The sequence below is a fragment of the Pseudorasbora parva genome, chromosome 14 (assembly GCF_024679245.1).
Source record: "Pseudorasbora parva isolate DD20220531a chromosome 14, ASM2467924v1, whole genome shotgun sequence".
Classification (NCBI taxonomy): domain Eukaryota; kingdom Metazoa; phylum Chordata; class Actinopteri; order Cypriniformes; family Gobionidae; genus Pseudorasbora; species Pseudorasbora parva.
Window position 1 is genome coordinate 18,934,340 of NC_090185.1, and position 60,948 is coordinate 18,995,287.

General features: G+C 38.6%; 1 protein-coding gene and 3 long non-coding RNA genes across 4 annotated transcripts; all 4 read right to left on the reverse strand.

The window, feature by feature from the left end:
- Positions 1 to 14,178: 14,178 nt before the first annotated feature.
- On the reverse strand, positions 14,179 to 27,867 carry LOC137039478 (uncharacterized). Its single transcript, XR_010897666.1, has 4 exons — positions 27,504 to 27,867; positions 25,552 to 25,682; positions 14,943 to 15,076; positions 14,179 to 14,828 (listed from the first exon to the last, which is right to left on the reverse strand). It is a non-coding gene; the product is annotated as an uncharacterized lncRNA (long non-coding RNA).
- Positions 27,868 to 29,072: 1,205 nt separating this feature from the next.
- Positions 29,073 to 34,685, reverse strand: LOC137040270 (uncharacterized). The gene is made up of 3 exons (XR_010897874.1): positions 32,255 to 34,685; positions 30,889 to 31,453; positions 29,073 to 30,781 (listed from the first exon to the last, which is right to left on the reverse strand). It is a non-coding gene; the product is annotated as an uncharacterized lncRNA (long non-coding RNA).
- Positions 34,686 to 49,281: 14,596 nt separating this feature from the next.
- On the reverse strand, positions 49,282 to 51,893 carry LOC137039752 (calcium homeostasis modulator protein 5-like). The gene is made up of 4 exons (XM_067415029.1): positions 51,783 to 51,893; positions 51,075 to 51,162; positions 49,672 to 50,229; positions 49,282 to 49,512 (listed from the first exon to the last, which is right to left on the reverse strand). The coding sequence occupies exons 1-4, from the start codon at positions 51,875 to 51,877 to the stop codon at positions 49,282 to 49,284; spliced, it is 972 nt and encodes a 323-aa protein (XP_067271130.1). The 5' UTR covers positions 51,878 to 51,893.
- A 4,459-nt stretch (positions 51,894 to 56,352) lies between these two features.
- On the reverse strand, positions 56,353 to 59,267 carry LOC137039479 (uncharacterized). Its single transcript, XR_010897667.1, has 3 exons — positions 59,175 to 59,267; positions 57,730 to 58,283; positions 56,353 to 57,576 (listed from the first exon to the last, which is right to left on the reverse strand). It is a non-coding gene; the product is annotated as an uncharacterized lncRNA (long non-coding RNA).
- Between the last annotated feature and the right edge of the window lie 1,681 nt (positions 59,268 to 60,948).

The window sequence follows — 60,948 nt, forward strand, 5'->3', positions numbered from 1 at the left end:
TCAAATGCGACCTTCGAATGCGTCCTTCTTTCAGGGGATTTCGGAGTGTGCATGAGGTGTAGCCTTCGCAGCTGGAGATAACCCATAATTCTTTGCGTCGCCGTTAACAACCGTCATAAATATTTTTGTTATATTATATGAAAAAACGGCACCACTGCCAGATATACATGCGAGCGTAGGTGTGGTGTTTAAAATGTAAGTTCAAGCTTGTTTTGATTTTTAAGCTCTATTACCTCAAACAGATAGTTGTGGTTAACAGGATTACAACACTTTAGTGCTTTTTAAACGTTTAGAACAGTACATTGCTGTCAAGACAAGAAACTTTTCATAGTAATTTTCAAGTTATAAATACTTTTCATTCATATAAACTGACGTGAGAGCGCAACGAGGCTGAACGTGTTGGCATAGCAACGTGATACTTCCTGCCTGTGTGTCCTACAAAGGACGTCTCGTTTAATTCTGATTGAGGACACCCCATAAACTGCATCCTAGACAGGACGTGTCCTCCGGAGGACGCAGCCTTCGAAATTTAACGAAATGAGACACAGCTATAGACTGAGGTGATGAGGCTAATGGCACACAGGTGTAACATAGACAGTAAAAGAAATGGACACAGCGACCCCATTGACGTCAACGGCGAAATAATGAAGTCAACCTAGGGGCACTCACTTCCTGATGGCTGAGCGAACTGCGCAGGCTCAGACTGAGCTTGAGGATGTAGATGTGACGTGAGCCTCCTGTCTGACAGCTGTAGGTCTTCTAGTAGTTGTGGAAAGTGAAAGCTGAATCACGTTGTTTAAATATTTTCTCCCGTTGCTTTTGGCTCACTATGGGCTTCTCCCCATTCTTCTCCCTTGACTTTATCAGACTTTATGTCTCCACGTCCCCCCAACTGTCTCATAGACAGTAAAAGATTGCCTGCGAGCGTCTCCTCAGGTCTATACGGTAATTTCTCAACTGTGCGACAGAGTCGCGTTGGTTATGACGCAATCGTTAGCCTATTTTTACAAAAACAGCTTCTGTGGGGCGAAAGTGTAAGATACAAGGTAACGGAGCCTTTTATGCATTGTCGTGTTTCTTTAGAAATAAACAATGGACAAATGGAGTCTTTAAACGTCTCAGATGTAAAGTTATTCACTGTCAAAGTGACTCAAAAATGAATGGGAGTCAATGGGATGCTAACAGCAGGTGATGGCTTGGTTAGCAATGGCAGCCCCTAGGGGTGGAACGCTTTCCGAGCGCTAGATTACCCCCTTGAGGTGTAAACAATGATGGCTGATGAGTCAGGGCAAAGGATTATGGGGAATGAAGTCCGGAGTGGGGATAAATATTGAGGTGAAGGAGCCCTCTGATTTGTGACAGTTAAACACCAATAATTAATTAAATCCCATAGTTTATTTAGAAAATTTGAATAAATGTAACAAATATCAAACAATTGTATTTATTTATTTGTTTATTTATTATACAAATAATAAAATCACACACAGTTAGCTAATCATCATTTAAAACAACCCATCATATTTCTCGCTCAGGGTTGTTTTGTCAACCCTGTTTCATTCAAAATGTTTTATGTTTGAAAGCTAGAGGGTTGAAATTTGGTGCAAAATCTATTAGGCCTGGAAAATATAATTGCACTGTAATCAGTATGTGAGTAATAATAACAAAAACATGTGTACCCCACATCCACATCCAATCTAACCATCCCCCCCAAAAGAAATTCCCATCTGATGCTGGATTTTACCACCAGCTCTCCAAACAGTGGGGTAAACAAGGAAAAATCTTTATGACCGGCTGTTAAAAAGCTCTATAAAGCTGATTGTAAATGTTTTCAGGCCATACCCGCAAAGACATCAGTATCTGAGCATTATCAAGCTCAGGAAGGACTCTGATATCTCGTCCTCTCCTAGAGCTTTCCCTTGACCGCTTAAAGCTATACTTCACAAGAGAGAAAACATTATCCGGATGCTTTGATCTTAACCCTCTCCCAGGGAATCACAGACTACGGGGCTGAAACCTGTTCCAGATGTCACCTGTGATGTTTATGATGAGAAAACGCAAACTAAAACCACGTCAAAGGAGGAGATGACTTCTCGCTACTGATTGTCAGTCGTCCGACGACTTGCTAAGAACCCACTTGTTTAAATTGACTTTTAATGTTTTTGTTAGTACAGGTCCTTCTAAAAAAATAGCATATTGTAATAAAGTTCATAATTTTCTATAATGTAATGATAAAAATTTTACTTTCATATATTTTAGATTCATTGCACACCAAATGAAATATTTCAGGTCTTTTATTGTTTTAATACTGATAATTTTGGCATAGAGCTCATGAAAACCCAAAATTCCTATCTCAAAAAATTAGCATATCATGAAAAGATTCTCTAAACGAGCTATTAACCTAATCATCTGAATCAACTAATTAACTCTAAACACTTGCAAAAGATTCCTGAGGCTTTAAAAAACTCCCAGCCTGATTCATTACTCAAAACCGCAATCATGGGTAAGACTGCCGACCCGACCCTGTCCAGAAGGCCATCATTGACACTCTCAAGCGAGAGGGTAAGACACAGAAAGAAATTTCTGAACGAATAGGCTGTTCCCAGAGTGCTGTATCAAGGCACCTCAGTGGGAAGTCAGTGGGAAGGAAAAAGTGTGGCAAAAAAACGCTGCACAAAGAGAAGAGGTGACCGGACCCTGAGGAAGATTGTGGAGAAGGAGCGATTCCAGACCTTGGGGGACCTGCAGAAGCAGTGGACTGAGTCTGGAGTAGAAACATCAAGAGCCACCATGCACAGGCGTGTGCAGGAAATGGGCTACAGGTGCCGCATTCCCCAGGTCAAGCCACTTTTGGGCTACAGAGAAGCAGCACTGGACTGTTGCTCAGTGGTCCAAAATACTTTTTTATGATGAAAGCAAATTTTGCACATCATTCGGAAATCAAGGTGCCAGAGTCTGGAGGAAGACTGGAGAGAAGGAAATGCCAAAATGCCTGAAGTCCAGTGTCAAGTACCCACAGTCAGGGATGGTCTGGGGTGCCATGTCAGCTGCTGCTGTTGGTCCACTGTGTTTTATCAAGGGCAGGGTCAATGCAGTTAGCTATCAGGAGATTTTGGAGCACTTCATGCTTCCATCTGCTGAAAAGCTTTATGGAGATGAAGATTTGGTTTTTCAGCACGACCTGGCACCTGCTCACAGTGCCAAAACCACTGGTAAATGGTTTACTGACCATGGTATTACTGTGCTCAATTGGCCTGCCAACTCTCCTGACCTGAACCCCATAGAGAATCTGTGGGATATTGTGACGAGAAAGTTGAGAGACGCAAGACCCAACACTCTGGATGAGCTTAAGGCCGCTATCGAAGCATCCTGGGCCTCCATAACACCTCAGCAGTGCCACAGGCTGATCGCCTCCATGCCACGCCGCATTGAAGCAGTCATTTCTGCAAAAGGATTCCCGACCAAGTATTGAGTGCATAACTGAACATAATTATTTGAAGGTTGACTTTTTTTGTATTAAAAACACTTTTCTTTTATTGGTCGGATTAAATATGCAAATTTTTTGAGATAGGAATTAGGGGTTTTCATGAGCTGTATGCCCAAATCATCAGTATTAAAACAACAAAAGACCTGAAATATTTCAGCTGGTGTGCAATGAATCTAAAATATAGGAAAGTTTAATTTGTATCATTACATTATGGAAAATAATGAACTTCATCACAATATTCTAATTTTTTGAGATGGAACAGTATTTTCTAGTACACTAAAGACAATCCAAATAGCCTCTATTTAATTTTGACATAAATGAGGAAGGCATTTCATGTCATAATTGGGTGCTTTAATAATATAATTGCATAAGTGACATAATTGTGTGATTATGTAAACAAACTAGTGGATTGTTTTCTTTTTTTGTTTTATGGATCATTGAAAATAACTTTCCCAAAGAACCAGTTTGCAAATCTTCCTGACTTCCGATCATTAAGGTGGAGCTGGGGAAGGTGGAGGGTTTCTAAAAGTGAGTTGAATTATTTTTTAAAATTATGATAAAAAATAAAATAATACATCAAGATAGAATACCTTTCTCCATCTTTCTAAAGAAAAGTGAAATATTTTAATATTATTAATCAGTTATTCTTATTATATTTAAAATGATTACAAAATAAAAAATAATAAGTATCTAATTAAATTATATCATTCATATATATATATATATATATATATATATATATATATATATATATATATATATATATATATATATATATATATATATATATATATATATATATGTGATATATATGTGATATTTCAGTTTTTCTTTTTAATAAAGCTGCAAAAAACTATTGTGTTTTTCTGCCAAAATGTCTGCCAAAAGTGTTTTTCTGAGTGCTGTGTGTACATTAATGACAAAAAAGTTAAAGTTTAATTGTGTAATTTTATATATATACATACACATACACATACACACACACTTGTTTTTGTGACATATGGGGACATTCCATGGACGTAATGGTTTTTATACCGTACAAACCGGTTTTTCTATCCCTGTAAACTGCCCCTGCCCCTAAACCTACCCAGGAAACATTCTGCATTTTTACTTTCTAAAAAAAATAATCCTGTATGATTTATAAGCATTTTGAAAAATGGGGACATGGCCAATGTCCTCATAATTCACCCTCTCCTTGTAATAGCTATGTCATACCCATGTCTTTATAAAAATACCCCCCCCCCCCCCACACACACACACACACACACACTACCAGTCAAAAGTTTTATAACGGTAAGATTCTTTATTGTCTTTAAAGAAGTCTCTTCTGCTCCCCAAGGCTGCATTCATGTTATTAGAAAAAAAAAGCAATATTGTGAAATTTTATTAAAATCTAAAATAACTTTTCTGTTTGAATACATTTTAAAATGTAATTTATTACTGTGATGCAAAGCTGATTTTTTTACCATTGCTCCAGTCTTTAGTGTCACATGATAGGGACCATCAAAATAAAGTGAAACCCAAAGGCAAATAAACGTTGAGGTAACACAGCTACCCAGAGCAGTCATAGAAAGGCTTTTACAAAGAACACACTAAAAGCCTCTAATGTCCTCCATCTCAGAGGTGTCTGAGAAACACTAATGAGGGAATAAAGGGGTTTTACGTCCCCACATCATTCACAGAGCGAACAGCAGGACGTTTTGAGGTTCGTTACTGTAGACCGCGGGAGTTCTTCTCCATACTGGTGTCCACCATATGTGATTTATTATTAATTAAACATCATTACAGATCAGGCTGGACCCGTTTTATGAACCATGTGCTCCGAGTTAATTAATCGTCCTCCTCTATCAAAAGGTTAAATGTATACTCATAAATGATAAATAGCATTTATATGATTTCACTTACAAATAATGTGCACCATTGGTACAGTGATTTAATCAGAGAATATATATCTTATGTATATATGAGAGAGAGAGAGAGAGAGAGAGAGAGAGAGAGAGAGAGAGAGAGAGAGAGAGAGAGAGAGAGAGAGAGAGAGAGAGAGAGAGAGAGAGAGAGAGAGAGAGAGAGAGAGAGAGAGAGAGATTGTCCATTGGTTTGCTTTTAACATGTGCTTTTTTAAGTAACTTCAGATCTTGGAGTTGTTTTGGTCACTGCATTGAGTGATTCAGCTTTATCAGAAATATCCTGTCGCTTCACTAAGAAAACGGATCAAACAGACGTGGAGGTGGACGGTTTGAAGGCGAGTTCAGACGTGACACTGCATGTAAGATATGGACTGGTGCAGAGAAACAGAATGAGAAAGAGGGGAGCTGATGCAGGGGTCAGCGGGAGTCTGTCTGCTTGTTGATTTGTTGAAAGTCAATACAATTTTCGCTGCGGGGGTTACAGCGTCATGATAAGGAAAGCTCCAGACTGTTATTTACTGCTACAGTGTATCAAAGTTATTAAAGTTAATTCAGAAGTCTGAATGCACAAGCACTCGTATCAGTGGATAATTTGTAACGGTCATTTTTCGAAGTAGTACGAAACAAATGTCCAGTTTGTGCACCCAAAAATAGAGCAAGTCAGGCTATAGGGCTAACTCAAAAATAAATTCACTACAGATTTCTGCTAAAACATAACCTGACGTGGTCATACTCAATTCTAGTCCGAATATGAGTCTGATACTGTTCCATTGAGCTGTGATTATGGGGCGTGTTTCAACCGAACCAGGAAAGATATCAATTAGATAGATCTACAAGCAATCAGAGCAACGGAGCGACGCATAACGTAGTTGTCAAATGTCAACAGAACTCAACTGCCAAATCTACGATTTTTTCTGTGGGTTGAAGCGACCGTAATTATGTGATATATAGACCCAGGAATGCGAATTTTAGCAGGCAACCTTGTCAAAATAACACACAATTTACTCCCAAAACGCCTTTTTTCCCGAAGGAATATTAATAAAAAATAAGTTGGACGTTTTATGGAGTATTTCTGTCAAAAATACTCCTGGTTTCTCACAAATTTTTGAAAGTCTGTTTCAAATATGGCTCTGTGTGACAAAAGATGGGGCGGAATGTCCTTCTACGGGCCGTACGGGATCTTCCAGGAAGGGCGCGCGCGACCAGAGCGAGAGAGCAAACGCACGGCCATAAACGCGCTTTGCTTGGCTTTGAGACGGTCGGCCGCAACAATGTCACCAAAGAAGTGTGTTTTTGATGGAGTGGTCCCTCAATAAAGGTTCACGGCCGTGCTTTGGAAACAGGCGGTGAGTAAAACTGCTTCAAATGTCTGTGTGTTGTTAGCTATCGTAAGTACACATCAGTAAACAACACGATGTATTGTTAATTTATCAATGGAGCAAGCGATGTGTGGTCTGTGTTAAAATACATTTGTTTAGCTGACCAATATAGGTGTCAGTTTGTTTATTGTAAAACCACCCAACATGAAGACTTTTCGGACATATGAAGGATGCAATACTACTTAAGATTGACATGAGATTGACGGAAACTTAGTGTTCTGTGTAATGTTTTCTCAGCCCTGTGGTGATGCAATAGGCCTTCAAATGCGCATTTCGAATGATTTATCCTCTGAATTGGAACGCAGCTCATAACTATACAGAATATTGAAACGGTCAACAACCTCAAGGCTGAGAACCTGTGCTTTAACTGCATGAAATATCCTGTTTGCTATAGGCGATTTAAAGATCGATTTGGTCTGAACTGACCTGTGCAGATTTAGTTTATTGATTTGTAACATGCTGTCAGACCGACTCAAGTCTGACAGACTCATAAAATGCCTTATCTGTGCACACCTATGAACACAGACACACACAATATTCCCTTCAAAACTAAACAATCGAATGACTTTTCTCTGGACCAGGTGCTTTCGCAGATAAGACCCGAGGAGGTGTGAGAACATGAAAACAGAGATGAACAAATAAAAACTATGATTTCTCATGAATAGGTTCTGCAATGAGCTTATTACAGTAAAATCCGGTTAGTATTGATGATTTTAGATATTCTAACAGGTAAAGCCGAAAAATGGAGAGATGATGGATTATTTTGAAAATGCAAAGGCACAAATAAGCTAAGGAAAATGAGATAAGCAATGTACATTATGACAAATTGTCAAATTAATTTTGAAACGTGTATGATGAATATCCATGTTAAGTGTATACCAGAAACATTCCCTTTTCCCCTCATGTAATAACTATGTCTTAATTAGTTACGTCCTCAAACAGAAGGTGAAGTGTCCCTGTTCTAATTTAATCAAAGACTTGTTTCTAAACAGTAATTACAGTGATTAAGAAAATGAAGGGGAAAAGGAAGGAGTTTTCTGCACCGCTTCTACTCTCGGCTGATTACAAGCCACTTTGAGAGCCGACTGGCAGCCAAATGTTACACGGTGGCTCATGCACTGTAATTACCCGAGTTAGCGCTGAGCTCCAAACCCACTGCTTTTGAACTGCAGCCTCAAAACGGGTGGGAATAAATCACAGAGGTGAGCGTGATGACTACTAATGGTCATAACAATTGTTTAATAACAGATTAAGGATCATTTTTTTGCATTGTTCAGTTAATTACGCCATTGAAGGGCTTTCAAAACTACAAACATTTTGTTAACACTTTAGAACAATGGTTTGACATTTAGGGGCGAGTGGGGTAAGATAAGCCATTTTTACTTGTGGTCCTCAAGATAAGAGAAAAACACAATCAAAGTATCGAAAATTACTTTCAGGATGTTTCCTATCATTTTATATGACCTTGTTGCTCACTTTTCCTCCAAGTTAGGGGTAAGTTGCACCATCTGGGTGTAAACTGACCATCTACTGTAACTGATTCCATGTGATATTTTACAAATGTAATTATCAAATGTGACCCTGCACATACCCAGTCAAAAGGGTACATTTTTTGAAATTGAGATTTATTAGTTTCTAAGATGAACGAAGGTCTTACGGGATTTGGAACAAACGTGAGTAATTATTAGATGAACTAACACTTTAAGTAAAGCTTTTAAAATGTTACAGCGTACACACTGTAAAACAATTTCAAAAATAAGTTACCTGTTTGCCTTAACATTTTGAGTTCGTTGAAATTAAAAATGTGAGTTAATACGATGAAATTTTTTGAGAATCGACAACCTTGATTCAAATATTCTTAAAAGATTTTGTAAGCATATTGGGTAATTGTGCGTGTTTTATTTGTGAAGAAGCAGCGAAAGATGCCAAAATTGTGCTATTTTCATGATTTATCACATTTTTGTGGTTCAGTTACAATAATATTTTGAGTTTCTACTGATTTCCTTCATTGTATCAACTCAAATGTTTAATTTCAATAAACTCAAAATTTTAAGGCAACCAGGTTACTTAATTTTTTAAGTTAAACCAACAATATTTTTTTACAGTGCACTGCAGTCTCAGATAGCTTTCCAGGCACCAATATTTTAAATATTTATAAAAGACAAATCGCTTTATACACTGCAAAATAAAAAAATAATAAAAAAAGTTACCCAGTTGCCTTAAAATTTTAAGTTAATTTAAAATAAAAAATTTGAGTTAATACAATGAACATTTTTGAGAAAAGACAATCTTTATTCAAATATTATTAAAAGATTTTGTAAGCATATTGGGTAATTGTGTGTGTTTTATTTGTGATGATGCAGTGAAACCAAATTGCACTATTTTCATGATTTATAACATGTTTTATGTGGTTCAGATACAATAATATATTGAGTTTCTATGTATTAAACCAATTTCCTTCATTATATCAACTCAATGTTAAGGTTACTTACTTTTTAAAGTTAAACCAACAATATTTTTTACAGTGTAGCTAAATATGATTTCACTATGGAGATAAAAGTTAGGATCATGATGCACTGTTTATTAGCAGCTTTTGTTGTTTGAATTTGGTATCTATAAGAACACTTGAACCTGGAAACAGTGCCACCTTCCACCTAACGTCACAATTATCAAATGGATTGGCTGCATTAGCACGGAGGAAACATGGCGCCTGATCAGATAGGATAAACAAGGTGTAACCCGATAAGAATTTAAATTATTGGCATGCATTTTTATTTGTGACCACATGCAGTCTGACTAATACATTTATAAATGTAGATCATAAGGATGCTTGCAAACTTTTATGAGGGTGCATTATGTTAACTTCATCTCTGCTATGTGTTTACAAGGAAAGAAATTGATTACATTCGGCGTAAACAATCTTAAAAAACAAAACAAAACAAAAAAACACCTGCTATAATTCTTTAGGACTTTAGGTACCAGCAGGAAACTCACTTGTGCAGCAGAGAGGTCTGTGCATATCAAGGATCTTTGGTGAATAAATTGTGCTTCTAATCTCTTGCATTCTAAGTATGGTTTTTATGCATGTACACTGGCTGGTGTGTGACTGGGATTTAGTTTGACAGGAACTTTGTGCCCCCTGCTGTCTTTAAATACTCACAAAAGTTTCTGAAGAACTCCTGGGGGACTTGAGTCGGACAACTATTTCACTGGATTACTGGTTAGATTACTTGCAGGTGACACAACGCACAGATAAAACATACAAGACGTGTGGATTAGCGGATTCATATCATCATTTTGTTATCAAAGCACTTGAAATCTGCTGCGAAGAACTTTGAAACCCTACTGAAATGAATATAAATGAACACGAGTAGCTATACCTGCAGATATTAGCCACTAATAAAATAATCTTTTTTGACTGTTTGACATTAAAAAAGTTCACAAAAGCAGAAGTTTAAAACTTCAAATGAAATATAAACACTTTGGAAAACTTGAAATGTGTCATTTTAGCAATGAATATGCTAGATGAGCTATTTTACTTTGAAATTAGAAACTCCTAGAAATTAACATAAATACATTTTTTTGCATGTCTGTATAGGAGAAACCTGTTCTGAAGGATGACAAGACTTTGGCAAATGTGCAAGGGCATAGAAGTAGTCTAAGTAAACAAGATTACTTTTTATTGCTTTTCACAAAACTAGAATCTAAGAATGTTTGCAAGATATTTCAACATTTAAAAAGGCTTTATTGATCAGCTAATACAGTATAAGAAAATATAGATGAAAGCATTAAAGGAATGGTTCACCCATAAAACAGCAGGTTCGTGCTGTTGCTCTTCACAACGGGATGGTCTCTGGCTGGGCACTGGGCTTGAAGTGGAACTGGCGCAACCAGCTGGTCCGATGGTCTGAGATGATCCACAAGATACTAGAACGCACTTATCAGCAGAGCTCCCTTAAAGTCCGGGTAGTTGGTTAGAAACAGGACATCCTCAACATGTTCCTCAAGGGAGCGTGTCGTCGCTAAAGGCACAGAAGAAAAGGGGTGTCCATGGTGGGGTAAAAAATCATAAAAAGCAGGGAAGAACATGCAAAAACACAAAATATGTGGTGTAATCACTTCTGGGTCGGGTCTTCTGTCATGGTAAGTGTTGATAGATCACGCATTAAAACTATGACGGTCAATAGGCAGGCTTTAATAAATTCACAAGGAAAAGCCACATAAAGAGAGTAGTAAAACACATCCAAACACAGGGAGTTTAAATGCAAACAACTGGGTGGAAAATACCTTTAAGTTTTGTTTCTCTCCTTGCATGTTTTAAACTGTTATTTAATTGTTCTTTTACTGTGTTCAGTGAATTAAGTCATGTTAAAGGGACACCTTTTCATATAAACTATGTTATTCCCTCATACCTCTCTCGTGTCAGTGCGTGCACTTAATCTCTCTGACTCGCTGTGAGTACTTCGACTCATACAAGAATAATTAATCACATACACCTGAACTGAATGACAAACCATAATTGACCATGGCAACAAACAAGGAACAGTGCAATCTGAGGCCCCATCCACACGAAGCCAGAGCTTTCCCTATCCAATCTTTTCCCCCCTCGGTTCAAGAAATATCTGCATACGCATGAGAGCACTCAAAACGATGTAGTTTACATGCCAAACCAGTGTGTGGCGCTGTAATTCTGCAACAGAAATACACTAAAAACGAAAAAGAAGGGTCGTGGCAACACAACTTGGCACTCGGCTGAAGAGTGCAGACATTATATTTACCTAAGATATATTTGTAAGCAATTGTGTTTTCTCATGTTTGTTCAGTTTCATTTTTTCCTTGGCTCAGTTCAGTTGGTTTGCACCATTAAAACTATTTGGATGTAATTCATTATCACAGGAATAGCATCCGTTCCAGTCTGTTGCTAGACAAGCCACATTATCCCCATCAATAAAAAACATACAGATCAACACCAGAGATGGAATAAGACTATAGCTATTTCAAAGGTCTGCTTGCTTTCTTTATACTGAGATACTCCACTGATCTGCTGAACTTCATCTCCTCCACTCTTTTCTTGTTCTTTATCTCTTCCATATTTCCACTGTCCTCCAGTTCTTTTATTGATCTGCTGTCTTTCAGCTTCTCCACTGTTGTACTCTATTTGAGAACAGCTAAATTTAAATTGAAAAGGCCTTAACAATAGAAGCATTATAACAAAAGCAAAGAGAGAAGGTACACATAAGATGAGAAATGATATGACTTGACTCCATGGACATGCAAATTGTACATTCATCATCTCCTCCAAACCAAGTAATAAGACACTCAGTGGAACTGAGGTGAAAAGATTATTTCTGGCCAGGTGGCCTCCAATTTGGTCTGTGGTCTTGGTAACACTCTTGTCTTTTATGTAATGTTGCTGTCTAGTCCACAAAGGTTGCGTGAAATTAAACAAATTCTAAAGTTATTACATTTTGGCTGGATCCCCTGTAGGAACAGAGTAATAATCATACCAGCAAAGAGAATATCAAAATTGATAATATTTAGTGTAACAACATTTAGGACAGCGTGGGAAGTACTTTTGTAAATCAATATCAAATCAGTAATAACTGTATATACACACACACCTAAAGGATTATTAGGAACACCATACTAATACTGTGTTTGAACCCCTTTCTCCTTCAGATCTGCCTTAATTCTACGTGGAATTGATTCAACAAGGTGCTGAAAGCATTCTTTAGAAATGTTGGCCCATATTGATAGGATTGCATCTTGCAGTTGATGGAGATTTGTGGGATGCACATCCAGGGCACGAAGCTCCCGTTTCACCACATCCCAAAGATGCTCTATTGGGTTGAGATCTGGTGACTGTGGGGGCCAATTTAGTACAGTAAACTCATTGTCATGTTCAAGAAACCAATTTGAAATGATTCAAGCTTTTTGACATGGTGCATTATCCTGCTGGAAGTAGCCATCAGAGGATGGGTACATGGTGGTCATAAAGGGATGGACACGGTCAGAAACAATGCTCAGGTAGGCCGTGGCATTTAAAAGATGCCCAATTGGCACTAAGGGGCTTAAAGCGTGCCAAGAAAACATCCCCCACACCGTTACACCTCCACCACCAGCCTGCACAGTGGTAACAAGGCATGATGGATCCATGTTCTCATTCTGTTTACGCCAAATTCTGACTCTACCATCTGAATGTCTCAACAGAAATCGAGACTCATCAGACCAGGCAACATTTTTCCAGTCTTCAACTGTCCAATTTAGGTGAGCTTGTGCAAATTGTAGCCTCGTTTTCCTATTTGTAGAGGAGATGAGTTGTACCCGGTGGGGTCTTCTACTGTTGTAGCCCAACCGCCTCAAGCTTGTGCGTGTTGTGGCTTCACAAATGCTTTGCTGCATACCTCAGTTGTAACGAGTGGTTATTTCAGTCAAAGTTGCTCTTCTATCAGCTTGAATGAGTCGGCCCATTCTCCTCTGACCTCTAGCATCAACAAGGCATTTTCACCCACAGGACTGCCGCATACTGGTTGTTTTTCCCTTTTCAGACCATTCTTTGTAAATCCTAGAAATGGTTGTGTGTGAAAATCCCAGTAACTGAGCAGAATGTGAAATACTCAGACCGACCCGTCTGGCACCAACAACCATGCCATGCTCAAAATTTCTTAAATCACATTTCTTTCCCATTCTGACATTCAGTTTGGAGTTCAGGAGATTGTCTTAACCAGGACCACACCCCTAAATGTATTGAAGCAACTGCCATGTGATTGGTTGATTAGATAATTGCATTAATGAGAAATTGAACAGGTGTTCCTAATAATCCTTTAGGTGAGTGTATATACACCTCTTATCGTTGATTAAATTCATTAGCTTGATGTGCTCCACTCGTGTTTAATTAGGTTTAATACTTTGAACGTGCTCCTCCTGAAATTTGTGAATAAAACATCACAAAATACAAAGACTGTAGGAGCCATTTTAATGCAATGCTAAGTTGTGTTGTCCACTGAGTGACATGGTATATCTATAACACCTGGGTAACAAATAGTGTGCAGTGCTTTAGTAAGGGGAAAGCACACAGGGTTCTTCTCAATACTTGATGCTTCTTCGTTTCCTCCAGCCTGTGACCAAGAAACCAATCAAAGTTAATAACGCAAGTTAGCCAGTTAACCAGGAAACTTACACAATACAAACACAAATCTATGTATTTTGAATTCCCAGTAGAATATATATACACACATCAATAATTCATACTTACAGGTTGTTATTCTAAGGAGCAAGCTGGCTCAAATAAACTGGATACTGATCCATCTTTGTTAATGTTGAGTTGAGAAGCAGTCGTCAGTAAAATGACGTTTGAGGGCTGGTTGTTCGAGAGTGGGCAATGTACAACATAAGCAAGCAGTATGCAAATGTATTTTCCACTGATGTAGAACCATCACACAGTGGGATTCATATTACAAACGACTCCTCTAGGTGGTTCACTTGATTCTTTCTTTTGGGAGACAATATCTTTATTTATCATGCATTTTTCATTCACAAACAGCTATATTACACACTGCATTAAAGGGAATATTTGAAAAGAAGAAGAAAAAAATACATATCAGGGGCACTTTAATAACCAATGGGTTTACATTGAATTGTGTATTATATTTCACATCTATACTATTATCACACTTGATTTTCATTATTAAGGGTTTCAGCTGAGCATGTATTGTTATATCAAGACACTACAGCAAAGATTGAAAACGCTGCATTTGAAGTAGCCTACAAATACACAGTGAATCCAGACAAACAGCAGAAGTCAGTCTAGAAATGACACTTCACCCATTTTGTTCCCTGTAACAGTATTAATCTATATGCATTTGTATGTAGATCACCCTGATGTGTTCAGACAGACCGCTGCAGTTCAACCTCTGAGCCGTAGACGGATGACTCCGATAGTTCTTTTGGTTTATTCTGCTTTTCCTGACGCTCCAGACATCTTGTTCTACCATCTAAACAGCTTACAGCCGCAATGACAACAACGCTGAGGAATGTGAGCAGAACTAACGCTGAAAACTAATACAACACACAAAAGCATATATAAATTGTTTCATATGTAAATAAATGTTAATACTTTAAAGCTATATAAAACATTTTTTATGCATTACTTTATAAAACCAGTTCACTCACCCTTGAGTAGAAAATAATTTTTTCGGTCAGGTCTCGTAGGTCCGTTGCGTTCTCGCTGGTGGCCTTTGTTCCGGTGGGTTTGCACCATTTTATCTGGAGTTCATCATCCAGGACGTAATCTCCTTCCCAGTGTTCTATGCCACAAGCGACATATTCACCGTCAAACAACAACAGAAACATCCACAGCAAAGGTGGAATCAGGCAAAGTGAATAGAGCCCAGCACAATGAGAAGATGACCGTCTACAAGGCCTTTGAATGAACATCATCATAGCCAGAGCCAGAAGAGCAGGTCCAAAAAAGATGAAGCTGATCAGTATCGAGTTAAAACCAGGAGAACATGGGCAGGAAAATTCCCGATCCATCAACTTCTGCAGTCCAAATAACACAAAGCTAATATGCACTACACCAAAAGAACCGGGGCTTTTTTCTGGATTGTTCGAAAGCAACTCTGAAAAAAACATTTTTCATGAATAATGCGAAACAGCCCACTTTAAAGATCACTAGCTTACTTTAGACTCACTGAAGAGCAGAGACCTTTTAAGCAGAACAGATCATTAATATTTGCTTACCAAAAGAGGTGTAACAGCGGAACTCATATCTTACAGCAATTTAGGCTCTTTATTATCAACTTTTTGCAATGTCATTGATTATTTGAGACAAAGGACAAGGACAATACGATAATATAAACTAATTATGTGAATGGGATTCAACTCCTTTCCTTTAATGTAGACACGCTCCATTGAAGTGAATTCTATGAAATTCATTAGAACTAAATGCAATCTTGTCTGATCAACAAAATGAAAACAAACAGAAACCATTGTCCCATATCATGGAACACACGACAAAGCCATACAGCAAATATTTACACTAAATCTCAGATAAACTCATATTATTAAATGAACCACATCAACTCTACGCCACCGCAACCCCATCCCTCTGCAGACCCAGCGGTAGGTCTAATATTGCATCATCATAATCATAAAAAAGAAAAAATCTAAGTTGTGCAGCACATATGCAACCACCATTAATAAAATCATATAAATAATCTTACATTTCATATTTATATCACACAAACTCACCAAGTCTTCAAGTCATGAAATGTTTTTAATTGTTTATCATACAATTGTGAATAAATACAGTACAATATATGCAGTATTCTACCACTTTATTAAAATGTAGTTTTTTCTGTAAAATTAGATTAGAGACTACATTTTTATCTTTTTACTCCAATGTATGGGGTAAATTTTTAATTCAGATATGCCTTATTCTCTAAAATTAGAGTTGAAGTGGTTAAAGGAAGGACATCCGAAAAATTTGCTGGTTTATCAATTAATGTTACATAAACATATAAAACGGAATATAAAATGTCATGACAAAACATAGTTGTATTAAAAAAATAACTGACACAACCCAAGCTGTATATTTTGACAGTGCTAGCACAGTCTTAGTATTATTTTTTAAATACAATTGTTGTGGTAGTCTGGTAGATAAACCAATAATAAAGTGATAAATGACAGTAATTACGTTTTATTGATGCACAGTCTGTCGCTGACTGAAAGCTCGAGCAGCTGTTTCCTCAAGTCAACGTGAGAGATTCTGTTTTTACCTCAAAGTGAAATAATGTTCTCTGGTTTACTTTTTTTTTTTTTTGCCGTTACTAAAAAGCAGTTTAAAAATTATGTCTAAATAGGTAAAGAGTTCAAATGTTTCCCCAGCTCCCTTAATTTCTCACAAAGCCACCTGTACATCCAACATCAGTTTCAATATTTGAGTCATTGTGTTCAAAATCAAATGATGTATTATTACTGTTAAACACTAAAGGAACTACAAGAATAATTTGTACAGGTTGTGGATCAGGGGAAACATATTACAAGGTTCATTGGTTCAAAATAAAAGTAACACAAACACGAAAGACACGCAGCACCCCCAGTGGTGATAAGGGCAAGTTCAACAATAATAATAATAATATTGGGTTACTTTATTTAAGTAGCCTATTGTATTTATGTAAAAATCCATAAGTAGAAAGATAATATTTAGTGTTTGCCAGCCAGCAGCGTAGCACCAAATTTTGGGCCATGGGTACAAACCATCTTGCTGGGCCCCCGTACATACCATAGTGATACCAATGGGTGGGGTATTGCATTTTTAAATTTTTATTGCATTTTATTTCAACTATAGAATCCCAGGGTACACCAACCGCCAAACTCGACATTCAGTCTTTTAATTACTTTTTAAAATAAGTCATTTTCAATCATTAAGATGTGCATTAAACTGAGAACAATCCTGTAGGCCTACTTAATGTAGGAGCATGTGCGAGCTAATTTGCATAGCACTGGTAAAATAGGCGCTAACGATCTGTGTTTTCGCGGGTGTTAGATTTTGACAATGGAGGGAAATATACGGTGTTTTCATGTAAACTTCTGACTCTAGGGAGAACTGCAGCAGAAGAGGAGACAAGCTGCGCAGCTGCCTGGAGTGGCAGTGCGTTGAGCTTCCAGCTCCGCCTCCGTCTGCTTCTCACTCCCTGTTATTTACCCAGAAATATTGTTTGCTCGCTATGTAGGGTTTGCTACTATAAAGTATTGGTATATTATTCAAATAGAGTATGAACATAAATGTATGCTATTCTACCCGAAGTATATATCGATGTTAAAACAATGTCAATGCTCGATGATGCATTTGGAGCTCACCTTTCTTTTCAAAAAACTGAGTGAGCAACTGCTTGCCCTCATTTGCTTTTCCTCTCTTTAATCTTCGTTTATTTTCCTTTTTTGAGCGCCTGATTTTCATTTCTTAAGGAAAGAAATGACTCCCCTGTCTTCTTATGCTGCGTTCCACTCCACTTTAAGACACGCACTTGCAAACTTCCCTAAGCACTTCCCCTTGGGGGAATCCCTGCCGCCATTTTTAAGTGTGTTCCACTTCGTGAAGTGGACAAGGGAAGTTTGTATGGACAGACCCTTGCTCCCTCGATTTTGACCGAGTGAGCGAGTCTACTTCATATGTACACTTCAGGCAGCTTCATATACCACAATGCAACGCGATTGTGACGTCACCACATATCACGTTTAATTTACCCCACCACAAACAACTATAACTATTTTTAAAAACATTTAAAACAACCCAAACACATCCATATACATATAGAATGCTGCATTAAACAGTTTCGTAGAGGTAAAAAATAAATAATATATCAACTCCATAGTGGATTCCAAGTGATCAAGGGCTTAGGGCGTTCCAGTTCAGTCCATTTGAAAAGTTTCCGCCAGTAGTGGGCACTCATGCAACGTAGGCATGACGCACATCCGAGTGAACGAGACGGAGGGAAGTTTGCGAGTGAAGGGCATGATAAAAACGAACTGGAACGCAGCACTAGTTCATATCACGGCTAACTCCAGCTCTTGTCTAGTGATGTGTCGTTCATGAACGATTCGTTCATTTTGAACGAATCTTTATTATGACTCGGGACTACCGAGTTGTCTCAGATAGTGATTCGTTCATTTTGTGTTGACAGCGCATGCGCATTACGCAACATATGGCCTCTGAATCAGCTCTGAATCTCCGAATGATTAGTTCTTTTGAGTCTCGGGTTTGAGTCTTACGTTCTTCCTGTTAGTCCCATAGAGTCTATGCTGTCAGTAACGGAAACAGAAAAGATTAGTTCTTTTGAGTCTCGAGTTTGAGTCTTTCGTTCTTGCTGTCAGTCACATGCTGTGTGTGTGTGTATATATATATATATATATATATATATATATATATATATATATATATATACACACACACACATATACATATATACATATATATATATATATATATATATATATATATATACATATATATATATATATATACACACAGTTGATTCAAAATTAGTCTAATTGAATTTGTGATGTTAGACTTGAATAGTCAATATATTTCCCATATTTGTATATGTCTGATATTAACTGAGAATAATATAAAAATATAAAAAAAATAACTACGTGCTTTTTACTAAAAAGGTTGTGAACTTTTGTTCTATACGGTGACAAGTCACGTGACAAAAGAACGAACGACTCAAACCCGAGACTCGATCAAAAGAACTAATCTTTTCTGTTTCCGTTATTGACAGCATAGACTCTATGGGACTAACAGGAAGAACGAAAGAATCAAACCCGAAAGACTCATAAGAACTAATCATTTTTGTTTCCGGGCCTGTGTCACGGACGGTCCGGGCGGCCCAGCCCCCAGATCTGATCAGAGTCAGACACAGACGAGTCGACAGTTAACGTCTCGAGGAGATCGAAGACACGAGAGGCGGAAAACAAACGTGATAAATATGAAGTTGCAAAAGAAAGAATATTTTGGATCAGGAGGTGAGGTGAACTAACAGAGAAACTACAATAGCCTGACCCAACAACTAATCAATTAATTAAACATTTCAGTTTCTTATAATTTGGCTTTGGTTGCTGTACCCTATAGTTTATTTGTATGTCGTTTTAAAATGTAATCAACATTTTCATAAGTACTAGATGTGTTGGGCTATTTAACATGTCATTTTGGTGAAATGAACGAAATGACTCGAAATGACTCGAAAAAAGATTCGTTCATTTTGCTGAACGAGACTCAAAGATCCGAGTCAGTAAAATGATCCGAACTTCCCACTACTACTCTTGTCTCATTAACTGAGTCCACAGCAGAAGCACCTCACCTGCGGGTCGTACCATTTACATTGATTCGAGAGGGGTGGTGGGCCCTGCACAGCATGAAAATGACTTTTTTTTTATACGAAACCAGTTCCTAACTACAAGTTTAGTTTTGCACATGAACTTTTTTTTTATTTGTACATAAATGCTATACAATGTTAGTGCATGTATGTATGTATGTATGTATGTATGTATGTGTACTCTGTACCCTTTACCCCCCAGTCCGACGCCCCTGTTTCCAGCAGATATATAGGCAACAGTACTGAAAAGCAAAAAGATCAGCAGAAATCTGTCTACATTCTTTATTTGTCAATTTGTGTTTTACACAACACACATTTCATATTTCTATATCTTGTGGTTGACAGCAGAGATAAGTGTCTGGGCCAGTAACAATTTCAATAAGGTTTTAAATGTCCAATTACACAGGACAAAGATGTACAGGGTATTTTTCATAATCATTTTTTTTATTATTTCAACATAAATTATGAATTATAAATTCATAATTTTTCATAATCTTTCATATCATTTATACCAAGTCAGGGCAAGTTTTCACCTGGCATATGTTTTACATTGTTATTTAAAGGGGTACTTCAGTGCTGGGAAGATAAATCTGTATTTAAACTGGGTCATTAATGTAGTGTAATTTGGTGCCTTCTAGACTGAGAAAAGACAGAAAATGTATTTTTGTCTCATGGGGTAAAAAGACAACAATTCCCAGAATGCTTCCCTGCCCTGTGAGGCCACTCCCAAAGCCACCGCTACTGGATTACTGTGACTGAGTTGGAGAACAGACACTACAATTAATGCTGCCTTCAGGTGCTCTCGGAATTATCGTAAATACGAGTTTCCTAGGTAAAAATTTCACATGAATGCCCTCACATTTTGAAACTTGAATGCAATGATTTCGTAATCACGACTTCAGAAGTCGGAATTATCAAATTTCCAATGGCACGTGAAGGCAGCATAAATACTGAAAGCGTATGTTCAATATAATAAGCGAGTCGCCGTGCGAGTGTCACTATGGGGTGCCGTTTATAAAGTGGCTCACTCTGAAAAAAAAAAAAATATTTTGTCACATTTACCTTCAAACAATGTTTAAAAAACTTTCACTTTTTAGCCCATTTACAAAAATATTTGTCAACTTAGAAATATTTTAAATAATTAAATCTAAATATTAAATGTTACAACTAAACGTTAAATATTAAATCTAAATGCTAAATCTAAATGTTATATCTAAATGTTATATCTAAATGTTAAATCTAAATGTTAAATCTAAATCTAAATGTTATATCTAAATGTTAAATCTAAATGTTATATCTAAATGTTAAATCTAAATGTTAAATCTAAATCTAAATGCTACATCTAAATCGAAATGTTAAATCTAAATGTTATATCTAAATGTTAAATATAAATCTAAATGTTAAATCTAAATGTTAAATCTCAATCTAAATCTAAATTTAAATGTTAAATCTAAATGTTGAATCTAAACATTGAATCTAAATGTCTCGATTAAAACTAAATATTTAACTAATTTGCAAATTCAAAATGTAGATAACCGGAATCATTGTGATAATAACTACCCAATAAACACGTTTGGAGAAACTGTATTTGAGCGGGACTTAACAGCAGAAAATGCAGATAATTCCGGTTATCAGCATTTTGAATTTGCATATTAGTTAAATATTTAGTTTTAATCGAGACATTTAGATTCAATATTTAGATTCAACATTTAGATTTAACATTTAAATTTAGATTTAGATTTAGATTTAGATTTAACATTTAGATTCAACATTTAGATTTAGATTTCACATTTAGATTTAACATTTAGATTTAAAATTTAGATTAAACATTTAATGTTTAGTTGTAACATTTAATAATTAGATTTAACTCAATCAATCAATCAATCAATCAATCAATCAATCAATCAATCAATCAATCAATCAATCAATCAATCAATCAAGTTTTATTTATATAGCGCCTTACAACAACCAAAAGAAGCACAAGTTGCTTTCCAGTAAAAACAGCAATGGACAACAGAAAGTAACAATATAATTGTACATACAATAGCAGTCAAGTCCAAGGCTACATGTTAAAAGCTTGTATAAATAAGTGTGTTTTCAGCTGCGATTTAAAAACACTCAACACAGTGATGCTTCGTAGGTGTGCTGGAAGTGAGTTCCACAGCTTTGGTCCCTGGACGGCAAATGCCCGGCCTCCAAACTTTTTATAACTGAACTTGGGAATAACCAGAGTGGTATTTTCAGAGGAGTGGAGAGTTCTGGCTGGCTGGTAGACTGTTGCTAATTCAGCGAGGTAAGCCGGGGGCAGACCATAGATGGCCTTGAACACGAACAACAAGACCTTATACTCCACCCTAAGCCGCACCGGGAGCCAGCGAAGCGAGCGGAGGACAGGGGTGATGTGGTGATGTGTAAATGTTTGGGGGTGTCGGATAGAAGACGTGCTGCCGCGTTTTGTACCAATTGAAGCCGACTGAGAAGTGTTAGATTTAGTCCAGTGTAGAGGGCATTGCAGTAGTCTATCCTCGAGCTGATGAAGGCATGAATTGCTTTTTCAAGGTCAGCTCGGGACAATAATGATTTGACCTTACTGAGCAGTGTAAGCTGGTTAAAGCTCGCCTTCACTACTGCACCAATCTGTTTATCGTACTGAAATTTTTTGTCAAAGATAACACCCATGTTACGCACTGTGGGAGTAAACTGAGGTGTGTAAGGACCAAAACTAAAAGAACTCCTGGATGAACCCAGGCTGAACAGGATGTACTCAGTCTTTTCTTCATTCAAATGAAGGAAATTCTGGGAAAGCCACTGTTTGGTGTCCTGTAGGCAATTATAGAACAAGCAATGCAGCAATGTTCTCCAATGCAGAACGATTACTTAGAATCACAGGGAGATAGATCTGGAGGTCGTCTGCATAGAAATGAAATTGAACGTTGTGATTGGAGATGAGTTATATGACTGACCAAGTGGCAGCATATAAAGTGATAAGAGAATAGGACCGAGAATGGAACCTTGAGGCGCACCAGATGACATAGGGGCAACCGAGGAGGAAAAGTCATTAAGCATTACTGAAAAAGTTCTGTTAGTGAGGTATGAGGAGAACCAATTTAGCACTGCACCCTGCAGACCAGCAACATGTTGAAGATAAGAGATGAGGATAGGTCCAGTAACACCAAAATCACTGAGCTTTTACTATTCAGGGCTCCAAGAATGTCATTATGGACCCTCAGTAATGCTGATTCGGTGCTATGTCTAGACCTGAAACCAGACTGAAATGTATCACCAATGACGTGCAGTTGAAGATGAGCCTGAAGCTGGGCGAAAACAAGCTTCTCCATCAACTTAGACAGAAATGACAGGTGAGAAATAGGGCAGAAGTTGGACAGTATGGAGGGATCAAGGTTGGGTTTCTTGAGCAATGGTCTAACAATGGTTTGGTACAACTGCAGTAGGAACAGTACCCAAACTAAGACAGCTGTTTATGAAGGAGACAAGGCAGGGACCTATGATGTCAACAGCCTCCTTCAAAATCCTTGCGGGAACAGCATCTAGAGGGCAGATGGTAGACTTCAACTCGAGGGCAGCTTTTTTGAGGTCCACAAGAGTAACTGCATCAAAGTTCTCTAAAGGTACGTTCACACCAAACGTGAATAGAGCGTCTGGGGTGAATGATTTCCATGTTAAGTCAATGAAAAGGCACGTTGAGGCGCGTCTGGAGGTCCTGCGGCGCGATGGACACGTTTCTGCCTAATTTGCGCATCCAGCTCGCGTGAATAAAGCGAATTTGAAGCGAATTGAGCGTCTTGGGCGAGTGGTGCTTTTTGTGCATTCACGCGTTTGAAGTGAATTTGCGTCTATGCCCGAGTTGAAAAATTTGAACTTTGGCGTCAATTCGCACCACGTTAACCACTGAGGAGTCTGCTTGCTGCTGTCACGTGGTAAAGTGACGTGATGAGAAACCTTGCATATAATTAAAAAAACAAATATTTTGTCACTAAATGTAGTTTTAATGCTTTTCAGTTGATAATGTAGTTTTTTAAAGCTAAAATATGTGGTTTACCTATAAAGACAGTGTCTATTTAAAAAGAACACTCTTGCGTTTTTGGAGCTGTGAGATCCAGGCGATCTCCGGGCACTCAGCGCTCGCTAACCCCATGGAGAGCAGCCTTTCCTCGGCCAGTCCTTCAGACATTTGCCGCTGGCTGGGATGTCTATGTAGAGGTTAAACATGACATATACTTTGTCTTGTGTACATCTAATGGGCGATCTTTGGTCCAATTAATCTATTGTTGCCTACCAAATAATTTTGACTGAGGGCAAAGTGAAGTTTCATAACTTTATATTTTATTTAAATATACATGCAGTGAAGATAATCCAGGTAGTGCATTGTCTGAACCACATGTGTTGTTGTTATTGCTTAATATATTTCATCTATTTCGCTTCAAATGCTTGATTTCTACGCGCGTCCAATTAGCTGCGGACGTGTGATGGGATTCAAAATGTTCAGGCATCAAACTAAATGTGGTAGACGTGATTTTGGCGCTCAATTCACATTTGGGGTGAACGCAGCGTTACACACATTGCGTCGCATGAGAAGGCAAAGCAACAGTAGTAGCTTGTATAATGGTTTGCCCAACACCAAAAAAACTTGTACAAAATACTGTTTGAATGCATTGCATGTATTTTTTAGAAACATCATTCATGGCAACAAAAATCGTACTGCACTTTAGCTTCCTTCAGTGATCTCTGATAGGTGCCCAGAACATCTGACGAGAACATCAACGTCTCTAAACATCTCCAGTGACACATGCAGCCTGTCCTTCTTCCTTTTACGCTCAGCCTGTCTATACTGGCGCCAGAGGGCCCAAGTTTTATCATTGAGCCAGGGGTCCAATGGACCATTGGTCGACTTTACCTTGCAGGGCGCAACAGAGTCCATAATCTGGAAGCAGATGGTGTGGAAGGAGGAGAGGAAAAGGTCCGGACACACAGTCGATGCTAATTTAGTAGAAGCGAGATCAGACACAGCGAAGGAAGCAATACAATCATCAACAGTAGACGGTGAGGAGCAGCAGACGTTGGTGCAGGTGAAACAGCATGACAAACTGTATGAGAGAATTGTCAGGATTGGGAAAATCCATGACCTCACAGGTAGAAACAATCACCCCACCAGAGATAATAAGGTCAAGAGTGTGACCTAACCTTATGAGTGGGAGCGGATATGGACTGAACCAGATCTAATGAATATAAATGGACTGCATTTATATAGCGCTTTTATCCAAAGCGCTTTACATTTTTGCCTCACATTCACCCATTCATACACCGACGGCGATGTCAGCCATGTAAGGCACCATCCAGCTCGTCGGGAGCAGCTGGGGTTAGGTGTCTTGCTCACGGACACTTCGACACTTGGTCAGGTGGAACCGGGGATTGAACCACCAACCTTCTGGTTTGTAGACAACCTACATGAACCACTGAGCCACTGCCGCCCCTACGTTCATATAAAAGTGCCTTAAAATCATTAGCAGGTTTATCAGAGTTAACTATTTAAGTTTACTATTGAGTTTAAGTTTACTTGTAGTTTTTTATTAACTATTGGAGTTAACTAAATTAACTATCTAAAATGTTTAAACATAGTTTGAAGCTAAATGTGACAAAATGTTGCTGTTATTTTCAGCATGAGCCGCTTTACAAACGGCGCCCCATATATCACAGCTCAAACGCTGCAGGAGTCAGATTACATTTAACGTCATCAAGGAGATGATGAGCTCTCGTGATGAGAGCTGAGGTAATCGCGACCACACTCGCATACATTCACAACGCGTGTTCAGTCTGGAGCGTTTTCAGTTCATGCCTGAAGCTCAACTTTCCTAAAAATTAATTTGAGAAGTTAAAACACTTACATTGCTCAGCACCAGATCCGTTTACTGAATGCCTGCAGCTGCGAGCTGAGCTGTGAGTGCGATCTCCCATCTCCCATGCGCAGGTTGTAAACATGTGGAAATGGCTCTCCCTGCTGGCTGTAGTCTTTAGCCTTTGGCCAAAAAAAAGAGAAGAGTCTGACTGCGGAGCCACAGAGCCACAGTTTTACCCCAACAAGAGTTTTACCACAGCAGTTCTGACCGTGCATGCGTATTGCACCGGTATGTCTTCGAGATGCATGTTATGGCACTGGAAGGGGATAAAACAAAATTTGTATTTATTTATTTATTTATTGTAATTGCACTTGTTTGATTTGATAGTTATCATTATGTTGACTCAATATGTTTAGCTCAAGTTGATCGCTGTCGTGTTGAATTTCGCAAAATTTAACTTTAGATAACAAAATGCATGTGTAAAAGCTACTACACCGCATCCAGGAACTTTTTTTTAGAACTAAGTTAGCTTTAGTAAGTCAACAATGCTTTCATCATGTAAACTCTTACATGCAAAACACAGTATATGTTATGAATCTTACACAAAATCTTCATCACAGTATAACTGATGTTATTGGGGAATTTTTTTTTAATCAATTCTACCTGTTTTAAGCTTCGCCTTATAAATACAACTAGCTTGTTACCGAATTAAACAAAAATATATTTAAAATTTTACCAGTATTGGTATTGTAGCTTGGTAGTGAGTACTAAAAGACATCTTATTTGTTTATATTCATACTGATAAAGTTAGATTTTTTATTACATGTGATTCTGACATGATGTCACTACATGCACACTGCTCCTCTCAGGTAAATAATGTGTCTTCCAGATAAGCGGTCGGTGAGACGTGTTCATGTGTTTTGGGGGCGTGGCTTTGGTAAGAGCCCAGAAGGGAGAAGGTGGAGTGAATGGAAATAATGAGCCGTCTTTAAAACAGTCGTGAGAGGTCTACAGACACTCAAATTTTATACTTTCTTTTTTAGAGAACTTACATTTTAATTATTTATTGATATATAAAGAACGTTTAAACAAATTTGGAAAAAAAAGTTTTTTAACCAATTCTTACCTACCCTACCATTAATGCAATATAAGTAAACATGGCCATAAATGCCATTTCCTTTCTAATTTGCATTTGAATGTGTTTTGGGACTATATGTAATTTAAAAAGACATGTAATAATATTTTAATAAGAATGTCTTATATTCTATAAGAACATACAGACTTAGAACTGTATGTTGTTAAAGAAATTCACTAAATAATGTCCTCTACTGATGCCAAACCTCAATTCTGGGTCTCGGGGATATTTCTGTCTCGTGCAGAGTGCCATTTATATTTCAATTTCAATTTCGATACTTTGCAGCGTGCAATATTGGCCGTTGATTTTACCAATGAATGACTGTAACCTCGAAAGAGAGCCGAGATCGATACGATCACTATGCTGTTGCTTTGTCACTTCATCGTGATCTCACAAAATCTGAGATTCTGATTGCGTTCCAGAGATCTACAACTCTCAGTGATTGGCTGCATCACTCACCGCTGTGTCTGTGATTGGCTACATCACTCACCGCTGCAAAAACACGCTGTAAATAGATGCATTTGATGCTCTCCAGAGCTCAGACACAAATGTGCAAATCTGCCAAATCTGTTTCGCCAATATTATAACTGTGTCAACTGAGAGTGCTTTTGCTTGCGTTTGAGGGTGCTTAGCACCCTCTAGCACGTCCGTAGAACCGGACCTGTGAGGTGGCTTATTCAAACAAATTATAATAAGTTATTTTCTCTTTGAAACTGCAGTGTATCAAAAACCTGGCTTGAAATCACTGGTGTTTCTTCTGATGTAACAAACTACCTAATCACGTCAACGTGCCAGCATATCATTAATTATTATCAGTAGCAGTTTCAATGGAAGCCAGGCCATTTGTTTTACTGCGGGTTTTCACCTATTAAATCCAGTCATGCTGCAGCCCTTTTGGCACCAGTGGCTAAGGGGGCGTGTCCGGCAGGAAAGTGACGTCAATGCATTCCCTCTATTGGCTGAACCTTCCCTTTAAGAGCAATATGCACAATGTGAAAAACATGCTTCCAGTAACTGAAAAGGAAGTTCGTCAGAGGACCTTTGAAACTTCCTTTCCCTACCCAGCCAAAATGAACGAGTAAGGCTTACTAATTTCATAGAATCTCGTCTTGCTTTCTGCAGAAATGTTACGTGCAGGAGCTATTTGGAGCTATATTGATACTTCCAGGAATCTGTGGGTTTTATGGGTCTAGCCCGTGGCGAGGAGAGATACGGTCCCCTTGACTTCATAGTTCATTCAACTGTTTTGAATTATGTGACTTTTTTATTTTTTTTATTTCCCACCACAGAAAAAAAAAGTTTAAAAGATAATTGCAACCCTTCATCTCACAATTCAGAGAATTGCAAAAGGAAAAAAAGACTGGCTCATTTTTCTCAGAACTGCGTGTTTATATTTTTAAAGTTTTAACTCATTTTGTTACAAACTTAAAACAGACGAAATATGAGATGTAAATTTGCAATTGCGACAACAAAGAATTGTAAGATAAAAAAGTAGCAAATTACGTTTTATTTTTATTCTGTCGGAAAAACAAGCTTCCATATTAACATACAGTATGTACACCTTCAACTGTAACTAATTATTTAAATGATCTCTTGTGAAATCAAAATAAACATAAAAATAATTATGTTTGACACTTCACTTTACATTAATGGAACCTTGTCATTCTTTATAGTGGGAGATTAAATAGGCTAAATTTTCTTTGCTCTACGAAAACCTTAAGAACTTTTGTTAGGGAACTTACAGAATGTATATTTGATGAATGAAGACCAGGAGTCTGCAATCATTTGATTACTGAAGTTTTAATTGATTAATTGATTACTGAAGTGAATTACAGTGTACTGAATAATAAAGTTTGCAGTTTCATCAGCAGAAGTCACCTTCAACACTCAATACAGCAACAAATAGGCTATATATTGTAACACTTCTATTTTAGAAGATGTGTCAGAGTCACATCCTAGTCTCGTGCAGCCAGACCTTCAGACTGACGGCAGAAGGTCTGGACTCTATCGCAGCTTTCATTGGTCAAGGACCGTCCAAGAGGATGTTTGACTGACATAAGGCAACCAATCACAGTTCGTTTTGTTCCATGTCATGTCAAAGGGATAGTTCACTTTAAAAAAAAAATCATCCTTTTCTCACCCTCAAGTTGTTTCAAGCCTGTATGAATAGTAGGGAAAAAATACTATGAAAGTCAATGGCTCCAGTTATCTGTTTGGTTACTGACATTCTTCAAAATATCTTCCCTTGTGTTCAGCTGAAGAAAGAAATTCATACAGGTTTGAAACAACTTGAGGGTGAGTAAAGGATGACAGAATTTTCATTTTAAAGTGAACTATCCCTTTAAGGGGCGTGAACATGTAAAGTCAATATCCCTGCAATAACAGACCGCTGGTGCATCTATAAATTATTCATTCAAGATCGTTTTTCAAGTTTACTGGAGCCGAAAACTTCACATACTTTGAAAGTCCAGAGTTAAGTTGATCCTGGTAAGCGCTTATTGTCAGAGTTGTAAACACGACGGCATTCTTCTTCTAATAGGAAATTTACCGTCGAGGCATTTATTTCTAGGCGGACTGTTATAGAACGCAACACAGGTGGACATACTGTAGAATTCAACCAATCAGATGACGACTTGAAATGTTTCCAGATAAGTGTGCCAACGGTCTGTGGGGGTGACTATTAGCTCCCCCTACTGTATAATAGTGAAAACACGGAAGGCCAGAAATTTACATCAATGGCAGGGAAAGAGTTAAAGGGATAGTTCACCCAAAAATCAAATAAAAATGTGATGTTTATCTGCTCACCCCCAGGGCATCCAAGATGTAGTTGTGTTTGTTTCTTCAGTAGAACACAAATGAAGATTTTTAACTTCAACAGTCTCGCAGTCGTATAATGCATGTCATTGGTCCCAGTTAAGAGTATGAGAGCTATGAGAGTAAAAAAAAACATACACATACGAATCCATATTAAACCCTGTGGCTTGTGATGACATATTGATATCATAAGACACGAAACGATCGGTTTGTGCAAGAAACCGAGCAGTATTTATATAATTTTTTACCTCAAATACAACACTGTGTGCAACAGCATTCACTGCGTGATGACTTCGGATAGGTGAGGTCCAAATACACAATATGGCGTAGAGATATGCGCAAGAGAACACTTCCATCGCTTGTATCCAATTGAGGCACCATATCATGTACATTTGACCTCATTCATCGGAAGTGATGGCACGCTGGGCTGTTGTACGTAGTGTTTATTTGAGGTTAAAAAATTATACAATACTGTTGGGTTTCAGGCACAAACCGATCGTTCTGTGTCTTAAGACATTAATGTGTCGTCATGGGCCGCAGGGTTTAATAAGAGTTTGTTTGTGCAAGTTTTTTTACAGTTCTCATACTCCCGTGTTACCATTCACATGCGTTATACGACAGACTGCAATGGTTGGAGTTAAAAATATTCATTTGTGTTCTACTTAAGAAGCAAAGTCACCTACATGTTGGATACCCTGGGGGTAATCAGATAAACATCACATTTTCATTTTGGGGTAGTTTTTCATTTTACTGTCCCTTTAAAGATTAAATGTAAAGTCGACTCTTTAACTATGGATTGGCCAAGTAGGCAAAGGCCTGAGTTAGAGTCTGCTAGAAGAGTAAATATAGGTTTTAACTGGTGTTCTCACAAACGCACAAAGAGAGAGCATTTGTCAGTGGACAGACATGCAGTTGTATAACTATTAAATGTAATAAGCTTGATGATTATTAGATATTTAGAAAGATACAAATTGATTAACAACCACTCAAAGGATATACACTAAAATGAATTCAATTCAAGAATACATCCCTTCATTTTTCACCAAAAGGTTCTTTGGGAAACCAAAAATTAAGAGTGCACCTCCCTCTTAAAATTTAGCTTGTTCACTCGTCTTTAGAAAAAGCCATCAGTGGGTGTGTAGAGATGGTGGGGCTGCTGCACTCCACATCCTCCTGTCTGTTTCCTCCATCACGTCTCACTTTTCTTCCGCAGAACGACAACAGTCGACTTGGGCAGTGGTCACATTTCCCACTAATGCAGCTGTCATAAAGAGCCACAATGACAAGCGACAAGGCACTGAAGAGAAAGATCAAGACATTACCTACATACTGAAAGAAAAAAAAGAAAGAAAGACATTAGTTGAATTTGTATTTGTAATTATTTCCTTTATAATATTACATTAACAGAACAAGCTCATACAGAATATGACACTTACCCGAGATTGATTAATATATTCACGAGTCAAATATTGTAGCTCCATCTCATTTCGTGTCCCGTCAGTGGGTTTACACCAATGCATGTTTAGCGCCTCATCATAAACAGAAACTCCATCCCAGTCCGTCATGGCACAGGCAACAAAATTACCATGAAGTAACAAGAAGGAAATCCACATGACAGGGGGGATCAGACAATATATGAAAGTTTTAGCACAGCTCCTCTTAGTATCATCTTCCACTCTTTCCGGGCAATGAATCCATTTAAATCTAAGAGGTCTTAGAATGTGGAACATTATGACAAAAATAAAAAAAACAGGTACAATAAAGAGCGACACTGCTAGCACTGTATTCTGATCATTTCTGCACGGGCATGTGAATTGAAGAGCTATTGAATACATAAATGCGATAAAAAAAATGCTCAATATAAAAGTGCCTAAACCAGGACACCATTTCCGGATCATTGCTCTTTCTTGAGATGACATCTTCTGAGGGAAGTTGGATGATGCTTTTTCCTGCTGCTTCACTTTTAGACAGGTTCAAAAGCTGGTATTCTGGACAGATTCCCTTCAATGATGAAGATGAGAATTATTATTCATATCAGCAGAATGAAGAATATGGCTTTAAACACACCAACAGTGAAAAGAACATTTCACATAAAGGTTATTTAGTGGGTCCACGAAGAACCTTTAACATTCAGAACCCTTCCGTTGCACTAAAGATTCTTTATAGCGGAAAACGTTCTTTACCAAAAAAGAGAAACCCCTTTTGGAACTTTTTAAGAGTGTCCAGAACAATCTGCATAGTTTGATGGACTTTATTACTTTTAGGGTTGCCGTGTAGGTGTAAAAAAAACAACCCAATGGCCAATCTAAAAGAGCCCAAAGATGTCAATATCAAAACTTAAATATGCCACTCCCACACCTAAAATGTGTTTTTTTTTTTTTTTTTTTTTTTTTTTTACAGTCACTGTTATGCAAAATGAAAACCTATACATCATAGTCTTCACAAAACTTAACATCTAGCACAGTTTTATCAATACAAAATATTTTAATACAAGCATCTCAGTCAAATATAATTGTCAAAGTGTTAACCGTTACATCATCCAGCTTTCCTTTCATAACTTTCTTTAAGTTATTCATAATATTGTTTTTATTTATTATTATAAGTATTGGATGGGATTTGTAACTTGTAATTGTTCAACTGTTTATATAAACAAGGTAAACTTTCACCACCCTTGTACTATAGCTTTTTAGTGGTGAACCCTCCCCCCAATAAATATACAAAAGCTTTTCCAAAACAAGCCAACATCTGTGGCACATGACAATTTTCTTGAATTGCATCATAAAATCTTAAATAACAACCTACCCGAAGCAGTTTTAATTCACTTCGATGTAACAACTTTCCGAGTCTGCTGCACAGTGCTCTTGACTGTGTTCATCCCATTCTTTTTTCCTTTGGAAAAAACACACATTCCTTCCAAACTGCTCCTCCTTCTTTTATGGAAGAAACAGATGTTTCTGGTTACATAAGCCCGCATGCGCAAACGCGTTTTTTTGCAGCATTGACAAAGGCCTATTATTGGAGTGATTTTACGGCACTTTTTTAGGGGCATGTGTAACCCGCAGCTATTTTATCACGCCGTTTATGGCATGATACTTTGGTACGTGATCTATCTGGGGTGGGGTGGGTGGGGTGTTGGGGGGGGGTCGACTATCTGGAGTATAGAGAATTGATATTAGAAATCAAAGAAAGAAAACACTCAGACTCTTCTGCAACTGTTAGTTTCTAAGAAATTGAATGTATTGCTGCTGACTTAAATGAAATTAAATAAATCTTTTGACAAATACAATGATAGAAATAAACCCAAATAAACAGGAATAATGGATGTTTATGTTCAGTTTCAGTTCAAAGGAAGGAAAAAAAAAAAAAAAAATCCCAACGAGTGATCAAAGGGAAATCCAAAAGGAAAAAAAAAACACTAAATAAACAGTTCAAGTGAGTATGGTTTGTCCTACCAGTTCAGCAAAATGATTGATCTATTTACTTCCAGGTACGGGCAATTATGATTGGCTCGCCATGTCCAAACCACAGACAGAACATCCACGGAAGGGACAGATCAGGACTCGGTCGGCAACACTCAGATGCAAGAATATGAAATGGAAGAAAAACAAAGAAACAGAAAAAAAAAAAAAAAAACCCGGCCAAGGAAAAGGAAAAATAAAATAAGGTTCTTGTGATTCGGCCTTAATCCATGATAGTTTTCTTCTTCTTTCACGTGTATCTAACTTTTCCCGTTAGTCTTGTACTCTCATTCCATTGGCTTCTATCACCCGTAAAGCGTTACTTTTGAGGATATGTTTCTCTAAATAATCTTTTTTTTTTAGATTATTTAAATTCTCTCTCGAGAACTATGAAAAACGCGAATGCACTCTCTTGCGTCAATTGTCGTCTTTTTTCTGCTTCACTACCCCTCAGCTGTTCTTGTTCTGTCTCCCAACTCACTTCCAGGAGGCGGGACTAACCTCCGACCTCATCCAATCAAAACTTCCTTTGGCCAATTTCTTTTTCTAGATTTATATTTATAATATAATATAAATGGACGTAATTATGCTTTCTTTTGTTATAATACTAAACAGATATTAATGTAAAATAAAATACTTATAATTACTAGTGACCAATTCAGTGACCTGGGTTACACATGGAAACTTTACATCCACCAATGCCTACAATACATTTACAGGAAATCTCAGTTAATTGTAACAACACACCAAGTAAGAAATAGTTACAAGCCTTTATTCTCAAATTGTAAGGGATAGTTCGCCCCCAAAATAAAAAAACGACCCCATGATTTAGCCCTGCTCACCCTCAAGCCATCCTAGGTGTAAATGACATTTTTCTTTTAGGCGAATACAATCCAAGTTAAATAAAAATATGTCCTGGCTAGTAAATGGCAGTCCAAAAATTAAAGACCAAAAAGTGCATCCATCCATTATAAAAGTACTCCCAACTTCTCTCGGAGTTTAATACAGGCCTTCTAAAGTGAAACGATGGATTTTTGTACAAAAACTATCCATATTTACGGTATAATGTAAAATATATTCTGGCGGACTGCCTTCAAATAATAACTGAAAAGTCAGTAATAGCTTGTTTATTATTGACTTTTAAACAAGCTATTTTGTTAGTTACATGTTCGACGTAACTAACTGAAAGGGAACAATGGTTAAATACTTAAACAAGACATTTTCATGCTATGATTAATAGTCTATATAATTTTTTTTATCTTAAAAAAAGAGACATGCATTTAAAATATATATAAAAATATACTTTTATAAGCTCATTAAAGCTGCATTATGTAATATTTGAATGCCAACGGGAAATAGGACTCGGGCAGAAATCATGTTTATGAATGCGGTTATTAACGTTACTGTAGTATGAAGGAGAGCAGGACCGAGTGTTGTGGAGCTGAGCAAGGCCTCGGGAGCAATTGTTACGCAAAGACACACCTCGCAAGCAATGGGACTTTTAGTCGCGGGCACCACTTCTGCTTTTCCGGTCATGAGTATGAGGTAATGCAGCTCTGTTTATCATGTTAGATACATTTAAGTGTGTTTAAAATGATGTTATGACATTATTCTGCGGTCGCTCAGCATTGGTCAAAGACGCATGTCAGGCACATACTTACCTAAAAAAACCGAACCACAGCACAGTGGAGCAAAAACATGTTCCGTGTGAACCCCTCTTATAAGTGTGTTAAGGTTTGTTCACATTTCCTGGTCACAAACCTTAGGTTTTAGGTTTGGTCACAAACCCCAACACACTATAATATGTTAAGGTTTGGTCACATTTCCTGGTGCTGCCTAGACAGCAACATAGTGCCGGCCCAACGCGTGGAATCCACATGTACCAGATGTGGCCCGGATCTGGGCCAACAATATGTTGCTATCTGGCTTGCTTAATTGTCATTGTAATATGATTCAGTGCGATGAGGAATTTCACATAAGGGGTAACAAATGCATCATGTTGACCTACAGAAATCAACTTGTTTTTAAAATTACATCTGTGTGAGTGATGAATTTGTGCTTCGCTACACTAATTGACAATTTACCTTTTTTGCCAGCAAAACGTTGCTAATTTGACTGCACTTAGCCTTGAACATGTAGCTGTTTATTCTTCTTCTATAATATCGTGTGGGTCTGTAGTGCTGGAGGAAGTGGCTGGGAGATTATCAAGCGGTATATCATCCTGTCCGGTGTCATTTCCTCCATTGTATGTTCCTGAATCGTTTCGTCCACAGAAGGATAACAGTCGATTTGGGCAGCGGCCACACTTTCCACTTAAGCAGCAGTCATAAATACCCACAAAGACGATCGCTAAGGCACTGAAGACAGAGATCACAACATATCCTGAAAACTAAAAGAGAAAAGAAAAAAAACACTGTAATAAAATTACAATACCTAGTTGAATGTATGTTTTGTGTTGTTTTGTTTTTCGTACTCCAGATAAAATTAAACTATTTTCCTTTTCCTTTCTGACTTATTGTGAGGTCATGAGATAATATTTCAGTAACACTTTACACTGTAAAAAAAAAAAATCAGGTCTCCAACTGAAAATTTTCTAGTGACTGGTCGCATCTTTTCCAGTTAGCCAAATTTAAATTCTGTGAATTAATTAAATTGCATCAATCAGTCACAGAAAATTTTCAATTGCAGAGACCTGACATTTTTTTATAGTGTACAATAGCAGGACATGAATAATCATGTACTAATACCTGAATAAATAGTTACTTCATCATGAACTCATGATTAGTGCAGATATGAACTAATCACGAACCAATGAAGAGCTATCCTTTAATATGACAGGTCTCACAGATTCATGCATGAATAACATCAGCCATAACTAAATGTTAGTATTTTTTGCTAACTAATGCATTTAATAACATTTAGGTGTAAACTAAATCAATCAGGCTCCATAAGAATAAATAAGAAATACTCTGAATTAAACTGCAATTATCATAATCAGCCATACACTCTAAAAAATGCTGGGTTAAAAACAACCCAAGTTGGGTTGAAAATGCACCGACCCAACAATTGGGTTGTTTTAACCCAATGGTTGAGTTGTTCTTACCCAGCAATTGGGTTGTCTTAAGCAACATTTAACCCAACCACTGGGTTAAAACAACTCAACCACTGGGTTAAAACAACTCAACCATTGGGTTAAAACAACTCAATTGTTGGGTCGGTGCATTTTCAACCCAACTTGGGTTGTTTTTAACCCAGCATTTTTTAGAGTGTATGCAGCTTTGTGGCAAATAATTGGAATGGCACATGATTATTTAGCAATTAATTGCACAGATCCGTCTAATCAAACGTGGAAAATAGACAAATAACTACCACTAATACATTTAATTTGATCTAAACAGTTTTCTGATATTTTAGCGTTAATTTATGTTTAGTCATATCTACAGTTCTTCTCAGAACTACAGTATGTATAGTGTTTTTTTCTGGTGGGACACTCATTAGTGGCGCACTTTGTGCTCCAGGTGCATTATGCCGCCTTCACGTGCTATCGGAAATTTGATAATTCCCACTTCTGAGGTCGTAATTACGAGCTCATCCTATTCAAATTTTGAAATGGGAGGGTGTTCATGTGTAATTTTTACCTAGGAAACTCGTATTTACAATAATTCTGAGAGCACATGAATGCAGCATTAGAACCTGTCCCAAATGGCACCCTAAATACTTGCGTGCTCATGACATGTGGCGTAATGCTGCTTTGACTTGTGGGAAGAAGTCTGCGGCGTAGCTCGCCTCAGTGCGGGTTTGGCAAAAGTGCGCATTGAGGGTGTATTGAGGGACCATTTGTGAGCACCTATCTGAAACCTAAAATGACTAAATGGGACACTACAGTCTCACGGACACATGCTCGTGGCAGCCATTGTAAGTCCACAAGACCAAAAGTGCATTAAGTGTGCCAGGGTCTTAGTTTAATTTTAATTGTGCATTGTTATATTTTATTCCAAAAAAAATCTCTTTGAGAACAATATTTTCAGAAATATCTGCTGTCCTACCTGAAACACTATCATTGTTAATTTGTTGTGACTGCTCAAGACACATAAAAGGCACTAAAGACATAGTTAAAAAGTCCATCTCACTACAGTGGCTCTACAATAATTTTATGAAGCGACTAGAATAGTTTTTGTGCACAAAAAAACTAAACGACTTATATAGTGATGGGCTAATTTCAAAACAAAGCGTCGACGCGTTATGAATCAGTGTATTAAATCAGTGGTTCATCCGAATCATGAATCGATAAGCTGATTCATAACAGTTCAAAGCTTTGTTTTGAAACCGGCCAACACTATATAAGTCATTATTTATTTATTTTTTTATTTTTTTTTGTGCACAAAAACTATTCTCGGCTATTCTTAGTGTCTTTTATGGATTTTGAGAGAGGAAATGACATTGGTGTCAATAAAAGCCTTTCAGAGCCATCGGATTTCAACAAAAATATCTTCATTTGGGGTTCCGAAGATGAGTTCTTGCGGGTGTCGAAAGACATGAGGGTAAGTAATTAATCAAACAATTTTTGGGTGAACTAATACCCTTTAAGAAATATAAAATAACTATACCGTAGCATTGCCTACAATAGCGACAGACGTCGTAAGCTGAGTGTTGCAAAATATAACAATGGGTTAATTTTATGCAGACCGCAAGTTCTGTGATTGGTCTGCCCCAAACACATATACACATATAAATGAAAATCAACCCATAGACCACGGCATAGAGGCTACGGCGCAGGTCTGATGCAGAAGTATAAATCAGTCTTTAGCATCTTAAATGAACTGAGAATGAGATGCGTGTGACAGCGCGTCAGTTCAACATCATGTTCGGCAGTGGGAGGTCTTAAGGCGACAGTAGCCTAATAAACCAGTTGTTGTAATGTCTGTGATTAATATTAACTCTGCTGTGTAAATATGCCTTTATTTAACTGATTTAAACTGACACTCTGGAATAAGTCTGTGTTCTTGCTTGTTCAAGCGTAAAAGAGAACTCAATTCTGGTGCGCTGTCTGTACGTCACAGATGGGACATTCAAAGACAGCGCGTATGAGTGTGCCCATATAAAAAGTGAGTAAACATAAGTGACCCACCAAATTGGCCAGTGAGTTGACAGCATTTCTCACCACAGTTGATTTTTACCCATATTTGGCTTGACTTTACTTGAGGGGGCACATCATACTTAACTTATTATTAACTAAATATACACTAACATCAACACGATGCATTTGTCTTGACTTTATTTGAGAGATACGTTACGATGAATTTAATGTTAACTACTTACCAAATTCAGATCGTGATTTATTATAAACGTATATTCAAATACACATGTATAGTGTTTGATAGTAATACCACTAGTATTCAACCCAGTTGATGTTGTGTGGAAAGAAAGGAGGTACAGTATTATTACAGCCTGTGTCCGGTTGGAGAGTGAACTGTATACTGATCTCAACAAATAATCCCTGACCTTTCTGAATGTTTCCTGTTTCTGGGAACTGGTTCCCCGGGACTGTTGTAGGTTGAGTTTCGATAGGAAAGAGAATATCACAAAACAGATAGAGACCTTTTAAGATAAATTATTAGTGGATTTAGTTCTTTCTATGTTTGATAAGGAGGATCAGTAAAAATAATGACAAACTAATCCTGTGCCTTTCAGTGGTTATGTCGAAGCTGCTGATGTCAATATCTTAAATTATGACAGTAAGATATTGTTTAAAAAAATGTCTTATTCCTAGACTGATTTAGTTTTTTCAAGCTTATACAATGAGCTTATACAGTATATAATATTTACCTGAGAGTAATAAATATATTTGCTCGTCATCTCTCGTAGCGCTGTCTCATTTTGTGTCCCGTCAGTAGGTTTACACCATGAATGTTTTAGCTCCTTATCAGAAACATAAACACCTTTCCAGTCCGTCATGGCACAGGCAACATAATCACCATTAAGTAACAAGTAGAAGATCCACATTACAGATGGAATCAGACAAGATATGAGAGCTTTTAAACAGCTCTGCTGAGAATCATCATCCACTCCTTTGGGACAATAAAACCATCCATGTTTAAAAGGCCTTAAATGGAGGAACATTAAAGCAAAAGAAAAAAGAGCAGGTCCAGTGAAGATGGATGCTGTTAAAAGTGCATTCAGATCCCATCTACATGGGCATGAGAAGTGTTGATCCATTGCAACCTCGAATCCGATTAACAAAAGGCTCAATGGTATAGAGCTGAAAGCAGCAGATGTCTTCAAGAATTCAAGTACTTTTCGTAAAAGAGCTGGTACCAACGACATCTGAGGGAGGTTTGATGATGCTTTTGGCTGCCTCTGTCTCTTATAATCTGTAGTCCAGTTCACAAGATTTGTATACGATGGACTCACAATAGCTGTGAAGCATTAATAAAGACAAAATGACTTGTTGAACTTTTGACTTTTCCTGAATGACATCATAAAATCACAAATACCGCAGATTAAGTGAATGTCATTGTAGAAAAGAGACCTACCTGCGACTAACTTGAAGTGATGAAGTCTTCGATGTATGTTCTAGATGTATCTTCTAGAGTCTGCTTCACAGAGCTGACGCGTACAAAAATATTTCCCCTTTGGAAAACAGGAAACCGGATATTCCCTTCAAATGCTTTTATATACTTGACTAAGAGCTAACAGATGTCCTGAGTCACACAGAAGTGTTGACTGCAGGGCCGTGCACAGACATTTTGAGGGACCGTTGCCCAAACCAAAAAAAAAGGGGCACTATAAGGGGGTTGAGTATCCTCTTAATATAGAGAATAAATACCTTTTACAATCATACTGTAAATACAATTGTTAGGCTTTAGTGCTAATTCAATTCATGTTGTTGTTTCTGCACTTATTTGATCTTTTTTTTTTCTATTAGAGATTTAAGTAGCAAATGAGAATCACTAAAATTATTGAATATATTTTGAGACAAAGGTCTTGTTTATGATTTGTGTAAATCATATGCAACAGTCTTTCAACAACAGAATATGTAAAAGTGGTATTTTGGAGTCAATATTAGGAGCCAAGTCATATTTAACATAATAAACAGCTAACTGACTTTAACATTTGTTGACATGATATGTTTAAGATTCAGATGGTAAATATCGTCTCGGTTACGTATGTAACCCTCGTTCCCTGAAGGAGGGAATGGAGACGTACGTCAGAACTGAACCGACAAATTGGGATCTGAACTCAGAGACCTATCCACTTCGAGTGTATAAAAACGAGCCAATCGGAGATTGGCATGTGATCCGCACATTCCACGCAGCGCGGGTATAAATAGGAAGTGGAATGGCAGATCAATGCTTTTTTCAACTGAGGAGCCGAATACGTGACTGGGCTCCTAGCTGAAGCACAGCACCTGGCGACGGGACGTACGTCTCCGTTCCCTCCTTCAGGGAACGAGGGTTACATACGTAACCGAGACGTTCCCTTTCAGTCGGTCACGTTTGACGTACGTCAGAACTGAACCGACGAATTGGGATCCCTCTGGAATACGCCAGGATGCTGGCCCTTCCAGCGTCCTGCTTGAGCGCACTGGACCGTCTAGTATGGTACGGAAGTCAGGGCTCCAAGCAGGGAGGTCAGTCACTGCTGTTTCTGCAAGACCCACTTAGAGTGACCATAGACCGCTGGGAAGCGTGCTCTCTCGAAGAGGTACGCTGCGGGGCCACGTCCTTCAGGGAAGGAGTGGTGGCGGAATACACATAAGGACTAACCTGGCAGGGTAGTGCAACATATGGCAGTCTCTGGGGTGGTTCCAACCTAGTTGTAGGGGGGAAAGAACACGCCCAGAGACGACAGAGCGGGCTCTGTCAAGGGAAAGACACGGGGCTAGCCCGAAGGGTAGCTGGTACCGTGGAGGAATACACATATGGGGTTGCCGTGAGGGAACCGCTACATATGGAACCCAGCCTACAACCACGTTCCACAAGCATACGGGTGCAGGCCTAGCGTCAGACGGTCCGCAACGTCTGACACCGCATGGGGTGACGGAGGAGCTCGACAGGGTTAGCCGGTTTCCCGGGGAACACAACTGGAGACAATAAACGCACATATCCGGCCCAGAGGGCGGGAGTGGCGTTGCAAGCCGACACTTAGAACGGGCACTTAGCGCTCCTGGCCACCAGGGGCGAGGATGCGGGAAGATACCGGCTCTACACGTAGGCTATAAAATTTAGCGAACGTGTTAGGTGTCGCCCAGCCTGCAGCTCTACAAATGTCTGTCAGCGAGGCGCCTTGAGCCAGCGTCCAGGAGGATGCTACACTCCTAGTGGAGTGAGCTCGCAACCCGAACGGGCAAGGCACGTCTTGGGACTGGTAAGCCAAGACTATAGCATCCACTATCCAGTGGGCTAACCTCTGCTTGGAGACAGCCTTTCCCTTCTGCTGGCCTCCGTAACAGACGAAGAGTTGCTCTGAGGTCCGAAAGCTTTGGGTCCGGTCAATGTAAGCGCGAAGAGCGCGGACCGAATACAACAAAGCCAGGGCTGGGTCTGCCTCCTCCGAAGGCAGCGCTTGCAGGTTCACCACCTGGTCCCGGAAGGGAGTGGTAGGAACCTTGGGCACGTATCCGGGCCTGGGTCTCAGGACAACGTGAGAGTTACCAGGCCCGAACTCTAGGCACGATTCGCTGACCCGTCCCTGAGAAAGAAGGTCCTTTCTCAGGGGAATGGGCCAAGGAGGGGCTGTCGCGAGGAGAGTAAGTTCTGGGAACCAGGTCCGGTTGGGCCAATACGGCGCAACTAGCAAGACCTGCTCCTCGTCCTCCCTGACTTTGCACAGAGTCTGTGCAAGAAGGCTCACTGGGGGAAACGCATACTTGCGTAGGTCCCGGGGCCAGCTGTGCGCCAGTGCATCTGTGCCGAGGGTACCCCCGGTCAGGGAATAGTACCACTGGCAATGGGTCGAGTCCGGAGAGGCAAACAGGTCTACCTGTGCGGCTCCGAACTGGTCCCATATCAGCTGGACAGCCTGGGGGTGGAGTCGCCACTCTCCCGGAGGGGCTGGCTGCCGAGAGAGCTCGTCGGCTGTCTGGTTGAGCGCACCAGGGACATGAATGGCCCGAAGCGACCTCAGCTGCTTCTGACTCCACAGGAGCAGGTGGCGGGCGAGTTGGAACATGCGACGGGAGCGTAGACCACCCTGACGGTTGATGTACGCAACGGCCGCCATGCTGTCCGTACGGACCAGTACATGCTTGCCACGTAGCAGCCCCTTGAGGCGGCGCAGTGCCAAGTGTACTGCTAGCAACTCGAGGCAATTGATATGCCAATGCAATTGTGGTTCCGTCCACAGCCCCGCAACTGCATGCCCGTTGTACGTGGCCCCCCAGCCCGTGGACGAGGCATCCGTGAACAGCACAGCATGCCTGGACCCTTGTTCTAAGGGCACCCCGGCCCGGAGAAACGTCGTGTCTGACCAAGGACTGATGGTTTGGCGGCAGTACGGAGTCACTGGGACCCGGTACTGGCCGCTCCGCCACGCACACCTCGGGACTCGGCCATGAAGCCAGCGTTGGAGCGGTCTCATATGAAGCAATCCAAGCGGCGTGACCGCGGCTGCAAAAGCTCTTTTTGTGAGTGGTGCTTGAATGCAAACGGTTGCAACAAGGTCGGTCTCTCGCTGAAGCGCCGTTACACCCGCACTGGTAGTTCCTTCCTCTCTCAAGACTCGTAATTTAACACTCTTCGTGGCAACAGCAATGTACTGTTCGGCTCCGAAGTTGAAAGCATTGATCTGCCATTCCACTTCCTATTTATACCCGCGCTACGGGGCGGAGTGTGGAATGTGCGGATCACATGCCAATCTCTGATTGGCTCGTTTTTATACACTCAAAGTGGATAGGTCTCTGAGTTCAGATCCCAATTCGTCGGTTCAGTTCTGACGTACTTTGAACTGGACCGACTGAAAGGGAACATATATTAGGCCTGAGTTAGTAGTCCACCTTAGAGATAATCATCATATTTATAATACAAATATGATAATAATCTTATCATATAATACAAAATCTATTTAGTTAGTTAAATTATTATGGGATCTCATTCATTCAGTGTTTTCAGATTATTTTTTTAAAATTTCTGCATTTTGCTCATGCATTTAGGAATATGACTATTTTAATTGTCTGTTTTAAAAGCAATAATCTTGAATAAGAATATGTGTGTAATATTTATGTCAATTAAGTACTTAATTTGTACTATTTAAAAAAAGTACTACTTAAAAGCTGCTCAATCGGCCAAAATATCCCCAGCGATGTCTAAAAAGTGCCGGTGGTGTGGAACACGCATTAAAAACCTGGGCCCGGTTTCCCGATAACGCTCACTCTTAGCCCACTAAGAAGACTCGAAAAGATATATCTTACCAAAGTTGTTTATGTTCCTAAGTATGTTCCTCGAAGAACACGCTGCCTCTAAGAATGACTTAACAAAGGCGCTGTCCCAAGTGAAGGTGCTGAATCGATTGCTCAGAGATCGATTTTCCACTTCACGCGAAGGTGCATTACGGCTTTAAGAAAGACAAAACATTCTATGCAAATTAAACATTCCTCAAATTATTACAGTAACATTTATTTCAACATAGTTTAAGTTATCTGTAAAATATAGAATATTAAAGCTATAAAATTATCAGTAATATGTTCACACGATATGTTGTGAAGGGTAGACGGGTATATCCCTTGCTAATCATTCACCCTCCTTATCCCGTTGTTCTTGACATGGGTTTAAAGACTTCTAGAAATGATGTAATACACTTTTATATTAATGGTACACTCTAAAAAATGATGAGTTAATTTTAACTCAATGTATTTTGTTGAACTACTTAACACATCATGTGTCATTTTAACACATCGTGTGTTATTTTGTGTTGATTTTGAGTTCAAATAAATAAAATGGACAACACACTTGGGTGGCGAAATTTTTGTAATATAGCCATGTCAGACAAAATGTCAAAAGGGCTTATCTTTTTTCGAATAAAGATATGGACTAAATGTCTCCATGGCCGGCGTTGTCTTTGATGTAATAGAAGGATACGTTGTATCACTGCCATAGTTGGTTGCTTACTGGACACCACCATGCTTACCCATTTATAGATCTTAGCCATTTAGAGCCAAATTGTTTGCCAGATGTTAATCATCTAAAGTGATTGCCAATTTAAACATTTAATGACATTACAAAATAGCCTAATTACCACCATATTAGTTCTGATACCAAATAAAGTCAACTTCATAAATAGGCCTGTATACATTGCAAACATATTTTATTATTAGTCTTAAAATGTCCATAACATAAAATCATAGTTTTTATTTTGTACTGTACTGCGCTGATTTCTAGCGTCTCACAGCGTCTCGAGCTTAAACAACGCTAAGAGAGCGTTACGAATGGTCCAGACCAACCTTATGAAAGTGTGACTTACATAAGATATACTTAGCGTACGAACGTTTCGGGAATCGTGCCATAGGGTTAAGAGAGAGGTTAAGGAATAGGTTAAGAACTACTTAGCGATAAGAACGTTTTGAGGCCTTCTATCTCTACCCACCAGGTATCAATATAAAAATGTAATGGGCAGACTAAAGGATCATAATTATTTATTTAAAAAATGGCAAAAAAGTGGTGGGCACTGAGTACTAATTTAAAGTCATAGTCATATTTGATTTGTGATACACGTATATGATATGTAACACTGAGGACCTGAAATGAACTACAGGGTAACTAACAGGTGTAAAGCAAAGCAGTGATAGTGCGGTATTGTGGTGGTTTGACACTGTTTTGCATGTTGGCTCTCTTGTTAGTACTTGTTTAATAAACCTTGGATTATTATCACCTTTGTCTTCTGTGGATATCAATGTGATAGAAAACCCGACCAAAAAATTTATTGCTTGACAAAATTTCACGCTGTGGCTCAGAATTACCAGAACTTTGTCTTCACAAAGGAATTTTGTCATCTTGCACTCACCTGCTCATTCGATGACGAGACACGTAAGTCCCTTTTCTGGATCGGGGCTAACTTTCATCATCCATTCGACCTCTTGAGGGCTTGACTGGAAGGAGGTCATCCTTCTGTGTTTGGAGAGCGTCACATCTCAATCCAGAGAACAGCCAGACACAGAGCAAACTTCAACATCATGGACCATGGAGAAATCCTGTCTGTCCCCGCAAACATTGAGGGTCAACCCGCTGCAAAGGCTGAGCCAGAGCCCGAGTGGATCTGACCAAGCTCTCGTCGCTCCATCTCTGCCTGTCGACTCTGTCTTGGCTCCTTCCCCCTTTGGCTCCACAAGAGACCCACAGCCTAGTGTCTCCTCCGGGTTCCCTCTTCCACCAGCTCCCCCTTGGTCAGTCGTCACACCACTTTTGGAACCGACTTATGAGACGTCTGTTGCACTCCATCCCTCCACCCCTGCTACTGCAGTTGGTTCATCCTTCCCTTCTGTGTCGCCTCTGTCTTTGTCACACCGGCATGGCCCCAGCCTTTGGATACTCTGGCTCCTCCTATGATGCTCGCCATGAAGACATCATCTGAGTTTCCAGATCTAGCAATGTCGTTCAGCCCTTTCAACCCTCTATCTGTGCCTATAGATCCATCGGCCTCATCGTTCAGCCCCCAGATGTAGACAGCCACGCTATTTACATCTTTACCCCTCCCTCCCTCCATCGACTCTGCCATGGGCTGTCGGCACTGGGAAGCTCAGGAATTCTCCCTCTTCGCTGCTGGGGTCACGTCATTATCATCCTCTCATCAGCCCCTTCTCGCAACCTTTCACCACTGCCTCATCTTACTCTCCTTTACTTAACGCTGTGTAGAAGCACTCCTTTGTTTTGGTTTTTGGACATGAAATACATTGACCACAGCTGTTCCTCTTTAGTTAATAGTCTCAGGGAAGTTTATTTGGACAGACCCCTGACCATCCAATTTTGACAGAGGGTGCGAGTCTACTCAATATGTTCACTTCAGGCAGATCCATGTACCAGAAATCAACATGATTGTGACGTCACATCAGATCACCTTTACCCTCATCAAACACAACTGTAGTGTATGATATTGGAATTATTTTGCCAGCCTTCGCTCCTCACATGCAACAGTGAGCCTTGGCCACCCATGAGCATGTTGCCAGTTCACCACGGTTCCTTCCTGGGACCTCTTTTGATAGATACATCTGCTGCTGTAGGTTGTGGTTAACGAGTGCCGGCTTTTAACCAGCCTTGGGCTAAAAAAAGACCCAAGTGTTTTTAAATATTTGTCATATGTACGTTGAATGTTTTACACTTATTATACTCTAAATATTGAAATTAATTGTGTGCTTTCTTGTCAAATTGTTATGACAGTTTTTTTGTTTTTTTTACACCAATGGGACCAATTTTCATGATCTCATCTAGGGCCCCACAACCCCACACTGCTGACATCAAACAATGCAAGACAAGGGTCTGACAAACCAGAAGCCTTAAATAGATGGGCAAACACAGATTCTAACAAGATTTTTAACAAAACACATCTGAATTGAGGACTGCAATCAATCTGTAATCATGGAAACCAATAGGCAGGGGACAAGGACGACAGAACTAATTTACTTCTGATAATTCGTTAACTGAGAACATACAGTAATGTGTTAAATATAAGTCACTATTGTATGGCATGCATACTGTTGTCTTCTCTCTAAAAAGTGCAGGTGGTGTCCTGGGATCGAATAGTCCCATAGACTGTAAAAAAAGATGGACGATACACCTTCACGCTCTTCCACCGAAGCCGGCAGTTTCCCAATATAGCGCAGAGTATGAGCAGTAGTGAGCGGGAAGTGGAGCCGCAGTATCAATGCCCCGCCCACACTCCAGCAGAATCAGTTTTTACATTTACTGCAGAACAACTCATTTTGATGTGGATGTTATGGAAATGTGAAAATTAAAGTTATAGCTCCAATCTCCTCCCGAAACCCCAGAAAAAAATAATTGGTGACTATTACGCTCAGAGAAGCGGTAAATCATGATGTCACACACCCCATTTTTAAAGCGTCAAATAGCTAAAACGTAACCTATTTAAAAACAAACACATGGATATATATCAACGTGATAAAAACAACTTAAATTACAGAAGCCATCTTAGGAACATTTTTTTTAAGTTTTTCTCACATCCCATTCAATTTCACAGTGAGTGCAGGGTTTATGACCTATACTGGTATCAACCACCTGGGGGCGATCAAAACATTTAGGCTTCACTTTTCAGGACTTGTGCGGCATGGTTGATCAGTCCTGCTTCTTGGGCCCTGTCCCTAAACCCTCACAGTATTCCTCTGAGTCCGCATTTTCACAACGTAATGCCGCGTTGACTGCTAGGTAGAAGGCCTCTGTGTAGCTCCCGAACTTGCGGGCTCAGCTTAAGTGCGCATAGCAGCCAAAAAGGGGGCGCTCACAAGCACCCTTCTTTAAGCTTAAATGACGAATGGGACACCCGACGGTCTTGTGGACTGAAGTGTGCCACTTGGGACAGGGCCTTGCATTGTGCAGTCAATGACGGGAAGGGGAAGGGCAGCGCAACAGCTTTTCTGATTGTGCAAATCAATCTGCAATCTTTTTGGTGGCTGCATCGGGTGCTGCACTTTATTTTATTTTACTATATAAACTATTGTGAATTTGCATTATGCATTTAATTAGTAGTACCCACAACAACAATCACAGCAATCAAATCTTGTGGGCGCCCCTGTGCAGATGATACTCAGTCATCATGACCAGATCAAAATCTCTAAATGATCTAAGATGACAGTAGGTTAACGATATATAAAATAAGATGACAAGTATTTCTTCTATTAAATGCAGTTATTACGTATTGGACCAAAAACATGTACACAGAATCTCTTATAATATAATTTGCATTTAGAAGGACGTACTGTTACTTTATCCCCCACACAGTAGGCCTACCTGAGACTCGTTTGAAGACTTTGATGTATGCATCTACCGGAGTCTGCTACATAGAGCTGTAAGGGTTCAGTTATGTGCAGGTTACAGAGACAAGGAGAAAGAGGATCTAAATCACAGCAGTTCAAATTTATTAGCAAGAACTTGAAGGAAACAAAAACACTTACAAACAAAACTCTCTGACAGGAATAGAACAAACAAGCTTAGCGCAACATTAACAGAAAACAGAACTGAACCAGACACGGGGCTTAAATACACAGTGAACTCATCAAAGAAACGAGACACAGCTGACATGACTAATACACAATGAGTCATTAACGGGACAACAGGTTAAAGGGATAAGTCAACGAAACACTGAAAAAATGAGGGTATGTTTACATGACAACTATGTACTAAAAACGTTGTCAAAAACGATCCCCGTTCAGTAACGAATCTGCAAAAATTTCTAAAAAGGCTGCGTTATGCATGCCAGGCCTGTAGTTGGTACAGTAGTTGGAGCAAATTTGCGTTTTTGTTGTTAACATGGAGACGGTAAATGTATCGGTTTCAAAACCTTGCACTTTGAAATCGTTTTTTAAAAAGCTTGTGTTTTCAGGCATTAAGTACGAATTGGTCATGTAGACAACAGGCCTGATTGAAACACCAGTGATCTAGGCTGTCAGAAGGTTTTAAAAGAAGTCCTCACAAACACACAAAGAGAGAGAGTTTCAGTTAACAGACATGTCATTTTATAACTAGTAAATCTCATAGGCTTGATGAAGTCATTCAAATTGATAATGAAGAATACATATTGATTAATAACTTGATTAACAACCACTCAAAGGATATAAAGCGGCAGTGATTTCAAGAATCCATCCCATCACCAAAAGATTCTTCGGGAACCAAAAATGGTTCTTCTGGTGTGTTCACACTTGGTTTGATTGTTCCGGATTTAAAAAATTTTTTCCCCCTAGTCCTCTTATCGTTCACATTGGCATTTAAACACCAAACCTTAAGTTATGGGGATATGTTCACAACCTGATTTGATGATATTTTGACTAGCTGAGAACCCGTGCAGAGCTTTTAGTAAAGGAGTCAAAAGGAGTGTAAAGCAGCTCCCTATCACACACAAAAATGAAGATCTGCTTTTTTTTTTTGCAACATGGTATACATTCTGATCATTTTAGGGTCGCATCTTGTGACATCACGTTCCTTTATTGTTCATTTACTTTTGATTCATATTTCATTCAAAACGCACTAGAGTTTGTTTGGAAGTGGAACGAAACCCATCTTTTCAGGGTTTTTGAGTTGAAACAGGGTTCGGGAGTGCATTCACACTTCAAATTAACCGAGCAATCACACACACAGCAGCAACAGGCTTTGCTGTGAAAACACCCTTGGATCTTTATTTTTAAGAATTTACTCCCCTCCAAAATTCAGCTGTTTATTCGTTTTTAGAAAAAGCCATCAGTGGGTGTGTAGAGATGGAGATGGTGGGGCTGCTGCACTCTACATCCTCCTGTCTGTTTCCTCCACCGTGTCTCACTTTTCTTCCGCAGAACGACAACAGTTGACTTGGGCAGTGGTCACATTTGCCACTAATGCAGCTGTCATAAAGAGCCACAATGACAAGAGACAAGACACTGAAGAGAGAGACCAAGACATTACCTACATACTGGAGAAAAAACAAAAAACAACATTATTTGAATTTTTAGACATCGGATATAATTTATTTATTTTTCCCTTAGCGACACTGTAAGATCAAGAAAGGACTTGATATTTGCTTTATGATATTACAGTAACAGAACAAGCTCATACAGTCCATGATATTTACCTTAGATTGATGAACATATTTGCGAGTCAATTCTTGTAGCTTCATCTCATTTTGTGTCCCGTCAGTGGGTTTACACCAATGCATGTTTAGCGTCTCATCATAAACAGAAACTCCATCCCAGTCCGTCATGGCACAGGCAACAAAATTACCATGAAGTAACAAGAAGGAAATCCACATAACGGGTGGAATCAGACAAAATATGAAAGCTTTAGGACAGCTCGTCCGTGTATCATCTTCCACTCCTATAGGGCAATGAAACCATCCATATCTAAGAGGTCTTAGAAGGTGGAACATTACGACAAAAATAAAAAAAGCAGGTCCAGTGAAGAGCAACCCTGCTAGCACTGCATTCTGATCATTTCTACACGGGCATGTGAATTGGTAAACAAAAAATGCATACAGAAGTCCGATTAACCAAATGGTCAACAAAACAGAGCCTAATGCAGCGCAGCGTTTCGGGAACTTCTCACTTAGTTTCTCTTGAAAAGACATCTTCTGACGGAAGTTTGATGATGCTCTTGGCTGCTTCTTTCTCTCTTTGTAGTCTCGGCAGATTCCCTAATGAAGAAGATGAGAATTATTATTCATATGGAGAATGAAGCAGACGGTCTTGAACATATCAATAGAACATTTCACTCTTAAATCTAAAGGTTATTTATTTGCATTGACGGCTCCATGATGAAACTTTAACATTCATAGAACCTTTAGATTGCACTAAAGGTTGTTTAAATTGGAAGAAAAAATACATATTCTTTGACTGGTTAGGTTCATTACCAAAACTGTACATAACAAAAATGAATTAGGTGAATATGACTGTATAGTTGTATATCTGTGTTTTTAAAGCATCTCCGTAGTTTGATGAACTTTAAAATGTTTTTTTCTTGTCTCTTATTTTTTGCTCTCTCTTCACCACTTCTGCTTTCAGGGTCTTCGTAACAAATGTATAGCCCAATGGCCAATCTAAAAGAGCCCAATGACGATATATCAAATATCAAAACTTAATATTTGGCATTCCAGTACCTAAAATATATATTTTTTAAGTCACTGATATGCAAAATGAAAACCTATACATCGTAGTTATCACAAAACTTAACATCTAGCACAGAATATAAAACATTTCAATACTAGTCAAATATATGTGTCAAACCTTTAACCCAGTTCACTTGAGACTCATCTCAAAGTATTTGATGGGTTTGTAATGTAATTGTCCGATTTTTTGTTTAAACAAAGTAAACTTTGACCACCCTCATGCTAACGTTTTAGTGGTGCCTCCAAGAGCATAAGAACAATTTAACAAAAACATTTCCAAGACAAGTCAACACCTGACGCACATGAAAAGACAAAAAACTTTATGAATTTGACTTTTCCTGAGTCACATCATAAAATCATGAATAACAACCTACCTGAAGCCAGTTTGAATTCACTTCGATGTAAGCAACTTTCAGAGTCTGCCACACAGTGCTCTCGGCTGTACGTTTACCACGCTCTTTCCTGGTTGGAGAAACCACACATTTCTTTCAGACTACTTACTCCTCCTTACTTTACACAGAACAGATGTTACACAAGCCAGCATGCGCACAAGTGTTTTGGAGAAGCACTGGCACATGGCTATGAAAACTTCACAATGCCTACAATACATTTACAGAAAATATCAGTAGAACCCAGACATACTGTAATATTTTTAGTAACACAAGGTTCCATTTGTTAATGTCAGTTGATGCATTAAGTGATATCTACTAACAATGAGCAATACATTTATTTTTTTGTTAGAATTCATTAATAAACAACTGTTCATTGTTAGTTCATGGTATCTCAGGCCCATTAATTCATATTAAAAGATAGTCAATTGTTTGCACAAATTCCACCAACTTGTAGAGCATAAAAACAACGCATGAAAACATGTCAGTTTCTGTAGCACATGAATAAAAACGTTTTACTTTCTGCAATCACACCATAAAATCAAGAATAACGGCCTTCCTGCGACCAGTTCAATTCATCTCAATGTGAGCAACTTTCAGAGTCTGCTGTACACAGCTCTACATGTAGCTGCATGTTCTCTTTTTTGCTAAAAATTTTAAAGCACACATTCCTTACAAACTGCTCATCCTTACTTTTTGGAGCATTTAACAACAGGTTTCAGGTTGCACAAGCCAGCATGTACGCAAGTGTTTTGTGACTGTGATTCTATGCCGCTTTTCACAGGCATGGAAACTTTACGTCCATCAATGCCCACAATACATTGCAGGAAATCTGTGGAACATACATTATAATATTTGTAGTAATGCTCTATAATAAGGTCCCGTTATTTAATGTCAGTTAATGCAAAGGTCTTCAACCCTGCTCCTGGGGACCCACTGATCTGCAAATGTTATTTCCAACCTGCTTCAGCACACCTGTCTGTGTATTTTCAAGAAGTGTTCCTGAGGAGCTTGATTAGCTTCACCTGTCTTAAATTAGGGTTGGAACTAAACTCTGAAGGACAGTGGGTCCCCAGGAGCAGGGTTGAAGACCTCCGAGTTAATGCATTGACTTTTATTGTTAAATAAAATTTAAAAAAAAAATATTGATTCATTGTTTGTTGATGGTAATTCAGATCCATTCATTAATATTAACAGATACAGTCATGTGAAAAAGAAAACATAATTGGTGTCGTTTTCAAATTTATCCACTCTATTGGTGTGTTCAAGTATCCTGATGTGGTCATACTCAATTCTAGTCAGATTATGAGTCTGATACTGCTCCATTGGGCTGTAATTATGGGGCATGTTTCAACGGAATCAGGAAAAACATAAATTGGATAGACCTTCAACCAATCAGAGTAATGAAGCGACGCATAAAGTTAGTTGTCAAATGTCAACAGAACTCAACTGCACCGTGTTGCAATTGTTATTCATGTGGGGTGAAGCGACCTCAATTATGTGATGAATTATGTGATATGTGATATATATATATATATATATATATATATATATATATATATATATATATATATATATATATATATATATATATATATATATATATATATATATATATATATATCCAGGAATGCAAATTTTAGCAGGCAACCTTGACAAAATAACACCCAATTTACCCCCCAAATGCCACTTTTTTTCCGGAAAATCCCCGAAAAGCTATTGGGCTTGTTTTGGGTTAATAGTTGGCAGGTTTTGTTGTAAAAACTTGGCAACCCTGTCTGCACGCACACTGGAATAAGTAACGTAAGATACACACAGTACTTACCAACATGATCATCATTTCTGAGAGAAATAGTGAAGATGAATGCATACGAACAAGCTCACCGTTTAGGATTTGAACAAATTCAACCAAGCACATTTGATGACGTGGATGATTACGTTACTGTTTATCATCTGCCCGTCATAGTCTTATGCCCGCCCTGACAATTTCATCGGTCTGAAGAGTTTCTGTTCAGGCATAATTTCTCCTCTATGGATCAAGTTCAGACCGAACTGCCCGAGCTTAAATGTTGTGGGCGGGGCTGAGTTCGGCTGGCATCCAGGCTAGTAATTAAGGCCTCCTGGGATGTTCGTATTTAAGAGGTGAGAAGTCGTGTTTATGACATCTTGTGCGTTCAAGACTTTTGTCGGAGCAAGATGGCGTCGTACCATCTTTTAATGAATTTCATGAAAATACTGCAAGGTTTGTTAACTTAAAATGAAGAACAAAGAATGTGCATCATGTGAGTTTTAATCTTTTTCGTTTTTGATTAATCTATAAAGCCACAGTAAATGGTATCGTTATATATTAGGCTAATTTTTATATTACAATGCTAGCTTACTTTGTTGTAAATGACAAAGCCAGACAGCGTGTTTCTCACTGTCACGTCCCCAACTCGTACAGATCGGGGCTTAAAGAAAATCCCGACCTTCCCACTGGTATTTAAGACTTTGTGGTGGCGTTCATGTCCGTTCAACTCGTAAATACGATCTTTATGACATGACTTGAACGTACCATATGACAGTCTCCATCTAGAAAAATGCAGATACGATGCAATATTTTTATGTATACAGCTAAACACATCTCTGTGTGTATGTAAGTACACCCTGTAATACAGTTCATTGCTATGGGAAGAAGGAGGCGGAAACTGGCAATTTTTTTACAAATTTAATAAAGAAATAAACCAACTGAAAGTAAACGCGGCAGCCCCTCTCGTCGTCCACTGTCTTCACTCCTCCATCTATGCGCCGAGCTCCTCCGTAAGATACGAAACCGGTGCGGAACGCAGGTGGCACTCATTATCACTCACCACCGGCCTCGCCCCATTCTCACGGCCCCTCATCCTGCTTGCCACACACCCTATGGTTAAATTGCGTGTAGAGTCAAGCACCCATCGTTTCCTGTATGAATGTGTCAGGCTATTGCATAATTCTGGAAAAATGTTGGCCAATTTCTCTTTATAACGTTGCTTCATTTCACTGAGGTCTGTGGGTATTTGGTTATGCACAGTTCTCTTAAGATCCCACCACACCATTTTAAGTCAGTTTGAGCTCTGGACTTTGACTGGGCAATTGCAAAACCTTGATCATTGTCCTGCTACATGACCCAATTTCAGCCAAGCTTCAGCTGTCGGATAGAGGGAGTTCATGGTCGAATTAATAACCCTTCCAAACATGCCATATTTGTCCCCTCTTTTTCTAATTGCACTAGGAACTTTAACATGCCAAACTAAGGCCTAAGTCTGAGTTCTTGGGTCTGAGCTTTTGGTGAATTTGCTTGGATGTCCACTCCTGGAAAGATTGGCAACACTCTTGAAAGTTTTCCACTTGTGATTAATCTTGTGATTAATCTTAATGTAGCATGATGGACTTCAAATTGTTTGGAAATGGCCGTATAGCAACAATTGCTAGATCATTGTGTTAACAGACACCTGAATGCTCCAGACCAGCAAACTGACAAAACTTCAGCTTTTATAGAGTGGGTCACACTTGCCGATTATCAATTAATCAAAGACATTCGATTAACAGCACCTGACTGCTACTTACCCTCTTAATTCCTTTGGAAGCAGTCAGGGTATACTTAGTTTTTCACTTTTCTGTTTTGGCATAGTTTTTTGTTAAATAAATAATGACACTGTCTAATTTATCCTGTGCTGTTGTTCATCTGAGATTGTATTTACTTAATTTTAAGACCTGCCAAGGACCAGCTGTCCTTTTACATAAAACGACAGAATTCAATAGAATAAATTCCTTTCTTTTTTACATGACTGTACAAGCAGCACACATTACAACATTGACTACTGGTGCATTATTTATGAATAACAGCACTGGAACAAATTAATAACACATTATTAAAAGGTTAGTTCACCCAAAAATAAAAATTCTGTCATTAATTACTTACCCTAATGTCATTCGACACCGTAAGATCTCGGTTCATCTTTGGAACATAAATGAAGATATTTTTGTTGAAATCCGATGGCTCAGAAAGGCCGGCCAATGTCACCAATGTCATTTCCTCTCTCAAGACCCATAAAAGGCACTAAAGACGTCGTTACAAAACTCATCTCACTACAGTGGCTCTACAATAATTTTATGACGCGACGAGAAAAGTTTCTGTGCGCAAAAACTAAATTAAGACTTATATAGTGATGGGCCGATTTCAAAACAAAGCTTCAAACAGTTATGAATCAGTGTATTGATTCATGCTTCGGATCACGTGTCAAACCGCCAAAATCACGTGACATTGGCGATCCAAATCCTGAATCGATACACCGATTTATAACGTTCTAAGTTTTGTTTTGAAATCGGCCCATCACTATACAAGCGTTATTTAGGGTTTTTTTGCGCACAAAAAAACTATTCTTGTCACTTCATAAAATTATTGTAGAGCTACTGTAGTGAGATGGGCTTTGTAACAACATATTTAGTGCCTTTTATGAATCTTGAGAGAGGAAATGACATTGGTGTCAATGAAGGCCTTTCTGAGCCATCGGATTTCCACAAAAAATATCTTCATTTGTGTTCTGAAGATGAACGGAGGTCTTACGAGTGTCGATCGACATGAGGGGAAGTAATTAATGACACAATTTTCATTTTTGGGTGAACTAACCCTTTAACACTCCAGTAAGTTTAGGTTACTAATGTGACACCAGTGAAGGACGGAACAGAGACATTAAGTCAAAACTGAACTGACAAATTGGGATCTTGTCTGAGAGCCCAATCACCTTCGAGTGTAAACTACATGAGCCAATAGGCATTGGTATATGAAAGATTTGCATCTGGGCACCGTGTTACACAGCAGATATATAAGGAAGCGCGTTTGCATTAGCCATACAATACATTTTTTTAATTTCATGGCAAAGCTGGGAAATGGAAATCCCAGCCCAATTTTAGGTAAATGTATGTTGCATTGGTGTGTCAACTGCCAGGCTAATTCCACACCAGTGAAAACAACAGTTCCCGACAACTGTCTGTGCTGCCTGCAAATTTCTGTGAACTGTTGTTAACTAGAAAATTCCACAGCAATTTACAGTGCCGTTAACTAACGGAAATTACACTTTCCATGCAGCCAACAGTAATTATGTACACCACCCTTAATGGAAAAAAACCCTCTAACATCCTTGGAACCTTGCCTTTGCACAACTTTCTTTATGGTTTGAAAAGGTTTAAAAATATGAATAATATGATAAGATGAATAAAGACCAGGAGTCTGAGATGCAATTCATTGAAGAAAATTTTAATGAAGAATAGTTTGCAGTTTCATCAACAGAAGTCGGCTTCAACACTCAAGAAGCAAGAGTTCGTATGCCGCTGTACACTCAATACAGCAGGAATTATACTCTAACACAGGTCACTAAGCTACATCATCAAATTGCTTGGTCAAGGCATAGATAAATTAGAAAATTTCCACATATGGGCTGTGAGTCTGAAGAATATCTCCACTGATTATAAGATGGTGATTACACTTCCCATACGTGCCAGTTGTTAACCTCAGTTTTGTTATCCTGTAACAAAAGAGTGGTGACACACACAGATACACAGCTTCTTCAAGGTTGGATTTGGTCGAGCTCTAGGAAACTTAGCCCTTATTCTCTAGTGATTAAAGATGAAGAGGTAAGTAAATTCCCTAACTTCGAATTGGTCACTTAGGCAAAAAATGAGACAACAAAGAGAGAGCGAACAGACATGTCATTTTATAACTAGACAATCTCATACGCTTGACAAAATCATTCAAATCATTTGATATTTAGTAGGATATATATTGATTTAATAACTTGATTAACAAACAACTAATATATGATATACATTGAAGGAGCAGCAAAAAAAAGTTATTTGAGGAACCAAAAACGGTTCTGCTCTGGGTTTGTTCACACTTGTAGTTTGGTTCACTTGGTTTGTTTGGTCCGGATCGAAAAAACTTAATAAAGATTTCCTGGTCCTCTTAGCGTTTATATTGGCATTTTAACATTAAACCTAAAGATGTTGAACATTAAGGCATGGGGATATGTTCATAACCTGATTTCAGCGGTCTCAGTCCACTTGTTTGATCTAGGATTCGGATGGCAGTGTTCACACTTACTTACATAAACTGGACTAACAGAGCAATCACACCTGGGCTGGTTTTAATCAAACCATACATGCCAAGTGTGAACACACCTCAAGGCATTGCTGCAAAAACACCACTAGGACCTTTATTTTTAAGAGTGTTTTTAAATTCATCTGTTTATTGGTTTTTAGAAAAAGCCATCAGTGGGTGTGTAGAGATGGTGGGGCTGCTGCACTCTACATCCTCCTGTCTGTTTCCTCCACCGTGTCTCACTTTTCTTCCGCAGAATGATAACAGTCGACTTGGGCAGTGGTCACATTTGCCACTAATGCAGCTGTCATAAAGAGCCACAATGACAAGAGACAAGACACTGAAGAGAGAGATCAAGACAAAACCTAAATACTGAAAGAAAAAAAAGAAAACATGTTAAATTTGTAGACAACGGATATAATTTGTGTCATTTTCCCTTTCTGACTAATTGTGACAGGACTAATTTAATATTTGCTTTATGATATTACAGTAACAGAACAAGCTCACACAGTATATGATATTTACCCGAGATTGATGAATATATTTGCGAGTCAATTCATGTAGCTCCATCTGATTCCGTGTCCCGTCAGTGGGTTTACACCACTGAATGTTTAGCGCCTCATCATAAACAGAAACTCCATCCCAGTCCGTCAGGGCACAGGCAATATAATGTCCATTAAGTAACAAGAAGAAAATCCACATCGCAGGAGGAATCAAGCAATATATGAACGTTTTAGCACAGCTCCTCTGAGTATCATCCTCCACACTTTCAGGGCAATGAAACCATCCATATCTAGCAGGCCTTAGAAGGTGGAACATTACGACAAAAATAAAAAAACTAGGTCCAGTGAAGAGGGACACTGTTATCGCTATATTGTGATCATTTCTACACGGGCATGTAAACTGATGAGCCACTGTATACAAAACTGCGATTAAACAAAGGGTGAATAAAACAAAGCCAAAAGTAGCGCAACGTATCAGGAACCCTTTACTTTGTTTCTTTTGAAATACCATCTTCTGACGGAAGTTTGATGATGCTTCTGTCACTTTTCGTCCGGTTCAAAACCTCTTTGTAGACTCTTTAAAATGAAAAAGATGAGAATTATTATTCATATGGAGAATGAAGCATATGGTCTTTACCATATCAATAACATTTCACTCTTAAATCTAAAGGTTGTTTATTTGCTTTGACGGCTCCATAATGAAAATGTTACATTCATAGAACCTTTCCATTGCACTAAAGGCCCTTTAAATTGGAAAGAGTTATTTACACAAAGAAAAATAGTTAGGTTCTTAACCAAAAATGTTTCTATAGCATTGCTCTGAAAACCCCCATTTGGAACATTTTACATTTACAGAACAAAAAGAATTTGCATGTAGTTTGATGGACTTTAAAATGTTTAATACAGCTGTTTTCTTGTCTCTTCTCTTTTTTTCTTCAACTGCTGCTTTTATGGTTGCCGGGAGTGCGTAAAAAAAACAAATCCAATGGCCAATCAAAAATATCCCAATGATGATATCCCAAATATCAAAACTAAATATTTGCTTAATATTCAGACACCTAAAATACACTGTTATGCAAAATGAAAACCTATACATCGTAGTCAGCACAAAACTTAAGCACAGTTTTATCATTAGTAGAATATAAAATATTCCAATACAAGAACATCAGTCAAATATAATTTATGCAATGTGTCAAACCTTTAACCCAGTTCACTTGAGACTCATCTTAAAGTATTAGAAGGGATTTTTGACTTGTAATGTAATTGTCCAATTGTTTGTTTAAACAAAGTAAACTTTGACCACCCTCATGCTAGCGTTTTAGTGGTACCTCAGAGAGCATAAGACATTTTTTACAAAAGCATTTCCAAGAGTCAAAAAAAAAAAAAAGTCAACACCTGAGGCACAAAATTACTTTATGATTTTTACTTTTCCTGAATCACATCATAAAATTATGAATAACAACCTACCTGAAGCGATAGTTTGCATTCACTTCGATGTAAGCTACTTTCAGAGTCTGCCACACAGTGCTCTCAGCTGTATGTTTATCATGTTCTTTTCTGTTTGGAGAAACCACACATTTCTTTCAAACCCCTCCTTAAATTACGTAGAACAGACAGATGTTCCAGGTTACACAAGTCCGCATGCGCACAAGTGTTTTGCTTTGTTAAAACTTTATATTTATGAATGCCTACAATACATTTACAGAACATCTCTGTGGAAGAGACATTATAATATTTTAGTAACACAAAGTCCCATCTATGAACAATGAGAAATTAATATTTACAGTATTTATTTTTTAGAGTTCCTTAATGAACACACAGCTGTTGATTGATAGTTCATGATATCTCAGGTCCATTAATTAACAGATAGTTAAATGTTAGTATTAACAAATTTAAACTTTCACCAATTTCAACTTGTGATAGGCTTAGAGAGCATAAAAAACAACGCATAAAAACATTTCCAATTCAAGATAATGTGTGGCACATGAATTAAGAGAAAACGTTTTACTTTTCTTGAATCAGAAAATAATGGCTTACCTGGAACCAGTTGGGATTCACTTCAGTGTGAGTAACTTTCAAAGTCTGCTATATACACACCTCTACACGTGTAGCTACAAGTTCCTTTTGTGTTATTACACCACACATTCATTTCAAAGCAGAACAGATGTTTCCGGTTACAAAAGCAGTAGCATTGGCACAATCCTAATGTTGGATTGATTCTATGCCGTCACTTTAGATCCATCAATGCTTGCAAAAAGTTTACAGGAAATCTCAGTGGAACATACGTTATAATATTTTTAGCTTACACAAGGTCCTATTGCTGGCCAAATGAGTGCCCTGAGCAGAATTGTATTGCAGTGCCTCCCTCCCCCCTCCAAATATTATGGAAGTGCTTGAAAAAAAAAAAAAAAAAAAAAAAAAACACTTACTTAGGGGTCATTAGATCTTAAAATTTTAATAAATAGTGTAATTACAGTTATTTAAAATTGTAGCTCTACAGCAAGAAAATACAAACCTTTTAAAAGCATACATATTATTAGGGTTGCAACTAACAATTATTTTGATAATTGATTGAAAGAAATAACAGACAGGTACTATTCTCATAAAATACTTGAATTACATGGTGACTTTTACTTTTAATTTACCTTTAATGTTAAACGTTAATGCATTAGTTTGAAGTCTTGAAGTCAGTCACACACAGGTAGTTCCGAATCTATTCTAAAGCATTTGATTTGGTTCTCTTGTTTGAATTTGCAGTGCACCACATCTGCCAATTACATCAATCTACATGGCCGCTTGTCCACAGTGTGCTTTCAATGCTTTACAGTCTGGTAGCCGCCGTACCAGAGCCTGTTCTCAACATGGCCACCATACCAGAGCCTGTTCTCAACATGGCCACCATACCAGAGCCTGTTCTCAACATGGCCACCATACCAGAGCCTGTTCTCAACATGGCCAACATACCAGAGCCTGTTCTCAACATGGCCTCCATACCAGAGCCTCTTCTCAACATGGCCACAATACCAGAGCCTGTTCTCAACATGGCCACCATACCAGAGCCTGTTCTCAACATGGCCACCATACCAGAGCCTGTTCTCAACATGGCCTCCATACCAGAGCCTGTTCTCAACATGGCCACCATACCAGAGCCTGTTCTCAACATGGCCACCACGCCTGAGCCTGTTCTCAACATGGCCACCATACCAGAGCCTGTTCTCTACATGGCCTCCATACCAGAGCC

Coding starts and splice junctions, on each gene's coding strand:
- LOC137039752 (XM_067415029.1), bottom strand. CDS start 51,877: ATGCCTGTGAAAAGCGGCATAGAATCACAGTCACAAAACACTTGCGTA. Junction 51,163..51,782: donor GTTGTTAAATGCTCCAAAAA/GTAAGGATGAGC, acceptor TTCTCCAACCAG/GAAAGAGCGTGGTAAACGTA. Junction 49,513..49,671: donor AATATGTTCATCAATCTAAG/GTAAATATCATG, acceptor TTTTTTCTCCAG/TATGTAGGTAATGTCTTGGT.